A 72089-nucleotide genomic window follows, 5' to 3' on the forward strand; every position below is an offset into this window, starting at 1 on the left:
TTTTTTTTGGTTTTGTTCAGGATTAAATATTTGAAATAAAAATCAGGAACTTGCGGTGGTATGTTTAAGACATGCATTTATTTTTTTTTTTATTAAATTATCTCGTGCGCACTACATCTTATCTCGAGCGCACGACATTTTATCTCGAGCGATCAACATCTTATCTCGTGCGCACGACATCTTATCTTGAGCGATCAACATCTTATCTCGTGCGCACGACATCTTATCTCGAGCGATCAACATCTTATCTCGTGCGCACGACATCTTATCTCGAGCGATCAACATCTTATCTCGTGCACACGACATCTTATCTGAAACATGAGATAAAAATATATGTGCAAATGTAAATATGTAGGTGCATGCTTATATGGACGTGCATGTGTGTATATATTTACTCGTGCATGTCCATATATGCGTGCACGTGTATATATACGTGTACCTATAATTGCAAGTGTACGTATAAATATACGCTTACATGTAAATTTCTAAATATACATGTACAAGCATCAAGAATCAAGCGTGCACGCATAAAATTATAAGCGTACAATGGTAAATATATAGGCGCACGCGTATATATAATATACCCAGAATTACGCATGCACGCATTATTTACACGTGTACGTATATATTTACGCGTACACATGTAAATGTATAAGTACAGGCGTATATGTAAGTGCAGCTAGAATGTGCGTGCACGCTTTAATATATACGTCCAATTGTACATTTTGCACGTATAATATGAAATATGTGCATTTTAAACATCGACCAAGAATGTCATTTTTCTCTGACTTTTTCCTGACTTTTCTTAAATTTCATTTTTCACTGACCATTATCAAGATATCCCTGACAATTCACTGATCTTGTAAAAACAGCATTTTCGTCTGACTTTTCAAGGTAAGTAACAAACCTGTAGCAGGCTGTTGTTGGCTCTGAAAATGTATCATCTAGGAGTTTGTCAGACAAGCTGCCACAAATTAAGGGCCATAACTCCAGGGAAAATCATTTAACCATAACATTTAAATTTTATACACAGCTAGGCTTGGAAGGCCAGTATGCCATGCCAATTTCCAAATGCTAAAATGTCATGCGCAGGAGATGAGATGTCGTGCGCAGGAGATAAGATGTCGTACGCTCGAGATAAGGTGTCGTAAACTCGAGAAAAGATGTCGTGCGTTCGAGATAAGATGTCGAGCGCTCGGGATAAGATGTCGTGCGCACGAGATAAGAAGTCGTGAGCAAAAATAAGATGTCGTGCGCTCGAGATAAGATGTCGTGCGCACGAGATAATATGTTGTGCGCACGAGATAAGATATCGACAGCACAAGATATGATGTCGTGCGCACGAGATAAGATGTTGTGAACAAAGATAAGATGCCGTGCGCTCGAGATAAATTGTCGTGCGCACGAGATAAGACGTCGTGAGCAAAGATGAGATGTCGTGCGCTCGAGATAGGTTTTCGTGCGCACGAGATAATATGTTGTGCGCACGAGATAAGATATCGAGAGCACAAGATAGGATATCGTGCGCACGAGATAAGATGTTGTGAACAAAGATAAGATGTCGTGCGCTCGAGATAAGTTGTCGTGCGCACGAGATAAGATGTTGAGAGCACAAGATAAGATGTCGTGCGCACGAGATAATTCAATCTTAAACAAAAAAAATGCATGTCCTAAACATACCAACGTAAGCACGCACACACTGAGTGTGTTCTATTCTGAAGAAGGTTTGGATTAGGTTTAACCTAGGTTTGTATGTGTACATTTAATGCATGTGTGCGTTCAATGTGGGAGATTTAATTCACTCTAATAACACTCGAATAACACTTTCATAGACATTGTTGTAAATAAGGTTTAATGAACTTGACAGATGCATACGGAGAGACAGGTGATAAAGTCATTTACTACTATAAAATAGCATTCTAAAGACATGTTTAAAAAAGCATACGTAGTAATGAGCCCATTTTGTGAAAAAAGACAATTATTGAAAACAGACTCTTATCCAGGAGAGGGTCAAGAGGGCCCGTGCCCACCCCCTCCCCGCGGTCGACTGAGACGTGAACTATATTCATCAAAGTTGCAGTCAAAATTTAGATTCAATAATGCACCAGAAGGCACTATTTCATATCTTTATTTCAATATTTTGAGTTGGGGGTACCCCTTCCCGTACATACCCCACTCTATGCACCTTGCCGATGATTAGCCCCCGGATACGGGCCTGTAAAGCACCCCTTAGAAAATTAGTCTACATGTACGTTTCAATGTCAGTATTTGCTTTCCAGCACGTGCTGTACTACATCACGTTCATTTTGTATCGATGCTTCTATGAGCGATACTTCTGTAAATGCAGATCGATAATCCATAGATATATTCTTAATTTCAATCAGTAAGAAGCAAATTTGATTGTTGCTTTTGATTTTCCAACTACCCTTTACATCAATACAATAAAACAGTAGTCTATTTCGTTATCTGGAATGTGAAACACAGTTGTATACATTAACGTGTCATTTTACATTTTTTTTATCGTCTTCAAAGTTCTGCAAATTGACACATACATTTTTATTTGCCTATAGGACTCTCCATATACCCAAATGGTACGTATAAAATTTCCAGAGTTGGGATGTTTTTTTTTAAATCATTGACTTATAAAGATGTTATTTCTGTAACAATTTTCACTGAACGTGTATTAGCCCATGGAAATCGTTATATAGTTGATGCACCCGATCTAATTGTATTAGCGGGCTCCTTTGAAGTTGCATTTGAATCACATTTTAAAATGTAAAAAATGGTTGTCATGAAACAAAGTGTTCGGAATCTTTATAATAAACAACCAGCTTTGAAAGTACTGTAACAGTAGGCAGTACAATGCTGCAGCTGAATTATTAAAACCACGTAAAACAAAAATATACAATTTCGTTTAAACGAAATCATTTCGTTTAAACGAAATAAGTTATTTCGTTTAAACGAAATCATTTCGTTTAAACGAAATAATCATTTCGTTTAAACGAAATAAACTATTTCGTTTAAACGAAATGATTTCGTTTAAACGAAATAACTTATTTCGTTTAAACGAAATCAGTTATTTCGTTTAAACGAAATCATTTCGTTTAAACGAAATCATTTCGTTTAAACGAAATAAAAAAAGTCTCACATTACCTAATTGGAAAAAAAGTGTGTAACATGTCACTTTAGGGGCACCGTACAATTTATACCACTAAAAAGTATTAATAACGGCGTAGAGATTGTAAAGACCGAATACATGCCGTTTTGTTCTTCATTTATATACCGGCGCTGGCAAGCACTTCAGGAAAATAAAATTGGGATCATGTATATGTTTATTTCACAAGAAACATACAAAACTATACTTAAATTTCCGTTTGACATGTCGTGCATAAAATGAGATAATATTTTCGTGAAATCGTCAACAAATGTAGAAATTATCCACATACCCCTATAGAAAATTTGCGTCAACGGTTTGTATCTTTTAGCGAGCCTAAAATGTTGTATCATTTAGCGTTAGTTTTGTATCTTTTAGCGAGCCTCGATTTGTATCATTTAGCGTTGGTTGTATTATTTAGCGAAGTTGTATCATTTAGCGTTCCCAGAGGGGGGTTGAAATTTGGGAGGAGTGGGGTACACCGCCAAAATTGGAGCCCACTCTCTCTTTGCCTTTGACACACTAAGACATACTAAGAAACAAAGGCAAGTTGAAGAAAAACTAAACAAAAGATAGTTAAAATATGTCAGGATTAGTAAAGTTTTGAGACATGCTTACTATATGTAGTATATATAGGATTTCAGCTTCTAACAGCCCAATACCTGTATCAAAATAGGCAGCGGCACCTCAGAGTGAACATTTGCGTGAATGATGTTGTTGTCAAATGATGAAGTTCGTTAATATATCCTGTGATAAGTCTTATTCAAGTTGAAAAGATGGTTCAATGATGCTGTTCATACATGTATAACATGAACAGCCATTATGGCACTGGGACTCACGTATGCCAGAAGTAGTTCGCACTTTGCCGCGCCTGCAACTGTTCCTGGATTGCGGTGTTGACGTTCCATTAATACATTTTGGACGCTGGCAAAATTCTGGCAGGAAATCAGAATCAAGCAAATACTGGAAAGTTATGCGGTTCAAACATTATTCAAATGACTAATTAAATTGTGAGAGTTTCTAACAAATACAATGAATGATAAAAAGATCATGAAAAAATACCTCAGTCTAAAACAAAGAATAAAAAATTGCAGGAATGCTGCATTTGCCAGTGTTACGCGCGTTTGTCTGCTATTAAATAGTTCCTTGCAAGCATTTAGAATATCATTAAATATCTTACTCTATGTTAATAGTTAGGCCCACTGACAGTTATTATTTAGCTGTAAACAGAACAGTAAGGCAAAGCAAACTGTGCAAATTTTAGATCCAAAACACTCTAAACAGCAGCAGCAACAACACCACGAGAACTGTAAACATTATAATTCTGTTTCCAGTGACTAGATAATCTTTTTTAGAAATGTTTTACCATCCAGCTTATACGTTCTGCCCGATCTTTCTTGGCTCTGATTATCAAATGTCTCGAGAAAAAAGGACATACACAATTTGAGCCCCAGGAGTAATCTCCTGTGAACAAAACAGGGTCTGAACAGAGATACTTTCCGTCGAGTTTACAGATGGGAGACCGGCCAACTAAACCTACCCATATTTTCCTTAATAATTTTGGAAAACAACAACAACAACAACAACAACAACAACAACAGCAAAAAGTTCTTCCCCTTATTGACAATAGACATAATATCAAATCTCTATCAGTAGATCTACATCAAAATGCTCTCTCAGATTGTTTTCCCTTTACCAACTGTTATTTCTGAGAAAAATAGTTTTTTTTGTCAAACGTACGGGGGAAGGGGATGGGGGAGCCAAAGCACATATTGGCGCCACTCTCGAAATTGGAGGGTTGGGGCCCCTCATGTCCCTTACCCACTCCCCCTACCCCTATGTATATAAACACACCCGTTAACCGGTTGCGAGCAAAACAGTTCGTGGCGGACAAAACAGTTCTCCGGTATTTTTGCCTGCACCTATATTGGAGTATTTTCGATCCAAGAGTCAACAAAATGACATTTTTAACTCGTCATAACTAGCTAAATATACATTACTTTTACACGGAAAACACGAGACATGTTCTTTGTTCATGCTCCTTTTTATAGAAATAAAAATCTTTTAAATATTTTGCACCAACCGATTCTTGGATCGAAAATACTAGCCGGCAAAAATACCAGAGAACTGTTTTGTCCGCCACGAACTGGTTTGCTCGCAACCGGTTAACGGGTGTGATAAAAGCTGACATATCGTACTCAACCCGAAATATTTTTAAATCGTTATATCGTTAAGAAAGGCTAAAAGTTGACTAGAAAAAAAGAAAACACTGCGCATGAATTTTGAACGTAGACCCAAAAAAAAAAAAAAAAAAAAAAAATGCCCAGCGCGTGCATCCTGAACGTACACCATACAATAAAAACCTCTGCGCCTACCAATTGTTTCCCCATAGACTTCCATTATAACATTTTGGCGTGTCAAGAACTATCTTAGTTCCACCAAAATATCGGACGAAAAACAGATGAATAAAGGGCACCATGAATTGCTATATTGCCATGCCATGTGGGTGGCTGTAAACAGAGAAATACACGTTGAATGTGTTTTATTTGCATGTTAATGCCTCTTTTAAAACTTTTTAAACATAAAACGTGTCTTCATATATATTTTTCATGAAATATTATCATAAAAATGAGATTACTACTGGTGTGACAGAGAGGTACTTTTCCGCCTCAGAAAGCTATATTGCAGCGTAGATGCTATTCTGTGCATATTTTTCTGATTTTGACTGAATTTCAAGCCTATATACAGTACAACCTCTCCAGAGCAGCCCTCGCTTAAGCAAAAACCTCTCTATAACAACATTATCAGAATTTCCCTAAGCTGAAATATGCTATCAAATTTACCTCTCTAGAACAACAACCTCTACATAACAGTCAATATTTGTATCTCCCAAAGGGTGTTGCTCTACAGAGGTTGTACTGTATGCACAATTGTGAATATAAAAAGTAAAAACTGGAACCAGATAACTCTGCATAAATCGGAAAATCAAGAAAAGAATATTATTTGGCAAAAAGAATTAAAATAGCGTATATAAAAAAAGAAGCCCAGTGAATGTCTGAAATGATAGAGCTGGACCTTGATCTTGTTCATTCTCATACATTTTGTGTAAATTTGTATAAAATTTAGACAACTCTGTATTTGAAACAGTCGCTGGTATCATTTTTACTTTATTTGCAGTTCTATTTTCGAAAAATGAGAAAACGTATCTCTGTCAAAGGTTTATTTGAACAACACATAGGGGGCTTTATGTTACTTGTTTTAGCACATGCATCTCGAGTAAACATATACACACTCCATTTAATACTGTTATCAATTTTTTTTATTTTAGTTTTCCAATGTTTGTATGTAATGATGATGATTTGTTTTAGCTGTTTATACAGAAAACTGAACCACAGTTCTAGTTGTCATGGTTGTTGAATAGTAGAATCAAGGAATTGCATATTACAATCTTAATATGGTGGCCTCCGTGGCCGATTGGTTAAGGTCGCTTACTTCAAATCACTTGCCCCTCATCGATGTGGGTTCGAGCCTTACTCGGGGCGTTGAATTCTTCATGTGAGGAAGCCATCCAGCTGGCTAACGGAAGGTCGGTGGTTCTACCCAGGTGCCCGCTCGTGATGAAATAATGCACGGAGGGGCACCTGGGGTCTTCCTCCACCATTAAAGCTGGAAAGTCACCTTATGACCTATCATGTGTCGGTGCGACGTTAAATAAGAAAAAATCCAAAAAAAATCTCAATATTTTGAACATAAAATGGTCCAGTATACCCGAGTACACCTCACTCGAATGATTACATTTTTACTTTGAATTTACTGATTTTTATCATTCTTATGGCATTTTGTTTCCAATATATTGCTTAATAATGGCCGAAAACCGAATTTAAAAATAGCCACCAGTTACAGAACTACATGCGGAGTAACATTATTTATTGAACGCCCCATGTAAACATGGTTCAAATAGTGATATTTTATGAGCAAACGCTGCCCGGTCATCTTAATCACATGACCCTATAGGGCTACCCGATGGATACACCAGGTACCTAATCTTGCCCAGGACCTATGCATGAACGTAAACTATTGTAGCTATTGTAGAGCTAACTCGAAATTTCGAGATACGTAACTTGAAAGTTCGACTTAGTAACTTGAAAGTAACTCGAAAATTGAGATTCTTAGCTAGAAATTTCAAGTAAGTAACTCGAAATTTCGAGTAAGTAGCTCGAAAGTTCGACTTGATAAATGACATATACCTGGCACTAATGCTCTTCCGAAATAACTGACTCCCCATTAGCAAAAATGAAAACCCTGCGCGTAAATGCTGAGCGTCAAACTGCACATGAGCCTTGAATGGTATCGAAGAGCATTAGTGCAAGTTGCGCTTTACTTATTAACTCGAAATTTCAGGTTACTAACCCGAAATTTCGAGATTTTAAACCCGAAATTTTGACTTAGCAACTCGAAATATCGAGATAAGTAAGTCGAAATTTAATTTCGAGTGAGTAAGTCGGGATTTGGAGTTAGTAAGACGAAATTTCGAGTTACATAAGTCGCAATTTCAAGTTAGTAACTCGAAATAACTCGAAATTTCGAGTTAATAAATGACATTCACCTGGCACTAATGCTATTCCGTAGAAAGGAGACTTTCGTTTTCAAGTTTAGCCAGTGTTGATCTACTTTCATTATCATTATTTCTGAGAAACGATGTACAAAGGTCGTCTGACGTCATTCTCTGTGTTGTATGCATCTGATTCTGGGGTGAGTTGTGGATCTTTAGCGTGGTAATTAAAGTTCAGTTCGAATAATATTTGTAGGAATTAGCTTTAAGCTTACTTTTGAAAATTAGAAAAATAGAATCTTTATTAGTTTTAAAATCTACAAATGTTGAAGGGTCATCTAAAACAACATTTAACAGGTAGGTTTTTAAAAGAATAGATAGACCGTCTTCTTGAAATTTATACTTGAGTATGGTGTGTGATTTAAAATTGGTTGATAACGGGTTAAATTTAGCCAAAAAAGGACTGAGCTCTTTTGTTGAATTCCGTCATATAATTATGGAGGAGAAAATGCTTGAATGACATGTATCTTTAAACATTAGAGATCATATTCCTTAGCTACAAATGGGGACAGAACTATATTTTGATCAGATTTAATCCCTTCCTCTAGTCGAATTTAGTCGAATTCCAGCGTGGTAATTCACCAACCTACGGAAAGATAGACAAACGGACAGACAGACGGACCATGCATGATCCCAATAACTCAACCTGTTATTTCGGGCCTATGTGAGATAAAGGAAATCGGTGCCTCATTTTTTTTCGCGATGTATGTCTACCCATTCAAATCCGCCCGTGTATACTGCTGACATGCGCAGTTGAATCAAAATATCTGGGTATCTACTTTCTGTTGATATATGTAAGTATAATTATGATCGAGCTATTGAATATTGGTATTTCATGTGTTTTTCTTCTTTATTAAAAATGCTTACGTCGTAAAATTGCTTTCCAGCTGCTTGTAAACGGATACAACATACGAACTTTTATTCCAGTGATGTATGGTGTCTCGTTTCTGCCAAAGCGGACGTCAACTCAATGGCAGAAACGAGCGACCTTACATACAACTATTTATATGTATCTTAAATGAAAAAAACAACAACAACATTATTACAAGGGTTACTGCCGTTATTAGATTATTCATTTTCTTTATTATGAGTTCATTCAGTATTGCGTTTTAAACCTTTCAGTTGTTTTCAGGTGGTATTAAAAACTATGATCTAATACATATATCGTTTAGATCTATTTTCCTATTAGCTGAATGGGAGTTAGGTTACACTAGATCGATATACATTTCACAAATTATAAGATAAAGTAAACAGCACTTAAAACAGGTACAGTTATTAAAATGATGAAGGATATTACATGAGTGTTCATTTTTCATATTGAATTTATTAAAGACGCACCACAAAATAACTGTATTCTTTTTTATTTCCACGATGGTAGGCTAATTATACATGATTTACATGAACAAAATGAGATATACAAGTATTTAGTTACAAATTGACAGTGGCATACAGGCGCGTAGCTGCCTTTACGCAGATACACAGCTGCATAGTGAAAATCTGGCAAGTATACACAATTAAATTGGCTAATCTCTTTCGTTGCAAAAAGAAGTCTATATCATGCAACGGAAGTTGCTTCTTACGCAATCATTGCTTACTTCATATTCTGTTTAGCAATTTAGGTGCAGTTTTTACGGTATTTCGTTATCTAGAGCGCTCTATCCTACTATTTGATTACTTATTTTGTAATAATCATGTGCATGTGAAATATTACAATCGTACGCCGTCTATGCTAACGGTTTAAAAGGGCAAACTTCTATAATAGAACTATAACACAATATCAAAAATTGAAAACAAATTGGTGACTTTCAAGCCTAAAAGAAATTTTGAATAGGATATATTATATAATACTGCAGACGTAATTTTCACGAGTTATTTTCAGACGCCATAGAATATCTGATATATCTTATAATTGTACTTAAGTGTATACAATTATCAATTGTTCCATGGTCACATTATTGAAGAAAATAAACTTAAATAGAAATCAAATAATTATACCCAATTAATGCCCGGGTATGACACCGGTACAAGTCAACCGAGGTAAGAGACTAATTCAGATAGTTCGTGACATCAAGTTCACAGTGAGATAAATATCTTCTTTCTTTATTATTAGTGATTACATAATTTTCAGTGGCATAATAGGTAACTAAATTATATGTATTATATTTCAGAAGACCTTAAACAAGGTTCTTAAAATTTATCAGATCAAGATTTCAGTGTAATACAATGTACTTGGTTTTAAATAGATGTCGTTGAGATATATCAACCATCACGCTATGTTTTTAGTTTAAACATATTTATTTCGTAAAGTACATTTAAGAATGACAACTGACATGACTACACACAATAGGAAAAGGATTGGAACTACCCAATGCTAATGTTCAACCCTTGTATAAAACTTCTTAAAAGGACTATTAGGCTATAGCCTAATAATATATGTTATTTCAATGTATATTTTAACACTGGGACATGGAAATATGTTCCTTACGCCCGATAGTTTCTATAATCATGTTTGCTATAACCACTTTGTTTTACATTGAAGGGACATTTTAAATAGTTCCTTATAACCAAAAATTTACCGAAAATTCATTATAACTGTGTTCGTTATATTTGAAGTTAACTGTATACATTGATTTTGCTAGCGTGAAATCACAATGGCGAGGTACGAGATCACAATGGCGAAGCTCGAAATTGTGAATTTTCCGTAATTTCGCGCTTCGCCATTGCAGTCTTGCGCTTTGCAAACATAATTTTGCGTTTTGTGCTTCTCCATCATGCACAGGTGATAAGCGAAGCGTTGGATAACGACGGCGAAACACGAAATCATGACGGCAAAGCACGAGATCACAAGCGCAAAATCTCGAAATTTTCTTTATTTCGCACTTTGCCATCGTGATCTCACGCTTCGCCACCGTTATTTCGCTCTTCACGCTTCGCTAACATGCGCAGGTGAAACGCGAATGGCGGAGCACGAAATTGCTAAAATTTTGCGATCTCCCATTTCGCCGTCGTGGCCTCGCGCTTCTCATTTTCATAGAGGAAGCAGAGCGTGAAATTACGAACATTGCTTAATTTCGCACTTTGCCATCATGATCTCGCGCTTCGCCGTCGTCATTTCGCGTGTCACGCTTCTCCATCATGGACAGGCGATACGTGAAGCTCGGAATCACGATGGCAAAGCTTGAGTTATGGCATAATTCCTTTTAACAGCTATCGTATATATATTATATGTGTTTAATGTCTTTTATTGAATTACTGTAGCAATATGAACAGAAATCAGTTTATTTAGTTCCATTTTAATCACAGTTTGTTTCTACAGTGTAAGATAGTTATTCATCTATATGTTTAAAGCAGCATGCCTCCAGATATGGCTAAAAAATAATCTTTATATTTGACGATATCAGGGAAAGGTACCCCCCCCACCATTTTTTTTTATCTCACCCCCCCCCCCACCTTTTTTTTGAGGGGTGCGGGGGGGGGGGGGGTCAGCAGCTTTTCTTATTTCTTTTTCAGTAAAAAAAAAATTTTGAGGTCCATCTGAGGGCCACCTCCATACAAAAAATATCTTTAATATCAAGTAAATATCATGTGTATCATATATATTATATAATTATGCATTTATGCATTTACTGTGTATGTACTTGTATTTGCTGGAGTTTAGAAATATACATTGTTGAACTATATAATCTCATAGTATACATACATACTGTAAGGTTCAAAATATATATTGTTGTATTGTATTATTTCATAATTTCATATTATATATTGTAACCATATATATTGTAAGGTTAATAGGTGGATGGCTGTCCGACCCCTATTTTACCAGTTTACGGGGATAATAAACGGGGTTACCATTTGGGCCTCAAAAAAAAAAAAAAAAAAAAAAAAAAAAAAAAAAAAAAAAAAAATCTTTCTTTCAAATTGAAGTTTGGTCGTAATTATAAACATTAGAATATGAATTTTTGTTTCTAACATAGTTTAAAAGTATCAAATCAAGAAAAAAAGATGACCGCGTCGGGAATCGAACCCCGGACCGCCGCAGCAATAAAGACATTTTTCCGTCGTCGTAACCAATAGCACTGTAGCTGAAGTAGTGAATAATGACTTCAAAATATAGATATTTATAATGGAGACAGTTTACCTGGTAATGGAGACAGTTTACCTGGAGTAAAAGCGTGACAAACGCTTTTCGATTTTCATCGCAAAAAGTAGTAAAAACAGCAAATTCTCATGTGTTTCCGTAACATAAAGTTTGTCAGTAATTAAGTTTTAAAGCATTTTTAAGAAATATAGCATTCATTTCAAGATATCTAAAAAAATATTTTGTTTTGTTGTCGAACGATCTGGAGGCATGCTGCTTTAAAACTATGCTGAAAAGAGATTGACTGAATAAGCTTGCAGATGAATTTGTGAAAACACATTTATTCAGGAAGGGCCTAAATCATCCAAACTTGTAGTATAGCTGTATATTATCCTTATTATAAGAATGAATTTCATGAAGTTTTTGGGGATGAAAAAAGTAGGTCACTAGGTCGTGGTGGGACTCTTTAAAGACGCACCACAAAATAACTGTATTCTTTTGTATTTCCACGATGGTAATTATACATGATTTGCATAAAAAAAAAGAAGAGATATACAAGTATTTAGTTACTTATTAGGTCTTAACATTTATTGAATTACTGTAGTAATATGTATTAAGTTAAATTTCAACCACGTTTTGTTTTGAAAGTGTAAGATAGTTATTCACCTATATTTTCAAACTATGTTAAAAGGAGATTGACTGAATGAGTTTGCAGATAAAGGTGTCAAAACGCATTTATTCAGGATCTGAAAACTTGCAGTATAGCTGTGTATTACCTGTATTATAAGAATGATTTTTCATGAAGTTTTTGTGGGTGGAAAAAATAGGTCACTAGGTCGTGGTGGGTCTTTAAACGAGTTGAATAAAATGATAAAATGTGAGGCTCTGCCACTAGATACTTGTTAATTCTGATTTTTTCATGCAAACCATGTATGATTATGACCATGAAGGCACATAGGAATACCTTGTCTTTAAACCTGATCTAGTATGGTTACCTGAAGCGTGACTGTTGTCACATGTGCACGTGGAACTCTTGTTTCATTTCACGTCATACAAAATTGAGGTTTCGATGGATATTTGACGTTTTGAAATTTGAACATCGCTAAATCATAAGAAGGAAGAGTTGTTTTACATGAAAATTAAGCAGCTTATAGCATAGGGAAATTATTTAAAAAAGCAATTTCAATTTTTTTATGTATACTTGAATTCCCGAAAAAGGATCACTTAAAGGGGCCACATTTCTTTTTTGATTTTTGATTTGGTGACGTTCAAATCGCAAAACACCAAATATCCTTCGAATCCTTAACAGCGCGAAACAAAAGTTAAAGTTTAAGTCTATTTAAAATCTCGTGAACAACCGTTTTGTTTTAAATTGAAGTATGCACTTCATCCATTGCCTACCTACCAAGACGTTTATTAGTTACCTAGTGATTGAAAACTAGTTTAGGGGAGTATAGGATTGCGCTTTCTGTCCGTCCGTCTGTCCGTCATTCTGTAATTCCATCCGTTCGCAATTTAGTGTCCGGTCCATGACTCGGTCATTCATTAAGGGATTTTAATATTACTCAGCAAAAATGTTTCTTATAATAAGACGATGTGTCGTGCACAACTTTCAGACCCCTAGCTTAAAGGTCAAGGTCCCACTTGGCATGAACAGTGGTTGTTTCGTGTCCGGTCCAGAACTCTGTCATCCATCAAGGGATAACAATATTATCTGGCATAAATGTTCCCCCATGATCAGACGAAGTGTCAGGCGCAACACCCAGAACTCTATCTCAAAGGTCAGTGTCACACTTGGAGATCAAAGGTCAGTAAGGTTTTTTTTCCTGTCCGGTCCATAATTTGTCATGCAAATAAATAAATATGTTGGCAAAAATATTCTCCGGTATGAGACGACGTGTCATGCGCAAAACCCGGACCCTTAGCTCAAAGGTCAAGGTCACACTTGGAGGTCAAAGGCCAACAGGGTTTTATTCTTGTCCGTTGTGTAACTCAACAATCCTTTTAAGGATTTTAATGATATTACGTGGCACAAATATACCCCATAATAAGACGACATGTCATGCGCAACACATAGACCCCTTGCTCAAATGTCAAGGTCACACTTTGAGTTCACAAGTCAATAAATCTGCCAGCCATTAAGGGATTTTAATATTACTTGGCATAAATATTTTCTATAATGAGATAACGTGTCTTACGCACCACCCTTATTCCTAAATCAAATGTCAAGGTTATAGTTTTTTTCCTTTCTGGTCCATAACTGTCACCCACTAAGGGTTTATTATTGCTTGATTCAAATGTTTCCCATAATGAGATAATGTGTCATATGCAATACTCAGACCTCTAGCTCAAAGATCAAGGTCACACCCGAAGGTCAAATCTCAATATTGACCTTTCCTGTCCAGTTGATGATTTCTTACATTTTCCTTATATTTTCCCACCAATTTCTAAATGAAGTGTCATCAAGATTGAAATAAAATACCTTTTTTATATATTTTACAGATGTATTAAGCAGATTTGAAGGTTTTTGTATTTGCAAATTATAATCCAAGTATTGGGTTATAACGTACAATATTGTTTATACATCATTGACAGATATCAGATCATTATACTGTAGTAGATTCCAGTAGATGACTTTGTATTGCATTGCAATATTTCATTCGCTTGTTTTGCTATAGGTTTGATGACAACAAATGACCTATAAAGTCGATATACTGAAATCTGTTTTGTATTGCCTGCAAATGGCTAACCTTAAGCGGATATTTATTTTTATAGTATGATGCTAGACATTGGCAATGGTTGTGAGAAAAGTGTATGAATCGACATATAGGCGGATGACCGTTCTCTCTTAGACAGAATTTCGTCAGATAGGTAAGTATTGTAGGCCCAGCCGTCTCTAAGGAGCTCATTCATTCATTACTCAGGGGGAATCCTTACAAATATAATCATCATAAGTAACAATTTGAATATAAATGCATTCAAAATACATCTACTCATTTATGTAGAAGATTGACCTGGTCATGAAAAGGACAGCAGTTTCGGACAAAAGTTTCATGTCATGGCCTGGGTCTATTTTCTGAATAGAATTAGTAGATGTCGACACAAATCTGGCCCCGTGTTCACAAAACATTTTTCGGTCTCAGCTGAGTTTGAGTTTGAAATTTTAATATCAGTTTTACTAAATCTACATGGTTAAATTCCAAATGAGACTGGCCATCAGTAGTAAATAGTCACTTGAAAATAGTTATTAACTTCAAATTTAGTTTAAACATGCTATTTAGATATAAATGAACAATAAAGTTTCATTATCAAACTCAGCTGAGACTGAAAATGTTTTGTGAACACGGGGCCAGGTTATTTATGATATTTATAGAAACAAGAATATTTAAACTTTAAAAGCAGTGTACAATGCTTTCAAAGATAACTGAGAACGGTTATAAATAAAAGTAAGTTGGTCAACTAACTGGAGCCTATACATTATTTTTGATTGACTAAGCAGGCAAGGCATACTTTATCTTATAAAGGTATTCTCAAAGGAAAGCTCCTGTGTTCCCGTTATCATGTTTTGATTGATAACAGTATCAAATCTAAGCTATATATGATGTCACTGTATCATGAGTATGATCTGGGTTACTCAGGCAGATATTTGGAAAGTGGATTATGTCTCAAGCGTGTACCTGGGCTGGGAAGACATTGATTAAGTGCTGCCCGTCTGTCTCTGTCTCTATGTTACAATATTGCCCTAGCAACTACTCCGATAACACCTGGCGGATTTACATCAAACTTCACAAATTTGATCATTGCTAAGCCAAAGCTAGTTACGCATGTTTCAGTTCGGCGATTTTCAGTGGAGTTATGGCCCTTGATTCGTCAAATTTTATGATGTTTTGGCCACTTCTCATATTATTGGGCGGATTTCCCCCAAACTTTACAGGAGTGATCAGTGTCAACCCTAATTTTATAAATTGTCATGATACTCAAGTTTAGTGATTGTGAGCAGAGTTATGGCCCTTGGTTTGTTTTATTTTACTGTGTTTGATACTACTTGACGTATACCATTCTGCTGGGTATCAACAAACCTCACTAGTGATCAGATCGAAGCGTAGTTGTGTATATCATCGGCATGTTCCAGTTAAATGATTTTCTGCGTAGTTATGACCCTTGATTTTTTTTAATTCTATGATGTGAGACAATTTTTTCTTGAAATAAAAGATTTAGTTAAATTTGAATTGTGTGATGCAGTTCATTTGAAGAGGATTTTGTATTAATTTTATGAGAAAGTATCCACTCGCTTTGGGTATTATACGGGAGTTGCCTTTGATTAAGTGCTGAATGAGATAATGTTATGACTACATTGCATATATAAAGAGCTAATTTTATATTTAAAGGCTTAACATGGATTTGACATTGTGACTTCGAAAAGTGGGACAATGAGTGCTTTCAACAATCAAAATGTTTCTTCTTCCTTCAATTTTCAAGATTTTTCTTCACGCCTGAGTGAACCTGATGCTATAATTGTTGAGATAGCCAGTGAGGTTACTCCAAGTCAAGGTAAGATACTGGATGAAAGGATACGACTTTTTAAGAGAAATAAAGGCCGTATTTTTCAGGTGCAATATGCATGTGCATGCCGGTTAAATATTGCACGTAAATTGAATTTCATATGTCATTATACCAGGCAAGTGCTTGCAAATAGTAAGACAAAGTCGATATAAAAAGAAAAACAAGAATAAAGAAAGAAATCAAACAACAACAGCAGCAGCAACAACAACAACAACAACAACAACATGTACAGCACAAAACAGTCTGAAACCTTTCTCTCAGTAAATTACTAACAAAATATGAACAGGTGCGTTTCATTGATGTTTTACATATACATCAATCGCAAAAGTCTGTTCCACCTTTTTTTTTTATCTCACCTGAGCACGAAGTGTTCAAGGTGAGCTTTTGTGATCGCCCTGTCGCCGTTGTCCGTCGTCAGTCGTCCGTCGTCATCCGTCGTCAACAATTTGACTGTTAACACTCTAGAGGTCACAATTTTAGCCTATTCTTAATGAAACTTGGTCAGAAAGTTACCATCTATGAAATCTTGGAGGAGTTTGATAGTGGGTCATCTGGAGTCTAAAATTAGGTCACCAGGTCAAGTCAAACGAAACGCTTGTTAACACACTAGAGGCCACACTTAAGACACTATCTCTATGAAAAATAGTCAGAATTTTAATCTTGATAATATTTAGATCAAGCTTAAATCTGGGTCAGATGGTGTTAAGAACTAGGTCACCCGGTCCAAAAATCAAAGGAAAAGCTAGTTAACACTCTACAGGCCACATTTATGACTGTATCTTCATGAAACTTGGTCAAAATGTGATCTTGATAATCTTTAGGTCAAGTACGAATCTGGGTCATGTGGGGTTAAAAACTAGGTCACCAGGTCAAATCAAAGGAAAAGCTTTAGAGTTAACAGCCACATTTATGACCGTATCTTAATGAAACTTGGTAAGAATGTTAACCTTGATGATCTTTAGGTCAAGTTCAAATCTGGGTCTTTTTAAGTTTGAATTGATCAGAATGTTTGTCTTGATGACCTCTTGGTCAGATTCAGATCTGGGTCATGTGGGGTCAAAAACTAGGTCACTAGGTCAAATCAAAGGAAAAGCTTGTTAAAGACCCTCCACGATCTAGTGACCTGCTTTTTTCTCCCACAAGAATTTTGTGAAAATCATTCTAATAACGCTGGTATAATACCATTATATTACATGATGACAGGCGGACAATGTAGACCCTCCCTGAATTAATATGTTTTCACAACTTCATCTACAAACTTATTCAGTCAATTGCTTTTCAGTATAGGTTTAAAAAACATTGATAAATAACTATCTTACCCTGTAGAAACAAAGATTGATATAAACTCTGCTTAATATATCAAATACTGTTCTTAATGCGATATTCATCCAATACAATTTTTAGACATTAAATACATTTTCTTTGCCTTATATATGCCACAGTAAATTTGTTAGTAGATACTTGTACTTCTCAATTTTTGCATGCAAAATCATGCATAATTACCATCATGGAAATACAAAAGAATACAGTTATTTTGTGGTGCCTCTTTAACACTTTAGATGTCACATTTATGACTGTGTCTTCACGAAATTTAGTCGGGATGTTAATTTTGATGATCTTTTGGTCGGTTTTGGAATCTGGGTTATGTGTAGATCAAAAACTAGATTACCAGGTCAAATCAAAGGAAAAGCTAGTTTACACTCTAGAGACCACAGTTATGACCATATCCTAATAAAACTTGGTCAGAATGTTAATCTTTATGATCATAAGTTCAAGTTCCAGTCTGGGTCAGGTCGGGTTAAGAACTAGAACGCCAGGTTAAATCAAAGATAAAGCTTGTTAACAATCTAGATGCCACATTTATGGCTGTATCTTCAAGAAACTTGGTCAATTTTTATAAACTTTAGGTCAAGGTCGAATCTGGGTCATGTGGGGTCAAAAGTAGGTCACTAGGTCAAATCAAAAGAAAAGCTTGCAATTAGAGGTTTTGACTCTTGAGCCATTGGATATAATGTGATAATCCCCGGAAGAGGGCAGTATTGACCGAAGCGGTAGCCTTCTTCCAGTGAATATCACATCATATCCAATGGCTCAAGAAACAATAACTGGTTCACTATATGGGTTCAGGTTTATGAATAAGTAACAAAACTCGTTGTAACATATTTGTTTGATATTCTATTTTTAGAAAGTCATGTTTAATGGGGAAAACCCACTAACCATTAAACATGGAATATATTTTGAAAGATGATTAACTGTTTCGGCCAATGAAATTTAGGTTATTTTTAGAACATATCATAAAATAAAAAAAACATGATATCGATGTCCACTGATATGAAGAGCGCACATCTTAATTGGCAAGTACAATAAAAAAAAACTTAATAAAATTATGATTGGTGTAAAAATGTTATATTCAACAATATGCATAAAATGCAAAACTTCACATTCATTTTCTTTCACCGAAAACAACAACAACAGTAAAATACAAATTTAAAAAAAGAAAAACCGCCTCCCCTCTCCCCATTCCTCCAATGATAATATCAATGAGAATTTTAAGCAGTAGTACATGTTTCATGGAAATCCGCTTGAGAATATATAATCATTTTTCTTTATTTCCGTAACTGTGCTGTTTGCTATATGTTAAGGATCAGTTTCAACAAATATACATGTTTTATGATATTTATATTTCAAAGTAAAACATTTTAGAATGAGCCAGCCAATTATGCAAGTCTGTCTTTTATGATCAGTACGAGTTTACTTATGTCACATGAAGATCCCCACGTGTCCCTCTTGTCATCATTTTAAGCACCAGTGGGTACTTGGGTAGAACCACCGACCTTCCGTAAACCAGCCGGATGTAAAAGAAATATATACTTCAAGCGAGGTGTCGAACACACAGAAAAGATGGATTTTAAACGCATACTAGATAACTACTAGTAATTTATTCATCGATTGTTTTCGTCTGTTTAGACCCTAAAACATTATTTTCAACATTTTCGATTTATTTCATAACATTTTAATAAATTTCTTCGAAAGGGTGGCTAGGACCTTTGCAACAAAATTAATGGCACTCACGTGTATAGCGTACATCTCATAAACGAAATATTAATATTCATGTGAGGAAGCCATCCATTAGGCTTGCAGAAGAGTGTTTGTTTCACACATGTGCCCGCCAATGCTTTAAAGAACGCCCGGAGTGGCACCCTTTTATCGCCTTTCGCCATCAAAAGCTCGCCTAAATTGTGGCGTATGACCCTAAAGTTTTACATAGTACTGAATTCGCTGGCGAGCGCCTTAGTTTCATCAATACTAATTTCAACATCCATCCATCCATCCATTCGTCCGCATGCATACATACATAGATACATGCATACGTTAAGAGGTAAGTCTAAAGACTTTTGTAAACTCTCTCCTGGTGAGCACCTTCATTTATCATGCGTATTATTATTATTATTATTATTATATACCACATTTATATAGCACTCTTTTCGTATAAAAATGCGTTCAAAAGTGCTTTACATAAAAACATTTATATAATGTTCAATAAAAAATGGGAATTGAACTATTATAGAAGAAATTAAAATTACATTACGGTAATAAGATACCAAGCATTTTAAATTGGAAGGTAGGCAGATCAAAACATGAAACAAAATACAATATCATAAAACATTAACTGACCTATCAAAGACACAGGTCAGAGCAGAATAGAACAGAAGACATCTTACATTTAGAACAGACAGAATTAAACGGTATGATGTCTGCGAAATGCATCACAGCATGCAAACCGTCCCGGATGATTGGGCCAATCCCTACCTAAACGGTCCGGAGAACATCCACGATACATCCCACAGAAAAAAACACCGCCAATATTATTCTGTCACACTGGAGTTCTTAATTAAAGTAATTAATTGGCCGGCAAAGTACCTACATTATAAATCAGGTAATCAGTGAGATGTTAGTTGCCAAAGAATTGTATGAAAATAATGCGTCTTTAGCGCTTTTTTGAAACTTTGCACGGTCTTGCACTCTCTTATGCCAGATGGGAGGGCATTCCATAACCTCGCAGCAGCTGTCTGAAAGCTCCTGTCACCAAATCGTATTGTTCGACATTTGGGCACCACTAGTTTTAATGCATTATTCTGCGATCTCAGATTTCTGGATGGTGTATATATTTCTAGCATGTTCGCTACATAAGCTGGTGATTGATCTTTGAGTGCCTTATATGTATGTGTTATAATTTTGTATTCTACCCTACATTGCACAGGAAGCCAATGGAGTTCACGCAGAACAGGCGTTATATGGTCGTATCTGGATGTTCTGGTTACGATTCTAGCTGCCGTGTTTTGGACATATTGCAGTTTGTTCATTGACCGTTTTGGAATTCCATATAGAAGAGAGTTGCAATAATCCAAACGTGATGTAACAAGAGAGTTGATTAGAGATTTGGTTGCGTTTGCGGTTATATATTGTCTGATGTGACTAATTTGCCGCAGCTGTGCATAGGAATTCCTACACACACTATTCACATGTTGCTCCATCCTCATGTTCGAATCCAGGAAAGCACCGAGGTTCCTGACACTGCCTGATTGTTTGATTTCAGAGCCGTCCACTTTCACAGATATGTTTGAAACAGATTGTGTCTTGTGTTCAGATGAAAATATGATTAATTCTGTTTTTTCAGCATTGAGTTTCAACATGTTAGTATTCATCCAACTTACTATATCCTTTAAACAACTTTCAACGCGATGAATGGTCTCTTCAATAGACATTTTATTTATTGGTTTGAAGGATTGATATAACTGCGAATCGTCCGCATACAAATGATTGTTCAGTCCGTGCTTTCTGCAGATAGCTCCGACTGGTTTTGTGTACATTGTGTAGTTCTTTGGCCCCAGGACAGACCCTTGGGGTACACTGTACTTCATTAGCACTGGTTGTGATAGCTCGCCATCTATGCATACGGTCTGATAGCGGTCACTAAGGTATGACATCATCCATGCGAGTGGCTTGCCTGTAACACCAAAGTGACGTTCAAGGCGATGAATCAACGTCCCGTGGTCAATAGTGTCAAATGCTGCAGAGAGATCTAGCATCACAAGAATAGTCACATTGTTCTTATCCAACGATTGAAGAATGTCATTTGAACTTTTAATAGGGCGGTTTCGGTTGAGTGGAATTTTTTATAAGCAGATTGATTAACTTCATGAAGTTCGTTGTTCCTCAGATGATTTTCAATTCGAACATCTACCACTTTTTCTAAGATTTTAGACAGAAACGGCAAGTTTGACACAGGTCTATAGTTTTTTAGGACATTAGAATCTAGGCTTGGCTTTTTTAGAAGAGGTCTTATTCGTGAATGTTTGAACGCTTTGGGCACATACGCAGCATCTAGAGATGCATTCATAATTGTTGTTATCACTGGCGTTAGTTCGTCAAGACATTCTTTTAATAACCATGTTGGGATAGGATCTAGTTCGCATGATTTGTTCGCTGACTTTTTGATAATTGATTTCACTTCGTCTTCTGAGGCTTGAGTAAACTCTACATAATTGACACCTGTGTATTCAGTTTCTATGTCATCTAAATCAGATACAGATTGTGTTTGCGATGCTATATCGTTTCTGATTGTTTCGATCTTTCCAATAAAGAAGTCACTGAAATCTTGTGCGAGATGCTGTGGAGATGATTGTGATGGTAAACTCACCTGATTTTTATCGCCAAGAAGATTTTTGGTAATCTTTGATAAACTCTTATGATCACTGCCACATGAGTCAATTTTGCCTGTATAGTATTCAACACGAGCTTGTTTTAGCATCTTATTCACTTCAGCACACTGTGTTCGGTAAATTTGGTGATCGATTGTGAGCTTACTTTCACGCCATTTCCGTTCTAATTTTCGTTTCTGATGTTTTGCTTTGTGGAGTTGCTCGGTATACCAAGGACATGAGGTCTTAACACAATAGTCTTGGTAGTCAAAGGGGCGTGTTTGTCTACTATAGAAATTAACTGATTTGAATATTCCTCCACAAATTCATCGATATCAGTATCAGATGGAGTGCATTGTGTGTCAAAGAAATCTATTCTTCGTATGTCTTCTCGAAATGAGTCAATGTCGATCGAACGTAATTTCCTGTACGACACAGTTTTTCGTACTGGGGGTGGTTTGGAAGCTTTAGCGTCAAACATCACAGCAAAATGATCACGTGCCATCTTTCCATTTGAATCAGAGAGTCCAGGATCTATGACCTCGATATTTGAAACCGTGACATCATTATCTCTGGTTATCACTACATCCAACGTATGCCCAGCTACATGTGTTGGTTCTTGTACATGTTGACGCATGCCACATGCATCTAGACTGCTTGTAAACTTTTTTGTGTCACTATTTTCCGGTAAATCAAGATGGAAGTTAAGGTCCCCTACAATGATGGTGGTCTTGTCAATTGTAGCATATTTAGTTAAGAAATTGGGCCATTCTTGCTCCAGGAAAATATTTGTGTTTAAACCGTTTTCTTTGGAAGGGGGTGGCCGGTATATAATGGCAAGCCGTAGGCCTATGGAGTGTCCGCCTGTAACTACATTGCAATCCATATACTCAAATTGGGAAAATTCGTTGTCTTTGCTTGATGTGACAATGTTCACTTGTATGGCTCTCTTGTGAATAATTGCTACGCCCCCGCCGCGCCTACCACTACGAGGGACATGTTTCATTTTGTAACAGTCGGGCACGAGTTCGCCGATGCACGCTTTGTCAACAGAGCTACCGAGCCATGTTTCAGTTATGGCACAAATGTCGAATTCATTTGTAAGGATGAAGTCACATATGGAGAGTGTTTTATTTTTCACTGATCGTGTATTGACGGAGCAAATTTTGATGTTTTTCTGCCCCTGAACTAATGTACAGTTTTCAGGTTTTATCCGTATCAAGTTGTTATTATTTACCCCATTGTTAGTGTCCCATGCTCGTCTAATCTGGTTTTTCCCACCTCGAGTCCCTCTATATTGAATTAATCGAAACTCTTTCAATCTTTTGATAATCATGGGATTAGGTCTCTTTTGTGCACTTGGTAATTGTCCAATATTGTGCAACTCTGATCTTTTATAAATAATCCTCGGTGACATTCGCTCACTGAAACACATTATTGCCGCAGGCTATGCTGATATATGAAAGTTTGGCAATTTAATTGCAATAATGATTTTTTTTTTAAAATCAAAATAACTTCAAAATCACAATTATGATTCACCTTAAATTTACAACACTCCAACCACGACTAGATGATATCCAATATATCCAATTTTCAGAATTCTGAACAAAGTATAAATGTCAGAAAACTATCAATATTTGAGAGCACTGAAAAATGCAGAGAAAAAATCTTAAGACACTGTATTTCAGAGACTTTGTGTAATTGTTTTAATTTTTTGTGACTGTTTTATATGCGATAGCAGCTGGTGATAATTTTTAAATTTTTGTAAAAGGTTTTACATTTCAACATTTATATTTTCAAAACGTAACGTAATTGTTGGTACAAGCTCTATGGGTAGTGTGTAGTATTTCTTTCTTTTTTTCAAATAATCTTGGAGTGAAGGGAGAGGGGCGGGGTGAACCTCTATATGCAGCCCGTCTGGGCGTACCATGCGAAGCTTTAAAGCACTGGTATTCGCAAAACGTGTAAAATAACTTGAGGGGGAGGGGAGGGTGCTGTCATGGCTTTTGGTTTAAATAAGGCTGATATGATTGTCATTATTATTGTCGTTATTATTACTATTCAGTTTCAATTTGAAAGACAACTGTGTTACTTCAGTCAGAAACGGCTAAAGTTTGAAAACTAGTCAAATTATTTACCTTGACAGAAATTGTTATTGGTCAAACTTGTTAGAAACAAATACAACATTTATCATATATGATGCGACATAACGAAATGGCATAAATCAGCCACCATAAGATGACCCAAGTTTCACGCGGTATTCGAGCAACTACTATAATGAAGCATGTACCACGGGAGAGCCAATTCTTAAATTACAATGCAGATATTTCAATCATGTTTTTACTCATTTTTGTGTCGAATAGCGTTTTGCTTTTCTCGAAATCATACGTAAATATGTCATTTTCAACGAAAACAAAAACCCATCTACCTCTATATCGTATGTCCTGATATCGGAAGTCGCGCAACCCATTTTAAGTGTATTGGATTGCACGTTTACCAGGCGTTCGCTAGCTACACTGCACCTGTAGTCAACAGGCGTTATATAGGTACCAATGCTACGAATAAGGGAACGGAGTTAAACTTTATATTTAAACTCAAGTGCAAGGTTCGCTCGTGATGTATTACCTAGTATCAGATTTTTGTTTTGTTTTTATTACACGCATTTTCAGACTAATCGAATAAAACTTTTTCACACATTTAACAAAATGGTACTGCTGTCAGTGTACTTCGACCATGTCGTATATTTCTTTCCGTTATATTTTCTAGTTGTAAAACCCGACATAGAAGACGATCAGAAGCGATGGCTAATTGTTGGAATATGTCTGCACAGCGTCATATCTCCCGCCTTAAGACAGTACATTCCGCCCTTTGTGAGCAAATTGTACAGCGCTTTGAAACGCATAGACCAGATTGACAAACAGACATTCGCCAAATATCTAATACGATATAAACCTACAAACAAGGAGCTGAACTATGAGGCAATTAACAACAACAGTGCTATACCAAAGGTGAAAGGGAAGAAAGATGTACAGAAATATAACTACAATGTAACTAGCGATGTGGACCTAACAAAATTGTTCATGATAACCAGTATGGCCCACTATACCGGGTTTGATGATACGTGTGACTCGTCGGCACTACTGGGAATCATTATCAATATTGATAAATTCCCTGCTTTACCAAAGCAAACAGCTGAAAAGGTATTACTAAATTTGGCTGTTGTTGTCATTAATTGTGTTGCCACTCTTGTGAGTTGGGGGGTTAAAAGTGGTGATGTATATTTATCTTATCACTTCTGTCCGCCCATCCATATATTCATCAAGCCATGTACATGTATTTACAAATGTTTGTATTTATCTAATCTAAAAAGTTGTATAACGTACTACCATGATAGTTTCAGGTTTGATTCAGCTGTTTAATTTAACCATTTCAATTTAAGCATGACTCTATGGCTGTTTTTGGGGTGCTCTGTGCTTCCGGGAAATTTACCTTTACCTGTTGTATCCTTTTCAGGGTTTATCTGTTGTTATATAACTGCTGTCATTATTTAAACTACAATCATTTACTGTTTTTATGTTGAAAATGCATTTAAACCTATGTTTTTATTCCCCGGAGCGGACGGATATAGTTTTGACGTTGTCCGTCCGTCCAAAGCCATATCTATCATATGGTATAGAGTATTTATATAAAACATTGTAGAAATGTGAATTGCTGTAGGGAAATGCCACCCTGTAAGTTTCGGGCCACCCTTCACGGCTGAAACAAGATCAGATAGGGAAAGTTTGTCTCACATTGGTCAAAAATGAAATGTCAAGAATCCTTTAAAAAAGGTGTTTGTTATATGGGGTCATATGTGAGACATAAAAATCCAAAGGATTTTAGCTTGCGTAGGAATATTAAAAAAAACTGTAGCTGTTTAATCCTCTCAAGGTAGTTGATCTACGGACACTATTATTTATATGCCAACTTTGGCTTTGGTATATTAATTAAAAACATTGACTTTTTTTTTGTATTCTACAACGCACAAAGTTCTGTTAATAATGCTTTTTAAGATAAATATTATATGTTTTGAAGTTTAAACATTGAAATTGAAGGAAAAACAATTTTAAGTACTACTTATGACAATTTCTTATTGATTCTGATGTGATTTTGGTTAAACTTACAACTTATTTACATGAAAAATTAATGCCTTTTCTTGGACCTAGAGGTAATGTCTTAAACAAAATCTGAACAACAAAACAGTCAAATAACTATAAATAAATGTTCAAAACAACCTTCCGAAAGACGGACACTACCAAATACGTTATTATTTGTATCTGTAGGTTGGCAGCCCTTATAACAAGTGCTTTTGCCGCTGTATTCATGAGTCACACAACATCAGACTGTATAGAATGAAATGAATGAACTAGCACCCAGAAAAGTGCTATTCAAATATTCCAGTTCAAATATAACCACAAAGTAAGGGAAAAAATGTATTAATTTTAATAGAAAACGAAAATAAAGTAAAATAAGGTGGCATACATGCTTAGCAAGCACTACAGACACTATCTTCAGGTTTAGCCTGTGCTAGAACAACCCAAGCATACATGACATTATACATTTCTTGTGAAAATGTACCGGTGCCTTAAACATGTTTTATTCAGCTGAAACACTCGGCACTCTAATGTCACATATTCTAAATTCAATCAGCACACCAGACATCAAAGACTAAGGAGATGACACAAACAAAAGATAATGGAATTTGTTTGTTTCATAGATTGAAGCTTTTTATATTTATTTCAGCTGTAATGTATCAAGTACCATTTTTAAATTTCAGTTTCCATGTGTGGGACAACTGCAGTGAAAAATTCTATCTATATTTTTTAGTTTCTCTTTGTGCAGAAAGTGATTATGTCTCCCCCACCACCACCCCCACCTCTTGGGGAGACATATTGTTTTTGCCCTGTCCGTCCGTACGTCACACTTCATTTCCGATCAATAACTGAAGAACCATTTGATCTAGAACCTTCAAACTTCATAGGGTTGTAGGGCTGCTGAAGTAGACGACCCCTATTGTTTTTTGGATCACTCCATCAAAGGTCAAGGTCACAGGGGCCTGAACATTGAAAACCATTTCCGATCAATGACTAGAGAACCACTTGACCCTGAATATTGAAACTTCATAGGATGATTGATCATGTAGAGTAGATGACCCTTATTGTTTTTGGGGTCACACCATTAAAGGTCAAGGTCACAGGGGCCTGAACATTGAAAACCATTTCCGATCAATAACTTGAGTACCACTTGACCCAGAATGTTGAAACTTCATAGGATGATTATACATGCAAAGTAGATGACCCTATTGATTTTGGGGTCACTCTGTTAAAGGTCAAGGTCACAGGGGCCTGAACATTGAAAACCATTTCCGGTCAGTAACTTGAGAAACACTTGACCCAGAAAGTTGAAACTTAATAGAATGATTGGTCATGCAGAGCAGATGACCCCTATCGATTTAGGGGTCACTCTGTTAAAGGTCAAGGTCACAGGGGCCTGAACATGGAAAACCGTTCCGATCAATAACTTGAGAACCTCTTGACCCATAATATTAAAACTTCATAGGATAATTGGACATGCAGAGTAAATGACCCCAATTAATTTTGGGGTCACTCTATTAAAGGTCAAGGTCACAGAGGCCTGAACATAGATAACCATTTCCGATCAGTAACCTGAGAACCTCTTGATCCAGAATGTTGAAACTTCATAGGATGATTGAACATGCAGAGTAGATGACCCCTATCGATTTTTTTGGGGTCACTCTGTTAAAGGTCAAGGTTACAATAGCCTGAACATGGAAAACAATTTTCGATCAGTAACTTGAGAACCACTTGACCGAGAATGTTGAAACTTCATAGGATGATTGAACATGCAGAGTAGATGACCCCTATTGATTTTTGGATCAGTCTATTAAAGGTCAAGGTCACTGGGGCCTGGTCATGTAAAATCATTTCCGGAAAATAACTTGAGAACCACTTGACCTAGAATGTTGAAACTTAATAAGATAATTGGACATGCAGGGTAGATGACCTCTATTTATTTTGGGGTCACTTGATTAAAAGTCAAGGTCACAGGAGCCTGAACAGTGACTTGAGAACCACTAGGCCAAGAGTGTTGAAACTTAGCGGGATGACTGGACATGCCAAGTAGATGATCCCTATTGCAGCCGACCATCAGTGTCTCTTTGACTTTCGCTCCTGACCCCTATTGATTTCTTGCCTATACGACTTTGCATTTGGGGAGACATGCGCTTTTTTACAAAAGCATCTTCTAGTTTTCTTTAATTTTAGTTTTCATTGGTATGGGTAGTAAAAGCTTCTCTGTTTATAGAAAGTGCAAGAACATGTAACATCCATCTACTGATTTCAGCTGCTCTCAGTACAGAAAATGACTTTTCTTATTTAGTTTCTCTTTGTAAAGGTAGTGCAAATTATTTGAACATTCTAACTATATCTATATTTCTAGTTACTCCCTCTGTAGACGTTGAAGAAAATGAAATACCCATCGTTGATTTCAGTTCCCTCGAATACAGACAATGACCTTTCTTTCTTAAAGATGCAGGTTCTAAATCTGTTAAAGATATCATTTTTCTTTGTATCCAGACAGAGGCTACTGTACTTTACCAAATGTAGTGCTGACTGAGGATGTATGCAACCTTACTTTTACTGTTTTTTTATTTTCTATTAAAATTGATATCTTTAAAATATATACGCATCACTACCTTAGGACTAGGGTAAATATCTTTTAGTAAATTAGGATATAAAATTTTGTTTCAAGCATGATACATCTTAAAATGTTTATTCAAGGGTGTAGATACATTTTTAAAAAGAGTCTTTACAATAAATACATACTTAATGGAATGTAGAATTGTTGGATTGTGATGATGTGATGATGCTTGGTGCACGAGTGTGGTTGTGCTCAACTTAAATAAAAATATAAATTGTGCTTGATTTAAACGTGACATGTGATTACATTTAATTGGAATATTTTAACAACACTTTTTCTGCGTGCTAGTTCATTTATTTTATTATATACAACTTGATTTTGTGTGATTCATGGACAAAGTGACAAAAGCTTGTTATAAGGGCTGCCAACCTACACATATACATGTAAAAAGCAGGTCTTACTTTTAGCACCCATATCTATATCTATCAACTAAACATGAAAAACACTTTATTTTGAACATATGTAAGCATAAGCCTAAGATTGTAGTGTCCGTAGATCACCAAACCCTGAAACAAAAATGAACTGCAAGAGATTTCTTTTGCAATAACATGTTCAAGAATATAATGTATTTTATTAAAAAGGTGGTTATGCATTAAACAAGTCCTTTTGAAAAAACTTGATGTCATTTTTTTAAGTTTTGAAGTATACTTTTTAGTATATTAAGATGTAAGAAGCAAATGAGGTATTAATACTGATTTATTCAAATATTAAGCAGAATACATAAGCCTTAGATGATAAATATTATTTATTTAGTTGAAAACAATAAAACATATATGACAAGATCATTTCCTGACTCTTATTTGCAAAATAACTTGACCTTAAAATTGTGATTTACGGACACTACGATTTCAGCTGGTCGCCATGAAAAAATGCAGAAAGCTAAGGTTTCAAGCTCTACTTTTTTCATTTATTGCCAGAGTCTGAAACAGAAAACAGTAGAAACATATCAATAGCTCATACATTTTTATAGAAAAACATGCTTAAAAATGCTATCTACGGACACTACCAAACGGTATGATTCGATTATTAGTTCCTGAAGCTTAACAAGAGTTTTGGCAAGTAATAGTTTGTATCTGTTGTAAGGATACATAACCACTGGTGTCATAAATAATGAATATGAACATTATTTGTCAAAGATATTGCTTTAACATCTTCACAAACTCAAGAAATGTAATACCTGAAAAAGCATAACAATGACAACATTTCCCCAAAAGATGCTACCCATGAAAATACTCAATATGCTAATGAATGGCATCAACAAAATGTTACCAGAGATGTATAATTATACACTAGTTACCTTAAAATTGGTTTCTTTTCACATACTTCTTTATAACACATGTTCAGTTTTTGGCTTGTTTAAAATGACACAGCATAACATAAATTTTAGCTTTACTTTATACATGATATTTTTAAAACCGTAATCCGAAACCTAATAGTGTTATACATGCTAAGAAAGCTGGAAACAAGCTCTAAACAATGCCACTCATTATATTATAATCACTTTTAATTCCAAAGAGATGCAAGAGTAAAACATCAGCTCATTCTACTTTCCCTATATGATATTGTTTTAGCCGTCAATTTTCGGTCAGACTGCATAGGTAAAACAGGAGTTATGACCCTTTGTACATACACTATTATAATGTTTTATTCCTTTTCTAAAATCTCAGAAATGGATGGAAGGATTTCAAAACATAGTAAAAATTTTAACTGCTATAGGGCAATGCGGCCCAGCAAGTTTTATTTAGATTAGATGTATGTCTCTTTGTACTTAAATATATAGTACTTAAGTATGCCATCTTCTGTCCGGAGTCATATTTTGGATTCAGACGTGGTTGAATGGTTTTCAATAAAATATTGTAGATTGTAGAAATGTGAACAGCTATAGGGCTATGCTGCCTAGCAAGTTTCAGTTAGATTGGTTGAGGAAGACAGAATCTATGGTCCTCTGCAATCATATATATATATATATGTATTACGTATATAATGTTTTTATTCGATTTATTGTCCACCTGGAGTCATATCTCAGAAATGGTTTGTAGAACTTCAATAAAACATTGCAGAAATGTTAACTATAAATAAATGCGGCCCTGCAAGTTTAAGTTTGATTGCTTGAGGAAAACAAGATTTATGACCAGAGTACATAAATAGTCATCCCAGAAATGGTTCAATGGATTTCATTTACACATCAAATAAATGTTAAATGCTGTAGAGAAATGCGACCATGTAAGTTTCAAGATGAGCTATTGTAATCAGGCTTTGTCCGTCGCCCATCATCGTTCGTCGTGTGTCATCAACGACTCTAGACGTCACAATTTAAACCCAGTCTTATTGAAACGTTGTCAGAACATTACTTTCAGTGAAATCTCGGATGAATTCGTAAATGGATCATCTGAAATCAAAAACTAGGTTACTAGGTTCATTAATAGGAAAACCTTTTAACACTCTTGTGGCCTCATTTACTAACTCATTTGAAACTTAGTCAAATGTTTGTCCCAATAAAATCTAAGCGAAGTTCAAAACTTGGTTACCTGAGGTCACAAACTATGTCACTGGGTCAAATAATAGAAAAGAAAATATTAACATTATATAGACCCTGTTTTCTGTTTGGTTTTCTTGAAACACTCTCAAAGTGCTTGTCTCTAAAACTTAAGTCTAGGCTAAAACTATTTTACCACAAGTGAAAAGTTAGGTCACCAAGTTAATTCATAGAAAAACCTTGTAAACACTCTAGAAGCTACATTTTCTGTTTGATATTCTTGAAACTTTATCAGAATGTTTGTCTCTGAAAAGTCTAGGTCAAATTCAAAACTAGATTGCCTGAGGTCAAAACTATGTCACTTGAAAAATCTATTAACTCTCTAAAGGCTTCGTTTTCGGTTTGATGCTCAGAATGTTTGTCTGTTTCAAATCTAGCTTAAGTTCAAATCTAGTTTACATGAGGTCAAAAACTAGATCACAATCTCAAATCGTAGAAAGACTTGTTAACACGTCTCAGGCCACATTTTCTTCTAAACATTTTGAAAGTTTCTCAGAATGTTTTTCTCTATAAAAACTAGGTCAGACGAGTTCAGACCTAAATTACCAAAGGTCTTAAACAAGGCCACTAGGTCAAATCATAGAAAAACATTGTTCACACTCTAGAGGCAACCTTTTCAACTTGATCTTCTTAAAACTTGGCCGGAATGTTTGTCCTTGTGAAATTTAGTTCAAGTTTAAAACTGGAGTATCTAGATCAAAAAGTCACTAGGTCAAATCATAGAAAGACATTGTTAGAACTCAAAAGGTCACATCTCCTTCCTTATCACCATAAGACTTGGTTGGAATGTTTGGTGTTTAAAGTCTAGGATGAATTGTAACTGGTTTGTTTGGCTACACAGAATCATTGCTATTACTGAATGAAACAAACTTTGCTCGGCACAGATTGTTGCTTATGCTATGGGAGAGTTGTACATGTAAACTGCTTTGCAAATTATATGTTATAGGTACGTGCTGACATTCGGAATCCTTGGGCTCATTGCAACTTTTCTGAGTGGGACGTCATAAAGTATCAAAACTCATTCCAGCTAATGCACCAGTTTATTCGGAATCTGCAACTTCCGGTTCAGGATGAGACAGCAGTTCTAGCGAAACTGATTCACTGGCAAACAAATGGTTAGTTTAATGATAACTGTGATAATATTTTTGTGAGCTGTGCATGCGACGTCGCTCTAAGATACGTATCAAAACTGAATAAAACAAAACTTTCAAGAAAAAAGATTGAACTGCAATTTCCAATAATTGTAAGCGATATTTACAGGGCAGTGCTATGAATTTTAACCTGTAATAAAATAAGAGTTTTATACCAGTATCCAGATCTGGAATACTGTATTCTACTCGAGATCTCGACCCTATGCTTTCTGAATTTCATGAGGTCATTTCTGTTAATGCACGTTGGATTCCCTCGCTACATAATTTACGGATTGAAAAACATAATGAATTGTTTAAAATGAATAAAGAAATAACTTAAGTGTCAGAAGTTGAAATTTTATGTAAGATAGCTCGTGGCTTCTGATGAAATATTGAATTTTAACAAAGTACAATACGGAATTTGTTTTTTGCTTGTTCCACATGTGAAATACTTTTCAAAGAGTTAATATAGGTGTCTCAGACACTGTTAGTTTTCCTATAGTAGTGGTACCTGAAATCATAATATTTTGCAACTTGTGACTGCGTACATTAAAATTTATGACTGAATACAATTAATTTAGCATTTTCAGTTTTAGCTCGATTATGCGAAGTATATGGATGACTATCTTACACTTTATCTCTATTGTTGCTTAATGAATTTGCCCCGGAATTAAAATAGCTGTTCCACATCATCACAGCATCATTACGATGACCACTGTTAAATCTATTTGGATTTCATTTAATCTGAAAATTATTGGTCCATTCATCGCCCACATGATGTAACACAATGTCCATTTTTCTCATTACATTACCAATATTTCATGAATTATGACCCCCTTTTGCTTAGACTTTCAGGCACAAGTTTGTATGCAATTTCACTAGAATTTTGTGGTTACTATATGGATTTTAGATAAACTTAAAATAGTTATAATAATCAACATCACATGACAAGGTCCATAACTCCGGCCTTATACTATGTTGCTTTTTTATTTTTTAAATTTCAGGTTAAAGATTTGGTACATTTTCACCCTGTGTCGGTAATTACTGAATGATTGGATTCAGTCTTGCAATAGTTGATTTACATTATCACCAAATATATATATGTCACAAGATGCGTTACTGTGGCAGAAATATTCCGTGAATTATGTCCCGTTTACACATAGAACTCTGGTTGATGTTTTTATGCACATTCACTCTACCTGTGTTAATACTGATTAGATTGACTCAAACATTGCCTAACATCATTACATTTTTTTTTGTTGGATTTAACGTCGCACCGACACATGATAGGTCATATGGCGATTTTCCAGCTTTAATGGTGGAGAAAGACCCCAGGTGCCCCTCCATGCATCACAAGCGGGCACCTGGGTAGAACCACCGACCTTCCGTAAGCCAGCTGGATGGCTTCCTCACATGAAAAATTCAACGCCCCGAGTGAGGCTCGAACCCACATCGATGAGGGGCAAGTAATTTGAAGTCAGCGACCTTAACCACTCGGCCATGTAGGCCCCTTTCATAATAACTTTATTTTATTATATTCTAGATTTTGAAGGTTGTACTTATAACTACATTGTTAGTCCTAGTTTCATCAGATAATAAAATCTGTGAAAAGATCCCTTGGAAGCATAGAAGGAAACTAAAAATGAAAATAATAAAAATAATAGCGGACTCGGTTTGATTGAGTCTGTTCACGAGAGGTAATAAAATGTGCAACACCTCTCACGTCCCCTAGTAAATGCTATCAAGCATCGAAATAGTCGAATCTGTCTCCTTTGACAGCTCTTGCTTTAGTATTAAGATTGTTGTTCGAAGATTTTATTTCAAACTCTTTTACTTGTAGGAGTACAGTTTCTACAAGGCACAACACTTGGATTAGAGCTGGTACAAGAACTTAAAAATGAAACAAGAGCGCTAAGTAAATTTATACTTGACATTGTTCCTCAAACAGATAAGAGTTTCAAAGTTGTTCATAATGCTATACTTTCTATGGAAGGCACTTTAAATGACACCGTTGATAAAATAAATCTTCTAGAGACGGATATGTCGGGATTGAAAGACAATTTGAATACCCTGACAGATACAGTTGATGATTTGCAAGGTGCACATGAGCAACATTATAAGACCGTTGAAAAGATGAAGACTGATATAAGAGATGTACAGTCTAATGTTAGTAAAACACAACTGGAACTTGTTGATTCTACTCAGAAGGTTGATCACTTAGAAAGTCGTTTAGACGATATATCAGTGGGTGTATCAGAAAACAGGACTAAACTAAATGATACTAAGACAGAGATTATATATGTTAGGACTGATATTGAAAGTGCAAAAACTGAAGTTAAAAACATAAAGACTGAAATGGATGAAGTAAAAGAAGATATGAAAAAGACCAAATTTGAACTACATAATACAAAAGCTGACGTCGCTAAAAACAGAGTTGATATTGAGGAGTTAACTAAATATTTATCATCAGATAGGCCAAATAGCAAAGTGTTTTTCTATCCTCTAGACAGAGTTTCTTCATTTGTTAGTCGAGAGGATGAATTAGAAACGCTTCAAAAAGAGTTTCAAAGATGTAGCAACGATCATCATGTACAAGTTATTTGTGGATTAGGCGGAATTGGAAAAACAACCTTGTCTATTGAATATGCTTGGACGTTTCAAAGTTTTTATCCTGGAGGTGTCTTTTGGATGTCGGCAGAAACAACCGAAGCATTGGAAGATTCTATACAACGTCTAGCCATAGACACAAATATAGTTGGGAAAAATGCAAAAGAAACACTCACAAAGACCCTAAAATGGTTGTCCTCTATACAAGATAGATGGCTGCTTGTGGTCGATAATGTAGATATGGAGGAAATCAGAGGTAGTATAAAAGAATTGCTTCTCGGATCTTGGAAAAGGAATTCAAAAGGCCATATTATAATTACATCTAGAAGGGAGGCGGAAGAAGCGGGAGATGAATTCAATGTCAAATTAAAGGACTGCATTACACTAGATGTACTAACAGAACGTGAAAGCGTTCAGTTCATGACAACTCGCTCGGGCTGTAAGAATGATAAAAACGACCGCAGTCTCGAATTGTTAATAGAGGAGCTCGGTGGTCTACCGCTCGCTTTGGAACAAGCAGCCGCACATATCAAAGCATTACGCTGTACCTTCAAAGAATATCTGGAAAAATTTAATCGAAAAAGGCTGAAAATACTCAAAGCTAGTAGATCTCAGTTTGTTGTATCAAAAGAACGCCAAGCTGTACGGACAACATGGCAATTGAATTTTGACTATATAGACAAACAGTCCGAAGAAGAAGGACTAGGATGTGCAGCTGTAACTGTAATGGAAATATTAGCATTTCTGCATGCAGATGAAATTCCACTGACAGTTTTAAATGTAGGTTCACCCGAGATTTTGGACGAAGATCTTCTTGACGCGTTCCAAGAAGAAATAGGAGTCAAGCAGGTTGCTGAAATACTTGCACGATTCTCTTTGTTCAGTCGTTGTGGTGGCAGTACGCTCAGTGTCCATCGATTAGTGCAGGAAGTCATAAGAGAGAATCTGACCGATTCAGATCGAAAAGCGTTCATCCTACAGTGTGCAACACGAATGATAAATAAGGCTCTTGAGAGGACGCAGTCGCCAAGAGAAGCTTTAAAAGAGGAAAATATAGGCAGAGCTTCATTACAAATGTGGAGTAAATTAGCACTCAATGCAAATACATTAAAAACCTATCTGTTCGAGTTTACAAAAACAAATAGGAAACAGATGCATATTTGCTTTAATATTGAAAGCACAAAGCTATTACAAACAAGTGCAATATACCACAGCCTGTTTCAGCGGCAAGACGAGGCGTTAGCCTGCCAAGCTCAAATGTTGAGCATCATACCGGCACTTGGCATTGAAGAATCTGATTACAGAGATCTAACCTGTATTAAAATACCCCTTTTACAGAATGACAGGCAGATTATTCAAAGTAGTATGATAATGGCTATATCGACAGGAACAGAACCATTGGTAGGAATAGATCAAGCACAAACCGTTGCGCTGTTGGATCCAGAACCATTGCGGATTATGGGTAATGAAGCTTTCAAGTCACAGAAATACCAAGATGCCATTCAATGTTATACTGAAGCAATCACTGCCAGTCAAGATAATATTGATCCAAAAGTTCTTTCAAACAGAAGCCTTGCCTACTTAAGAATTTCTGATTATGAAAACGCATTACATGATGCAGATTTATGTATACAAATTGATCCAAACGCACACAAAGCGTATTCCTGGAAGGCATATGCAATTGCTAATCTTATTCGTCTTGGTATGTTGCCGAAGTCCTGGGAATCAGCTGGTTTGGCAGCTGCAGCTGTTGCCGGATATCTTAATAAGGAGTGTTTACTAGAATACAGGATGAAAATTGAATATCCAGTTGTAAAATTCCATATTATAGAAGATCAATCCACTCTAGGACAGGAAATGGTTTCCATGATGAATAGTGCTTATACAACATTATTGCTACGTAAAGGTAATTACCAAATAGATCTGCATAAAGCAGAGATCGCTACAAAAAGTGTTCAGATCATCGGTATAGAAGAAGGTGTTGAAATCCACAGCCCACTAGGAGTTTCCTTGATCCACCCGAGTAAAATAAGTTCTAAATTTCGATTCGAGACAGAAATTAACGTATTTTTCGAAAACGTGACTTTTCCTAACGAGACTGGACAAATACTTGTCGATGGTCTAGTGAATGCAACATTCTACAGATGTGTGTTTTCAAACGGTAGGAAGGGCTGTGAAGACTTTCCATTTTGTAATGGTCGTCGTGGTTGTGTAAATCAAAACCCGGACGAGTGCAGGAAGTTAAATGCGTTGCAGGAAAAAGCGCCGTGTCCGCATCCGAGCGGAGTCGTTGGTCACGCCGGCATCTGTGCAGATGGAGGTGGAAATGTATTAATTGATAACTGTACACTAAACAGGTGCGGTGGCGGGGGCACTCTCAGTATTAACGGATCTGTTCTTAAGATAAGACACAGTATCGTTCGTAATATGAGACAGATGGGTGTTGAGGCAAGGGAAGGTGGCTCTACAGTTGCTGAAGATAGTACAATTTGTGACAATCAGTTCCATGGGGTGGCGATAGGACCGAAAGGAAGAGGGGTTGTAAAAAGCTGTGTCATACAAAACAACAAAAACGAAGGAATTTGGTGCGGAGGCAATCTGGACACTATAGGAGAATCCCGTTTAACACAGACATCAAATTCAGAAGGCGGATCAACATGCATGATCTTTGATAATTTAATCTATCAAAATGGTATGTCAGGAATATCACTAGATGGTGGATCGTATGATGTTTCTGGAAATAAGATATTTGAAAACTGGCTTTGGGGAATGATGGTGAAATCTAGATCAACAACAAACATATGCAACAACGATATATTTGAGAACAAGTGTGGCGGCATAAGGATTGGAGTAAATTACTCAGCACCAGTCATGATGGATGGAAATACTATTCGGGACCATACTGGCCCTGCTGTTCATACAGAAAGGGACCCCAGAAAGAATGAACTTCCAAGGTCGTTACATGGAAACAAAGGTCTAATGGAAATGATGAAAGCTATTGGTATGATGGATGATGAGAGCACTATTTTTTCATTATCACCTATCATAACAACAAGGAATGTAATCGAAAAAAATAACAGAGGAGAACAGCATCCACGACAAATCCTAAGCCTTGTAGAAACATGTTGTTTCTGTCATATTAATTCTAATAAATTAAAATGTTGTGCGAAGTGTAAGAAGGCAAGCTACTGTTCTAAAGAATGTCAGAAACAACACTGGAAACGTCATCAGATAATATGCAAACTCATGATGGAAAACTTTACTGTAGATATAAAGATGTCAGAAACAACTAAATGGGACAAATACTTCGAAAGTCCGCCAGGCTTTGTTAGCATCCGCGGAACAAACGCTCCACTGCCAGGTTTAGGGGAAGGTACACCTCCTGAGATGTCAAGTGATAGGAGATTTATTGTCAAGATACAATCAGGAAGTGAATACACTAGATATGATCCAAATAAGATGCTGAGACTGTATGACCAAACTCAGACCTTGGATATATATTTCAGAAACCCTAACATCTATCACTTACTTTGCGAGTGTGGTGTTCTTGCTGCATCGAAATTCACTACAAAGAAAATGTTCTGTTGGGCTTCTTTTAAAAACAACGGCAAAACACTGCGTATGTATATAGACACTTTGCCAACATTTCAAACGTGGTAGTCATACAGGCAATTTAGTATATCAGATGTTCAAAACACAACAAAATACCCGGTATACATTTTCATCAGTGCGTTCTTTGTTTTGTAATCGAATGTAGGAATGAAATATAGCAATAGAAGTCTGTACAAAAACAAGTGTCTGCTGACGATTCTTGATATACTGTATAAATTTGTGTATTTTCTTGTAACTTTATCGTTATCTGGTACCAGTCACTTTCACAGCAAGCTACGAAACACGTTTTAATTAAATTATTTGTTTGCTACTATATGTACAGAAACATGTGTTTAATTTTGTGCTTTTCAAAAGGCACTAGATGTAGAAACAGTAAGTTTAATATTCTATCACCATATTTTAAAATTCTAGTGAGATAAATTATGGAGAATGTGAACAAATCTTTAATAGCATATAATTAGTAAATTTAGATTGATAAAGTACTGGTTTAGTATTAAGACTGTCAAAGATATATTTCTTTTGTAAGCCTTTTTGTGATAAATAGTAAAGTATCGGAAAACTACCGCGATACATTTTACTGTCAGTCTACGTTTTATTACAGTCAAACCTGTGTTAAAGACCACCTCTGAACAGAGACCACCTGACTCTAAAAACCACATGTTTTGTTTCCCATTTTTTAACCTGTGTATTTTAACCTGTGAATAAAGACCATCTCCAAATATAGACCACGATTATGCTCTCCCAAAAGTGGTCGTTATACACAGGTTTGACTGTATATTAATGTTTTGATTTAATTATAATTTATTTCCTGATTTTCTTTATTATGTTCTTTAATCTATGACAACATAGATTATTCATCAAACTATGACTGCCTCCGGCCACGTTTGATATTACTAATTGTTAGAGATAGTGTATTTGATAAATGAGCTAAAAATGTCTGCCTTGTAAATATTTCACTACAAGGGTAAAATTTTCCTATGAAAATGTAGTCATATAATTATTATTTCAGCAAGCATAATGTGGTATAAGTGTGTTAGTTGTAAGACTCTGCGTTACGGTGTATTGTTGTGTTTGTTATAAGAGTATCTGTTATTTTATTATGGAATAAGTATACATGTTATGTTGTATAATTTTGTATGTTACAAGACCATCTGTCATGTTGAATGATTCTGTATGTTATAAGACTATCTGTTATGTTGTATAATTTTGTAAGTAATTAGACTATCTGTTATAATGTATTAGTTTTATCTACGGGACTATCTGTCATGTTGAATGATTCTGTATGTATTAACCCTTATCATGCTGGACAAGATTAATTCTGCCTTTGCGAACAGTATAGATCATAATCAGTTTGCACACCCATGCAGTTTAATCACTATCTGCATTGTTCGCCATGCTGTCAGTATCGTTTGGTGAGCACCCCTTTTAACAGTAAATAGTACTATCCAAAGTGCAAGATGGACAAGTTGATTGTAGAAATTTAGCAGGGTAAGGGTTAAGACTCTCTGTAATGTTGTAGATTTTTGTATGCTATAAGACTATCTGTTACGTTGTATAATTTTGTATGTTACAAGACTATCTGTCATGTTGAATGATTCTGTATGTAATAAGGCTATCTGTAATGCTGTATACATTTGTTTGTTACAAAACTATTTGTTTGTTAAAGACTATCTGTCATTTTAAATGTTTCTTTTATGTAATAAGACTATATGTTATGTTGAATATTTTTGTATGTGTCAAGACTATCTGTTATGTTGTTTTGAAGATGTCACAATAGCATATCTTACTCAGACAAAGCCAGTGTGTATACAGTCCAATGCATTTTGTTTCACGTTTCTTTTTCTCCTATGAGAACATTGTCTCATGTCACCATGCAAGAACATTGTATTGAGGATTAAAAGTCATAATATTACTGGCAGACTACTAGTATATATTATGGAAACACATGAGAATTAGTTGTTTGTACTATTTTTTCTTTGAAAATCGAAAAGCGTTTGTAACGTGTTACTCGAGGACAACTGCCTTAATCTGGGAGTTTTAAGATAGTTTAGAAACAAAAACTCACATTCTAATGTTCATAATATGACCACACTTTAATTTTAAAGAACTGAGATCATTTAGCCAAAATCTGGAAGTCAGTACTTTTAATATGTTCAAGGTTCAGGAACACAACTGGATCTAAAAATTAATCCCATGACCAATACACGGTTATATTTATTAAGTATGTTTACTTTTATTTTGAACCCGTTTATTCTGTATCCCAGCTGTGGTATTATAGTTCTTTTACTGCAATATTGACGAACACTGTTTACTGCATAATCATTTTACTTAACATGTGATGTTAGATGTATATAGTTTCGCTTGTCTGGCCTTGAGCGCATCACGGCAAATTATAGCTGTCCGACTAATGGTACCGGTACATCATTTAAATTGATTTAAAACTGAGAAAATATTATTTTCTAATTAAATTGTCTAATTTTGTAACACTCTTGTTAATATTCATGAAATTGCAAACTGAATGTCTATAAAAATACCTTGAAAAAATGTCTTGGCTATTTATACAATTCTATGTCATTAGATATGCAAAAACTATTTAATGCCAATACCGGAAGTTTGTTATGTTGATGATGGGTGGTCATAAAATGGTTGTTTCCCTTGTCCTATACGCTGGAGCTGAAAGAGATCTTTATGTCGCTCCTCCATTTCCCCCTCCTCTTTTCCTTTACCGATTTACACATTTTGGAAAAATGATCCTTAAACCAGAAAACCTATACCCATGTACTAGTAACCTCTTCATTCATTAGTCAAATTGTACAATAGCTATTCATAGGTAATAACCACCACCTATATATAAAAAGCTTTTATCTTGCGTCTGAAAATTTAAATCTCTTTAGATTTCAAGAAATGTTTATTTTCACAGTTACTGAAATAATATGACTTTAATGAGAGCATGTTATTATGTCCCCCATCTCCCTCCCTCACTCTTTCGTCCTTCCGTCTATCACACGTTATTTCCGACCAATTACTGGAGAATCATTCGACCTAGAACCTTTAAACTTCATAGGTTGGCAGGACTTACGCAGTAGACAACCCCTGTAGTTTTAGGGGCCACTCCATCTATGGTCAATGTCACAGGGGGCTGAACATGGAAAACCATTTCCGGTCAGTAACTTGAGAAACACTTGACCCAGAATATTGAAACTTCACAGGACGATTGGTCATGCAGAGTAGATGACCCCTATTGATTTTGGGGTCACTCTGTTAAAGTTCAAGGTCACAGGGGGCTGAACATGGAAAACCATTTCCGATCAATAACTTGAGAACCACTTGACCCAGAATGTTGAAACTTCATAAGATGATTGTTAATGCAGAACAGACGATACATATTGATTTTGAGGCACTCTATTAAAGGTCCCAGGGATCTAAACATGGATATTTTCTGATCAATAGCCTGAGAACCTATTGATACAGAATGTTGAAACGTCATAAGATGATCGGACATGCAGAGTAGATGACCCCTGTTGATTTTGGGGTCACTCTATTAAAGGTCAAGGTCACAGTGCCTGAACATGGAAGACTATTTCCGGTCAGTAACTTGAGAACAACTTGACACAGAATATTGAAACTTCACAGGATAACTGGACATGCAGAGTAGAAGAGCCCTATTGATTTTGGGGCGGCTATATTTAAGGTCAAGGTCGCAGCGGACAGAACAATCCATTTCCGGTCAATAATTTGAGAACCATTTGACCTAGAACTTTCAAACTTCATAGTGTGATAGGACTTAGGTAGCCGATGACCCCAATTGTTTTTGGAGTCAGTCCATCAAATATCAAGGTCACATGGTGCAGAACATTGAAAACACTTTCTAATCAATAACTTGAGAACCACTTTACCCTGAATGTTGGAACTTAATAGGATGATTGGTCATGTAGAGTATATGACCCCTGTTGATTTGGGGTGACTCGTTCAAAGTCAAGGTCACAGGGGCCTGAACATGGAAACCCGTTTCAAATTCATAATTTGAGAACCACTAGGCCCAAAATGTTGAAACTTAATGGGATGATTGGACATGCCAAGTACATGCTCTCTGTTGCAGCCAACCATCAGTGTTTCTTTGACTTTCACTCCTGTCCCCTATTGACTTCTTGTCTATATGACTATGCATTGGGAAGACATGCGTATTTCTACAAAAGCATCAACTAGTTACTGCAGAGTCATTCGATCTTATTTTTGTGCCCCCCCACCTCATGAGTGGTGGGGGCATATAGATTTGGTCTTGTCCGTGCGTGCGTCCATGCGTGCATGCATCCGCCTGTCCGTCCGTCCGAAGTTCGTGACGCACCTAGCTCAAAAAGTATTTGATATAAATTGATGAAACCTTGCATGAGTCTTTATCATGATATAAACTTGCGCACCTCATATTTTTCGTTTGGCTCCGCCCCATATGTCTAGAGTTATGACCCCTGAAATAGTCAAAAATGCACATTTTCACCTTGTGACACGCCTAGCTAAAAAAGTATTTGATATAGATTCATGAAACCTTGCATGAGTCTTAATCATGATATGAACTTGCGCATCTCCTATTTTTCATCTTGGTCCAACCCCTATGACCAGAGTTATAGCCCCTGAAATAGTAAAAAGTCATATTTTCACCTAATTATGTGCCTAGCTCAGAAAGTATTTGATGTACATTCATGAAACTTTGCTTGAGTCTTTATCATGATGTGACCTTGCACACTTGGCGTTCTTTTTGAGAATCTTAGCGCTTATTACAGAGTTATGGCCCTTGAAATGGCCAAAATAGTGGACTTTTTGTTTGTGATGCTCATAGCTAAAAAAATATATGGCCTAGAATAATGAATCCTTTTCATAAAATGTTTGTTGAGGCTATACCCCATTAAGACTGCAAACATTTTAATTATTTATCTTATTTGTGACAAATGTACCAGTGGAGGAGGGGGTGGGGGTGGGGGCGGGGGTGGGGGGCACACCCTGTGTCTTACAGACACATTCTAGTTTCACATCTCCTAGCATGACAAACATCTTCCACTAAAAATATTGTTTCAGTTCATTAATACTTCATTAGTCAAAAAATTGGTACTTTTGTATGGCCGAAAGGACCTAACATTCCACACTGAAACAAAAAGTCTTTGTAAAAGATGAATATATCCCACCCTCTTGATAGCCTGTTTTATCTTCTGTATCAAAATCACCATGACCTTACACTTATACCAGCTGATATCCGACATAATAAGGGTTATCTATCACAGGATTTCAAAGCATAAAATGCCAAAAGTTAGGTGGCTCGATGGTCTAGTGGTAACGCGCTTGACTCAGTCCAGAGGTCCGGGATTCGAATCCCGGTCCAGGCACTGGAAATTTCTGAGCGTCTCGCACCTAACGAAGAGGCCAGTACTGGTGTTTCACAGGAAAGACGGCTTCGCGTGTATTGGTGCTATACACTTGGAATTAAAGAACCAGGCTGTCTATTTGCAAAGAACTTGTTAAAGTTAGCTGCACAAGTCTGTATCTAAAAGTTTTCTCTCTCTGTCCCTCTGGTCTGTGTCTATACTAGTAGAGGACGAATTTTGTGCCCCAAGTGACTGCCTTTGCACTATGTAAAGCACCTTTGAACGTGTTTATAATGAAAAGGAGGTTATATAAATCAGGTATGATAATAATACAAATAAAAAGAATTAGGCAAATGGTTCTTAAGTTACAGAGTGGAAGAATATTCAGTCTCGAGGTCAGTGACCTTGAAATTTGACCTATTTACCTCCAAAACAGTAGGGATCATCTACTGACCACAAGCAATTATCCTTCAAAGTGAGTAAACCGTTTTCAGTCTCAATACTGTAAAAGCAGAAATTTTCGTCCTTCATCTCCCAAAAATTAATCCTCGCATAAATATTAACTATAAGTATAATGAAAATATAGCAAATCGTGTTACTTCACAAACCTTCCCAAACATATGAAATGGAAATAGCCATATTTACAAAATTTGCTGCTGTCACGTTTAGTTTTTCTGTAATAACTATAGTGTGGTATAATAAAAGAAAAAAAAAACACAACAGAACAACCCAAATAACTGTTTAATTTAGAACGATACGGTAACTTTTGTGTTTGCAGTGTGTTTAATTAAACAAATACCGACATCTTTGCCCCTGTATTTAGATTACAGGTATAAAGTCGAGGTGAACAGGTAACTAAAGGTGTTAAAACATCGATACATTTAACAGCGATCGGTCTTTACAGTAGACAGTCTAAAGGTAACGCTTTACAGTGTGTAACTTTCATGTGTACCCAACTTATTAAAAAGCCAAAATAAGCAGATTAACTTGTTTACAATTCCGCAATTATAAAACCTCGCGGACATACTCGATATATTTCAAATTCACAAAATTCTGACCCAGTGAAAATATGTTTTTACAGTATCACCGTAACCTTGAACCCCAAAACAGAACGAGTCATCTTCTGACTACAGATAATCAGCCTATAAAATTTGACCACTGTAAGCCGAAACATTCTCTGGTTATTAAATGGAGACCATTTTCAGTCTCAAGGTTACTGTGACCTTGCCCTTTGCCCTCTAAAAATAAGGGGTCATTTATTGCCCAATGGCAATCATACTAGGAAGATTGACCATAGTGAAACGAAGCATTCTCTAAATGTTAAATTAAATGATTTGCCAACCAAAAGACCAAACGACAATATGCAAAACATCATACCCCATCTTCTTTGAAGAGGCTTAACTATTTAACTAGTTTTGTTGTAATGAAGGTAGGGGTTTGTTTTTCAACCTTGTAGCAGTTTTCATATGGATGTTACTAAGGCACAACTGGTAGGAAAAAAACAATTCCATGTTACATGATTCATAAAGTTATGTACAATTTCAAAACAATTGAAAGAAAAGGAGTCAAATGTAACTTAGTACTTTGTTTCTAAGGCTTTGTTATTGATTTATGCAGTAAATATATTTCTAAAAGAAGACATACATATGCTGTTTTACGGATTTTGGAACTTTCAGATTTTCATGATCATGTTTCTTCTAGTAAATCTTATCCATAAATACAGAAATGCACAAATGTTTACATAATATGTATACATATTTTACTGTGCACCATGTACAACAAAATCTTACAGCATATTAATCATGTGTAGCATTTTTAAATCACTTGTATGTCAAAAATAGCAAATTTACAGGTTCTTGCAACCAATCACTTTAGCAACTTGTCCTTATGTAACCTTACACTTCCAAACATATGTACATGATTTGTTTCACATCATTGTGGTAGTTAATACATTAATGGTCTGTGGCAACATATTCGCAGTGTAATCATCCAACTGTAATTCAAATGTCAATGTGGACTTAGACTAAAAGTTTAATTTAATGCAAGTCTGTTATCCTTTATTTGGCTTACCAGCCTAGGTTCCCTTGGAACTTTTACACTGTGAATGTTACGTTTTAAATCATGAAATGCCCGATCAGCCCACTTCCTCACCAGCTCAGGTCACCATGATTCTGGGTGCTATTCTTATAGACATAAGTTCTTGGAACAACAACTAGTACGCATATGGGAAACGTATCTGAGAGATCTAAAGCGAAAATAACAAACAGTTGAACACATGTCACTAACTTAAACTTCAACATTTAATACAATATGCAAGTTGTGATTAAAATTCTCTGTTATGTTTGTCACAGATTCTTCTTTCTTGGTCGTGACCTTAAAAGTTATACTCATGGTGCTCTGACTTCAGACAAGTTGTTGAGTACATTGGTGCAATTATACCGTAGATGTACCTTCATTCTAGTTTTACTTAATATAATCTGGTATTGTTTTCGTTAATGTTAGAGCCTTTCTCAGCGGGGATTTTATTTACATTGTGTGGTCTTACTTGTTGAAAATAAGGTAAGTGCAAGGTTGGCATGCCCTTAACGCGTTTAAACCCCACAGTTCTTTTTATAGGTTACTGATCGTTCCAAGGTGGTGCCCTTTTTTCAACTTGTTTTCTGTTTGTGTTGTATTTTGTTATGCGTATGTTGTTTTGTTTGTGGTTAGCGTTTCTTTCCTCTTTCTCCTCACCCCCTATCTCCCCAATCCTTTCCCCTTGCAATTTCGCTCCCTTGTTTTGGCACCCCCTCCCCCTTTACTATGAATAAATTTTCGTGCCCATCTGAATTTTGAATGCCTTAATCCAAAGGCGGTGCCCGATTGTTGTTTTCCAGCTTATATGTGTGCGTTTGTGTGCTTGTGCATATGTGTGTCTTGGGTGGTGCCCTACAGTGTTGTTATATCTTACTTGTCTTTTTATCTATGTTAGCTAGTTGTGTGTGTGTTTGTCTTTGGTACATGAATGTCTGCGCTACTGTGGTTTACAATGTAGTGTAACTGTGACTTAGGAACATAGCAGTCCCTTTGTATGTTCATCCTTGTTCTACCTTCCCCTTCAACCCTCTTCCCCACCTTCCTTTCTCTACCCCTTACTATTTGCTTCCGCTCTATCTATATTTTGCATAGAATTAAAATAATTATACTAGTTGGATTTTTGAAATAACCCGTCTGTAATATTTTTTCCGTTACAGTTTCTTTTTGTTGTTCCAATGCGTGGCTCTGAGGATGTGTTTGTGGTTCTCTGTGCTTCTGAGAAATCTACCCTTACCTATTATCTTTTCAAAGAGAGAAACAAGTGTATTTACTTTATTGTTTCGAAACAGAAATGAAGGGCAAACAACTCTTGGTTAAATTTTCTATGAAAACCATCAGTCTTGAGATAAAATACAAAACCGAAACAGTAAAGAAATGTTGTTTTTTTTTGTATTTTGTCAAATATGCTAGTGATGACGTAAGGTGAAATTGTGGAATATGGATTAAAGAAGTAATTCAGGCAATACTTTTAAGTAAGACTCAGACTACAAGCTATAGGTATGAACCTTTCGCATAACATGTTGTAACATTTGCCATGTACTTTAATACCCTTTGATGTATGGAAGATAGGGTCTGGGCAACAAGTAGGACCCAAACCATAGACACCGCACATAATATTTTATGAGTAATTGTGAAATGTAAAATTTTAAAATCCCTAAATGAATTTCAGTTTATGGTCTGGTCAAATGACTGATGTAACCGTTGAACTAAAATATAAAGATCTCGATGTTCTGCTAAACATACTTTCCTATTATAGTAGCGAGTTTTAGTTACAATATGAAACAAGAACAGTAAACCCTTCAACTTAATATGACATTGACCTTGCAGCTAAGATCCTGGGGTGTGTCAACTTATGGATGCTGCACAATATCCTGCCATGATGAACATTTGGAAAAGCTGATGGAAAAAGATTCTGTAGAGCATCTATTTATGAAATAAGTATAGTAAATAAGGAAGGTGATTTTTCTGTGCTAAATGAAGCTGTTCCAGAGTTTTAACCCAATTCAACATTTAATAACATTTTATTTTTATACATGCACACTGTGAAAAGTACAGCAAGAGCTACATCTGCACATGTGATAACGGCCAACAATCGAAGTCCTGAGAGGACTGTAGTGAAGCGTAGCTAAACCAGTATGCATTTTAATAGAGGTTTCCGGCAAGAAAAGATTCAATCATTTTGCAATATTTCACTAAATGCTTCTAGTTTTTTGTACTCATTGAACCAAAAAAGTAACCCACATCCAGACCAGAGTCGGTAAAGGTTACTCAAATCATAATCTTTGACTTGACTCTAGATCTAATAGGGAACAAATTTCTGTACGCATGAAATCTGATCATCAGTAAAAGCAGACTGACACTTTAGGAGGCTACGTTTTTGGTGCGTGGCATTCCCTGTTTGATATTTTTCTTTGTTTTTTTAGAGGTCGCATTGACCTCGACACCAAAATCGATAGGGATTGTTTATGTCTTTGGCAAGGTTCTAAGAAAATCAAACGGACTAGACAGAAAGCAGGTTCGACAGACAGTCGTGACAGCATCTTCCAAAGTGAATGTCAATGTCAATGCATAAAACCAAGAGAACAAACAGAAAAAATATCAAAATATTTATCTAAACTGTGTAACATGTTTTTTAAAAAAATCTTAAAATCCTGTGTAACATTTATTTTTTTAAATCTGTCAAAACTGAGTAACAATTTCTTAAAAATCTTACAAAAAACCAAAGTACATTACGTATGTACAGTAATAGGCCCAATATTTTCTAAATGTCAAGAAATTCAACTGATTCACTTAAAAGTATTGTGTGCGCACTTGAAAATAATTGGGCCAGACTTGCAGCATATCAACAAAATACCACAAGAGGGTTGGCAAGACTATCATCATATCAGTAATATATAAGAAAGGGGCCCTATTGGCATTTTTAATTATGAGTGACTACCATTTCTTTTGCAAATACTTCATAAAAATCTATATCCGTGATTTTCACGTTATAAAGATTGGTATGGTGCTACCGACGACTTATATTTTTAGCGGATAAATATAGTTTTCGGTGTGTCATTCGCCTTTCTCACATGACAAATATTTACCGCGTAATTAAGGTAGTTCAACACTTAGACAAAAATCAATACATTTATAAAAATAACAAGTCACATTTTTTTTTACTTAGTTAAAACTCTGAAGTACTGATGGGGCGATTTTCTTGTCGGCATGAGGGAAATTTTTGGCTCGAACCCCGCTACCAACCGAACTGTTAATGATTATGGTCTAGTCCTTTTCCTTCGAAAATACGATGGTTAGGAAAATAAACGGACCCGTAATAAGGTACCTCCTTTTTTTGAAGAGTATTCAATTCCTACCATAAACCTACATTAACTAATTTTTCAGGAGGGCTTATGTTCAAACCTTGCTAGGACCAAACTTTTATTCATTATATTTCTTTTATCTAGTAAGACGAACTGATTTTAAGACTTACTATTGATTTATTGTACAAAAGCGGAAAAATTTCATTTGATTAGCCATTTCTTCTGTTTAAAATGAAGTTAACCTCTGATACAGATAGATGAAGGTTTAGACGCCTTTGAAAATACAGAGTTACATCTCGTAAAAGTTCTTTATTTTGCATTTATTCTGTGGAAGAAATGTAGGTAGGTTTTACTTCTGTCCTATGGTTATTTTTGAATGCAGAGAGAAAGGTAATATTTTTTCAGTGTTGGACCTTCATTTCTGTCCGATTAAATACTTCTACTTTTGGCTCCACAGAAAAAATGTGATTATCGACAGATTTCTGCTATGTTTTATTATTGTTACGCAAGACCTTGATGTTTCTTTTATAAAAAAAACTTTTGGTATTAATGACTTCTCTGCGATTGTTTTGCGCAGTGGTTGAAATTTGTCTATGATTTAGCTTAAGGAAATAACATAAATTATACAAAATTTAAAAAGAAGGACGCGGTAAAAGTTGTTTAAAAAATGCACCACAGTGCGAAACAATGTTAACTTGAAGACTGTTTCAAGTTTATGCAATTGTTAAACATTACCGTTACGGGTCCCCTCTCTTAATATAACCTGAAATACAATTGAAAACAGGTGTTTAAACAAGAATCGCTTACATCTACCCGCCCCCGAAGCAAATTAGACACAAAGCACTTTTCACAATATCGATAGACATATGATTTATTCAGTATATACAATATTACTTTCAGCATTTGTGAGAATGTTTCTAAAACGAACTTGTTTAGTGTAAAAAAATGCAAAAAAAAAAAAAAAACAACAAAAAACAAAGTGCCGTTAAATCAAATTCCATTGTAAATATAAACATTATTTATGTAGCAAAATATAACATGTTAGCTGTTTCGGTATACAAATCATAGAAACTGTGGCAATTCCACGCAGCCCTTACCTCCCCTAGAACATATAGCAAGTGCTCTGGAAGAACTAAGTTTTAAAACTTAAGCCTCCGTTTTACATTATTCATATTTTGTGCTCATTATTTATTGTATTATATACAAAAATCATACCTAGTAAAAGTAATACTTTTATTAAACATATAATCAATAATGCGCAGTATAATTCATATCAGCTATACATATTTATATGCCATACATAATATTACTGTCCTGCAGAAATTTTAATGTTAGGATCGACTATTTCAGGGGAAATTGTTTACTGTTGCTTGAAGGCATATGGCATTTAGAAAATCTGAACTGCATTGTTCGCTCTGAGACTAATTACCCCAAAATTAATTAGTGTTCATATTAAATTTTATATGGTATTTAGAAAATCTGAACTGCATTGTTCGCTCTGAGACTAATTACCCCAAAATTAATTAGTGTTCATATTAAATTTTATTACATATCTATACTTGATTGCCTCGATCTGTTTACTCATATCTTTCAATTCCTTGTATTGAACTACTGTTACGGCGCATGAATGGAGAAAGGTAGCGCTGGACCGGAACCATGTGTTCTTGGTCTTGGTCATGTGGTAAATATTAACGTCGTAAAGTACGGTAGTACAACGTGTAGACAAATTTCTTTACAAGAAGAATTTATAATCCCTGCCATATTTTTCATTTACAAATCATAAATTTATGTTCACATTTATTACATATGCTAAATAAACGGTATCGATCTGTTTACTGTTAGACCCTTGATTGTTTAGAAGTACTGAACTACTTTTATGGCGTATGTTTGGAGAAAAGAAAGAAGTAACGGCATTAAATTTGTTACCACAATTTCACCAATGTATACGTAGTTTGGCGACTTTGGGAAAGCCACGCTTCCCAAAAAAGTTGCAACAATGAAACATCTGACATATTATGGATGAGGCAATTTAAAGTCCTTGAGCATGTCATGCATTTTCACGCTTCAATTCATATGACCAGAATGTCACAACATACACCTTTCATACCCAATCATTTTCTCTAGTAACTGACTGGTCATTGTGTCACAGTTAAACATCATTTGTTTATTTTATATTAAAACTCATGTATAAGTATGGTTTAAAAAATCTCTAGCAGACACTGTCAACTTTTGACTAACTGAAGGGTAAAAACTTAAAATTATAGTCAGTTATTGAACCTGACCATGATTTTATAAAGATAAGCATTTTTAAAAAAAATTGGTTCCAAGAAAAATAATTAAAGTTATTGAGTGGGCGCTTAATTTCATCAATCCGTCCAACCACCAATGAATGGTGAAAACAGAATAGGTATAATTTTTCTTCTTCAACACGGTCATATAAAAGCAAAGGAAATAACAGAGAGTTTAATGGCTTTTAGTCTATCAATCAGCGTTAGGCAAATATGTTCTATACTATCAAGTGTCTTTCTGAAAAGAAACGAAATTAAGTAACACTTTCACAACTGACCTGTGTTTTATTCTTACATCCACGACACTCGAACGTCTGATTACGGAGGTTAGCAATGGCAACAAGACCACAAAGGTTACACAGATGAACTTTGTATGGATCTGATGCCTCCAACAATCTCTCTCGAAGAAACTGTGCGGCACCTTCTGAAATCTCTCTCCATTTCTCAAAATGTAAACATCCATCCCTGAAAAGAAGGTATTTTAAATACAAGTAATGTACATTTACAAAAACTCATAGTCTGCAGTTTTTCACCTCTTAAATACAACTTCTATAGTTTCCTTTCCTTTGAAACCATTTCAAAATAACCAATAAAAACTGTAGGACATCAAAATGCAAAACTGTCATGCAAATATCAAAATTTTTAAAATGTGTTTTATATTACCTTTACTAACAGAAGAAAGGTTGATTATAATTAGGAAAAACTAGATGCCCACGGGCAACATGTCGAGCCTACCCTTTGATCCGTGAGTATAACCTTGACCTTTCAAGTCCTTACGCCTGACAGACTGTCTCATTGAGGCAAACAAATTGTGCCAAGTTATTTAAGAAACCCTCAATCCATGGCTTAGTTACAGCCTGGACAATAAAAAACTGCACCAAGTTTTGACCTTTGACATCTTAGTATGACCTCGACCTTTGAGGTGAGCATCTGAGTGTTGCACGCGGCACTTTGTCTCATTAAGGTATCCGATCCACAAATAAGCAAGTTCTATATAATAGTGGTATAAAAATATATCAAAGTTTGATGACTGGTTACCTCATCTAATTTTGGTATCATTTGTATTGTCTACAAAAATAAAGACATAAATAATATTAAAGATACAATAACAGAAAAACAGAATGAGCTGGACTGTTTATACGAGAAAAAGGTCAATGGTTTATTGATTAGATCAAAAGCTATACATATTGAAGGTAATGAAAAGTATTCTAAATATTTCCCAAATATAGAGAAAAGACGTGCAGAAAAAAAGAACATTACAAAACTAATAATTAGTGGTCAAGAAATAACAAAAAATGATCAGATTTTAAAAGAAGAAGTAAACTATTATAGAACTTTATACGAAAAACATGAACAAAACCAAACAAATATAATTTTTTTGGATCAGAACATAAACAAATTATCAAATGATGAAATGGAAACATGTGAAGGCTTATTGACAGAAAACGAGTGTAAACAAGCACTACTTGATATGAAAAACAACAAAAGTCCCGGTTCTGACGGGCTAATTACAGAAGTTTATAAACTCTTTTGGAACGAAAAAAAATTCTACCTCATAAACTCCTTAAATTTCTCGTATAGAAAAGGTGAATTAACAGATTTACAAAAGCAAAGTATATTGACACTATTACCAAAGACTGAAAGACCAATCATTACTTTCAAACTGGCGACCTATTAGTCTTTTAAATATAGATTACAAAATTGCAACCAAAACTATTGCCAATAGAATAAAAATGTTTTAGATAAAATTATTACTCATGAACAAATCGGTTTAATGAAAGGCCGCTATATTGGTGAAAATGTTCGCTTAATTTATGAAATCATTGAATACCTTGAAGCTAATAATCAACCTGGTCTACTCTTTTTCTGACTACCAAAAAGCGTTTGACAGCTTAAATCACGGCTTTATGATGCAATGTCTCCATCATTTCAACTTCGGACCATCTTTAATTACATGGGAAAAACTATTTTACACCAAAATAAACAGTGTAATAATAAATAATGGTTATATGTCAGAAAGCCTTCCAATAAAGAAGGGTGTTAGACAAGGATGTCCTCTCTCCTCTTCTTTGTTCATAATATGCATTCAATTACTGACAAATTTTATAGCAAAAGATAATATAATAAAAGGTATAACAAAAGACAACACAGAAATTAAACAAACCTTGTTCGCAGATGATGCCACTTATGTAAATAACGGACAGAAAGAATCTTTTGAACGACTTATAGAAGTTATAAATGAATTTGGCAAAATATCTGGACTCACACTTAATACAACAAAATCTATAGTTCTAAAGGCTGGCTCACTTAAACAGAAGAACTTAAAATATGCTGAAAATATGAATTTCGTTTGGACTTCTAAACAAGCTAGAACACTTGGAATGACATTTTACACAGATTTAGAATCAAATAATAAGCTCAACCTCGAACCTAAATTGCAAGAATTCAAAAATTGTCTGAAACAGTGGCAACATCGAAAACTAACCCTATTGGGTAAAGTAACTGTGATTAAAACATATGCTCTACCGAAACTTGTTTATCCATTTACGGTGCTTGAAAACCCACCGGAAGATACTATCAAGGATATCACATCAACTATTTTTAAATTTTTATGGGACGGAAAAAATGAAAAAATAAAGCGCAAAACATTAGTAAATAACTATGATCTGGGAGGACTTAAACTTACAGACATTAAAGCTTTTCTGTACTCGATCAAAGCATGTTGGGTTAAAAGAATAATTTCAAATCAAAATAACGGCTTTTGGAAAATATTGTATAAGAAATTCCTTAAAAACTTTGGGGGCAATTTAACTTTCGAATGTAATTTAGACACACAAGATATTGCTAGAATTTGCAAAAGTCACAAATTTTTGATAGATATATGAACTTCGTGGTTTACAATCATGAATTCTTCAAACACAAATAGTGAAGTGAAAAAAACATATAATATGGAACAACTCCGACATTAAATTACAACAAAATACAATATATTGGGACAACTGGAACAGAAAGGGAATAAAATATATTGATCAATTATTTGATTTCCGAACAAACAGGTTTTATAAGTTCGAAGAAGCAGAACGAATACTTAACTTGGAAAAAGTGATTATCTCAAATACTACCAATTGGTTACAAAGATACCGAAAATATTAATAGAAAGCATCTCTGAAAATTTTCTGTACGGAAATAAAACAAACATTCATATAGAAAAACTAAAAGTTTGTAAAACACCCAACCAGTATCTTTATAAATTACAAGCAACCAATGTACCATATGAAAAACCAACTGCTGCTATGAAATGGGAATTTTTTTTTGAAAATGAGAACCTAAATTGGAAGAATATTTTTAGCGTACCATTCCTTTCTACCACTGATACAAATCGACGACGTTTTCAATATAAATTTTTAATGTGTCTGTTGCCCACAAATAAATATCTATTTATCTGTAAGCTGGCCCCCAGTAACCTATGTGACTTCTGTTGCATAAATACAGAAACAATTGAACACATAATATGGGAATGCCCCAAAGTACAAGCCTTTTGGAACAATATTCAAAATCTGTTGACTACTAAAAGAACTGACGTGAAACTGAATATCAAAGACATATGTTTCGGTGTAAGTACAGCAAAACCATTCCAATGTTTGACTGCTTTGTACAATACTTGAAAGCTAGGATAAAAATTGAAAAAGAAATTGCATTAATGCAAAACAAGTTAGATAGACATGAAGAAAAATGGTCAGAGTTTGATATATAATAGCTGACTAAACTAAACTTTACAACCCCTAAAACTCTCGTACACATACTAGAATTGAGTACTTACTACTGAAACCAGGAAACGATCATTTCTTATTCCTCTTTTTTAATCTACTTTTTTATTAATCAAAGTTATAACTCCCAAGCGACATAGCTCATTTCTTTCTTCTCTACTTCCTTCTCTTTCCTTTTTTTTCTTACCTTCCAAAACTCTTTGCATAATATTCATATTGAATCTGACGTGATTTTAATTCGAAACATGTTAAGTTCATGTTTTGTTTTTGACTATATATATCATTGACATTGTATATAAAATTGTATGTCATATGTATGTTATGCAAAGGAAAATAAACGGGGTTACCCAGCTGGGGCCTCAAAAAAAATTGTATTGTCTACTGGAAAGGAAAATGTAACTTACATGACAAAATATGTTACAGAATTTTTATGTTTTTACTTTATAATCTTCAATGATACTTCAACAGAAATCCAATTACTACAGTGTAAAATTTATCATTTAGCAGTCAAATATGACTTTTATGATTCTTGTATTTTATTTATGGTCATCTTATTAACTAATTCTTGTTCAGCAGACACCTCTTTCAAATGATACAAAAAAAAAAAAAAAAAAAAAAGCATGGGGTCACCAGGCATCGAAATTTTACCTATGTGTCGATCGGATACCTTAAAGCAAACATTTATGCCAAACAAAAAATACTGCTTCATGCATGACAAAGCTCGGACAAGCTCTTAAATGACCTTTGATCCTCAAGTTTGACATTGACCTTTGAGATAGGTACCCGAGGTTTGCGCATGACACTCCGTCTCAATAAATAAATATAAAAAATTTAAATGTATTTTACAAAAACAAAACTGGTTTCATATGTTTTTCTCAAAGAAATTATCTGGATATAGTACATAGCTTTCTTTTGAAAATAAGAAATCAATGATGTAAATATTAAAATTATACCTCTAATTTCCAAAAACATGCATTTTTTTTTTGAACTTCAAAATGACAAAAACTACTTTTGTACAGACTTCATTGGTTTATTTTAAGGATTTATTAATGAATGTATGTGTTTATACCTAGCTCTACACACTGGCGCCAGATCAGAAAGAAAATGCCTCTGTACATGTTATACCCTACCCCTAGGTATTCTGTACAGAGGCATTTTCTTTCTGATCTTGCGCCAGTGGCTCTACCTTCCATATGTTATCTGTTCAGAATCTGGATTGGAACAATTGCTCTTGAGTGGATGTTATCGTCTACAATGTGCTTAAGACGTTGGTAGTAAGTCGGTCCCAGAAACACCTGAGCATTCAATTTCCTTCCAGTGAAACCATTGAACAAAACCTGTACATAATGATAACAGGTTGTTTCTAAATAACCATTACAGAGTATCACTGTCACACAGCAATAGTGATTAAATTTTAAAACATCAAAACTTAAGGGTATATCAGTCTTAGAGATCAAATTGAAGTAAAAGTTGTAGTCTGTGATTTAAGCTTACTCTCACCTGGCTTTGAACTTATGATCTATGAAGGTACACGCTCTAAAATAAGGATATGAAGATACAGGTCTAAAAGTAAACTATACTAAACTAAACAAGATGTATAATTTTACAAATTTTATTGTCATCAAGGTTCAACTGTAAGCAATAATAAATTAAGAAAGGAAGTCGACGGACACGTGCACTGACCTCATTTCCTCTTTGCTGGTACCCATACTGATATAGACGATCAGAGATTTTCTGTCATTGAATGGTGTAACTTCTCCGATCTCATCTTTGTTCGCTACTACACTCAATCAAGTGACCAATTGTCATTCTATTGGGAATAGCATGTGGATTGATGATACTGTTGGGTGTAATACCTTCACATGTGAAAGGCATATCCAATAATATAATTGCAGGATCCAGATTTGCGGACAGATAGACGGACGGACAAACGAAGGGCATTCCTATAGTTCCCCCCTCAGATGGTGGGCTATTCAAATCACTCTGCGTCCATGGTCCGTCGTCCTTTCGTTCTTCCGTTAACAATTTCTCGTTATCGCATCTCCTCAGAAACTACTGGGGGATTTTGACCAAACTTTGTCAGAATAATCAATTGATATCCTAGTAGTGTCCCCTGAAAAACAGGCTGGTTCAACAATTTTTGAGTGAGTTATGACTCTTTGTTTATTTTTATAATTTACATACAATTTATATAGGTTAAAACTTTGAAAATTTCTTTCCCAAAACCAAAGGGTCTAGGACTTTTGATATTTGGTATGTAGCATCATCTACCGATCATCTACCAAGATTGTCCAAATTATTTCCCTTGGGTCAAATATGGCCCCGACCCGGGGGTCACATGGTTTATTATATAGACTTATATAGGGAAAGACTTTAAAAATCTTCTTGTCATGAATCCTACAGCATTCAAATTTGGACCGTATGTATAGTTTAGAGTGGCTAGATGAATCTTAACATGAGTTGACCTTGATCTTGACCTAGTGACATACTTTCATATTTCTGTACCTACAGCCGTCAAATTTGGATCACATGCATAGGTTTGTGTACCGAAATAAATTTTGACCTTGACATTGACTTAGTGACCAACTTTGACATTTAATTTTGACCACATGTATAGTTTTGTGTTCCAAAATTTGACCTTGCTTTTGACCTAATGACTTACTTTCACATTTCTCAAGCTACAGCCTTCAAATTTGGACCATGTGCATAGTTTTGTGTACCGAAATGAACTTTGACCTTGAAATTGACCTGGTGGCCTACTTTCACATTTCTGTAGCTAGAGCCTTCAAATTTGGACCACATGCATACTTTTGTGTTCTGAATTGAAATTTGACCTTGATTCTTACCTAGTAGATCTACTCACTTTCACATTTCTCAAGCTACAACCTTCAGATTTGAAGCACATGCATAGTTTTGTGTACAGAAATGAATTTTGACCTGTAAATTGACCCAGTGACCTTCTTTTACATTTTTGAAGGCATAGGCTTCAAATTTGGACCAAAATGCATAGTTTTGTGTTCCGAAATTAAATTTGACCTTGATTTGCACCTAGTGACCTACTTTCACAATTCTTAAGCTACAGCTTTTAAATTTGGAACACATGCATAGTTTTGTGTACTGAAATAAACTTTGACCTTGATTTTGACCTAATGACCTACTTTCACATTTCTCAAGCTACAACCTTCAAATCTGGACCATGTGCATAATTTTGTGTACTGAAATAAATTTTGACCTTGAGATTGACCTAGTGACCTACTTTCACATTTCTGTAGCTACAGCATTCACATTTGGACCACTTGCATAGGTTTGTGTACAGAAATAAACTTTGACATTGACTAAGTGACCTACTTTCACAGTTTTGAAGGTAAGGCTTCAACTTTGGATCACATACATAGTTTTGTGTTCCGAAATGAAATTTGGCCTAGTGACTTACATTCACAATTCTTAAGCTACAGCCTTCAAATGTTGAACACAAGCATAGTTTTGTGTACCAAAATGAACTTTGACCTTGATATTGACCTATACTCAGTGTACATACTCATCTGTGCGTTCTTTGTTTTGTAACAGATTTACATGTATGTGAGAAAGACTGAACTTAAATGACAGTTTTAAGTGAATTGAATGTCCATAATATTAATATTCGGTGAATCAATCCTACATAGTTTTATGAATGACGAAATATGTGCACTACGAGCCCCATCCCCACCCCCACTGAATAAAAACAATTACAAAAACAACAACAAAACAAAACAACAACAACAACAACAACAAAAACCCCAGGTCGTTATGAATATGAACATGCCGACATCAGCTAGAACTGCATTTATCGAAAACTTCATACATAACTTGTTATGGTAAAGGTACATATATAGACTTTTGTCATTATGATTAATCTTATGAAAGAAATTAGCATTACATACTTTGTCCATGGTGTGGAGGGTATATATAAATACAACAAAATTAATACAGACATCACAGACTGCTTTAACATGTACTCAAAGGCTTGGTTAGGTATGATATTGTCTATTTGGTCTAAATGGTGTTAATAAGTATTCTTGCATACCAGACCGGGATTTCTGATGATTTCACCGGTGCTGAAAAACTCCATCTTACACCCCTGGGTGTAAAATAACTCCTGTGCTGTAAGTGACGTGTAACAAACTACATATGTACAGAAGATTTGGGTAGTAATATTAATGTTTTACGTAAAACGGGATAAAAATTAAATACCTTGATAATTACTCTTTACTCCTTATAACATATTTCTCGATTGAATAAACGTCATTTTATGGAAATAACATAAAGTTTTACTGCAGTTGATAAAACAAAACCGGACCTATTACGTTGTTTTCGACTTTGTAACGTCATGACATACTTCCTGTTTACGGACGTAAAGTTCGCGGGCTTTGTTAGTACGCTACTATAGGAAAAAAGTGCTATAAGAAAATCATTTGTTTGAATTTATTTTTACTATTATTTGTTGAATATGGCATGCAAGAAAAAAGATTCAATCACTTGCTGTAGGTACAGCTGGGAATATCAGGCTCTCGGGTAACTGTTAACGCGGTTTAAACAGTTACCCTCAAGCCAGATATTCCCATCTGCACCTTCAACTAGTGAAAGAATCTTATAGTATTTCTTGATGCAGGTAACGAACACTTGACCAATGTAAATAAGTAGTATTTCTTGATGTAGGTAATGAACACATTACCAATACTTAGAATAATTGAACTATGGAGACACAGGTATATAAATGGTCTCTCTTAAGTAATTTTCCTAAGGAAACCTGTGTGACAGCAAATAATATTTCATAAATCACTTGTTGCGCAGCGGATGTTTGTGTGGATTACGAATTTTGTTATCACGATGTCCATTAAGTTCGAACCTCTGTTTCATATTAATCGCATATTTACTTTTTAACCAGGTTTTTCAAAGTTGAAAACATGGGTATTAGATTGGCGGTGTCGTTGGGCGGATGGAAGAATAGATGGATTGGCTGCGTCAAGATTTAATTTCCGTTCAATAATTTTAGATTGGGTTTAGATATTGAAGCTTGGCCTATAGGTAGCTTATAGTAAGACCAAGGTAAAAATTTAATTTGGGGTCAGTGGAATCAAGGTCACTATTACTAGAAATATAAAAAGTAACAGTTTCCGCTTGATAACTTAGTTTCGGTTGATGGATTGAAATTAAACTGTATACATAAATGGGTTTTACAGAAAACCAAGGCTTGGATGGCATATGGGGTCAGAGGGATCAAGTTCAAGGTCGGTATAACTGATCTAGTGAGCATTCTTTGAAAATTCCACAGTGGAGCAATGGTCTAAAATAAAATCTGTAAAAGTAGATCCCTCAGAAGCACCGAGAACAATGCAAACAGTGACAATTGCAGACTCGGTTTGATTGATTCTGTTCATGAGTAATGGGAAATGCAACACTGTCCACGCCCCCTAGCACCGGCTTAAGCAGCATTCAATCTTCAAATATAAATGAGTTGAGTCAATGATCCCGAAGGACCAGAAAATATAACAACATTGAGATGAAGTCGGGGCGACTTTTTACGGCCACCACACAGCACTCAACACCCGCTGTTGTGAAGTAAATAAAATCTTGAAAGTAGACCTCTCAGAAGCATCGAGAACAATGCAAACAGTGAAAATTGCAGACTCGGTTTAAATGAGTCTGTTCATGCGCAATAATGGGAAATGCAACACTGCCCACGCCCCCTAGCACCAGCTTAAGCAGCATTCAATCTTCAAATCTAAATTAGTTGAAATCAATGATCCCGAAGGACCAGAAAATATAACAACACTGAGATGAAGTCGGGGCGACTTTGTACGGCCGCCACACAGCACTTAACACCCGCTGTTGTGAAGTAAATAAAACCTGAAAAGTAGATTTCTCAGAAGCACCGAGAACAATGCAAACAGTGAAAATTGCAGACTCGGTATGATTGAGTCGGCTTATGCAGTATTCAATCTTCAAATCTAAATGAGTTGAAGTCAATGATCCCGAAGGACCAGGTTGGAAATGCTGCCCTGCAAAATTCAGTGAAATTGCTTCAGGAACACATGAGTTATTGCCCTGAGTACTTACATAATGCTTACAATATAGGGCATTTCTGTCTTTTTAAGGTCCGTCCTTGCTATTGGATATTGTGACAAAGCTTTATACGTGTAAAGCTTTCTTGGAAACTGATGTATGGTATGCGTTCTGGTCACTGGGGTCGAGGTTAAGCTGTTGCTAACAATAGAAAAATTGTTCCTGGTCAATAACTTCAGTAAGAAATATGGTACTGCGTCCAAACATGGAATTTAGGAAGATTGCATGGATTCAGATGTACTTTGAGTTGCTTAGGTCAATGTCAAGCTCGTTGTTACTAAAACTAGAAAAGTGTGTTTCTTCAGTTAGAAATAAGGGTAGTAGGCCGAACCTAGCAAAAGGGTTTCATAGAGGCATTTTTAGGCTACCGAAGATCGCACTCTCCGTCCGTGAGCGTGTGTGTGCGTCCGTGCGTCGCCATCCATAAAAGAATTTTGAAATAACTTGGCATAAATGTTCACGACGTGTAATAAGCAAGACCCAGACCCCTAGCTTCAAGGTCAAGGCCGCACTTAGAGGTCAAATGTTAACAGGGGTTCTTTCTTGTCCGATCCATACCTCTGCCATTTATGGAGGGATTTTGAAATTACTAGTACTTGGCATAAATATTCCCTATAATGCGATTACGTGTCATGCGCAAGACCCAAACCCTTAGCTCCAAGGTCAAGGTTACACTTAGAAGTCAAGGGTTAACATTGTATGTTTCTTTTCTGGTTTATAAAAAGGGACTTGAAAATAATTTGACACAAATGCTAACCATATTGAGAAGGTGTGTGGTGCTTATGACATGGGTCTCTCAGGTCAAGGTCCAGGTCACAAAATGATTCATATCTAAACATTTCTGGCATATTTTGCGCAGACAACTGTAGCATTCTTGGGCAGGCTTCGAGGGCATTTGTCACTAAATGTGACAGCTCTTGTTTTTCTTGTTTCATTTTTGATAACCTGTGTCAATATCATTGTTGACAAATATAGAAGAAAGTGTTTTTTTTTTAATTAATAATTTAGAATGAATAGCTTTCAAAAAGACTGAAATTCAATTGCATTTATATGCTTTTCGATGGCAGATAAGGGTAGAACCTTTATCCCGTTTGGCGGGGAATACCAATTCAGTGAATTTGCTTGTTTTAATTTTTTGTTTGTTTTCTTTTGCATTTGATCGCATTTTATCGTTACTTTATGTAGTGTTTTTACAATTGTGAACAGAAGGAAAGAGAAGCACTGTTTGTAGTTTGTAGAGACGGGTAAAAGGCGAAAAAATGTACTTGCTCTGTAATCATCATAAGCTGAATATAGATGCAAAAATTGTGTATTTGCGTGTAACTTTATCATTTTCTGGTACAAGTCACTTTCACAGTAAGCTGCGAAACACGTTTTAATCAAATGCTTTGTACAGAAACAGGAGTTTAATTATCTGATTTTCAAACTGCACCATATGTAGAAACATTAGGTTTTATATTCCATTAGCATACTTTGAAAGTCTAGTGAAATAATTTACGGAGAATTGCATATAATTAGTAGAATTAGATTGATGAAATACTGGTTTAGAATTAAGACAGTCACATATTTTGTAAGTTGTTTAATTATCTTGATGCACACTCAGTTTTTTGTAAATAAATAGTTTTAAAGTATCATACAAGTACCGAGATACATCTTACTGTCTCTAAAATACATGTAGTCTACGTTTACTAATATTAATGTATCAATTCAATTATAATTTATTTCCTGGTTGTCTTTACTATGTTCTTTGATCTATGACAGCTTAGATTATTCATCAAACTATAACTGCCTCTGGCCAAGTTTCATATTATAAATTGTAAATAAATACTGTATGTAAATATTGCACTGGGGATACATTTTCTTATGAAATAGTAGTTATATCATTATTATTTGGGCATGCATAATTTGGTATAAGTGTGCTTGTTGTAAGACTACGCGCTACGTTTTTGTTATAAGAGTATCTGTTATGTAATCTCTGCGTGCATGTACCCCCAACAAGTGATTTTTATGCGTGCATTTGATATTTTGTGCGTGATTCACGTACTGCAGTGCGTGAATGGGCATGCTGAACAGTCTAAAATGCACCAGGAGAGCCAGATGCCAATTCGCGATATGTTTCAGAAAAGCCGATTTTTCAGACACATATGAATAAAATAATTCAATTTTACATATATTTTGTTCTTTTGTATCATTACCCGACACTTTCAACGTATAGGTCCGTCTTGGAAACAATCAGGAGAGCCAGTTGCCAATTCGCGTGCGAATAACCAACTGCCTACTGGTAGGCAGTTGGTTATTCAAAATTTTACAGACTGTCACAGTTTTGGTCGAAAATGATAAAAAAATCAGTCTAGTCCTTGTTTCGTTCTTTAATGTTAATATTTGTTCCTTTAAATGCATTCAACAGTCTAAAAACGCACCAGGAGAGCCAGTTGCCAATTCGCGATATGTTTCAGAAAAGCCGATTTTTCAGACACATATGAATAAAATAATTCAATTTTACATATATTTCGTTCTTTTGTATCAATACACGACACTTTCAACGTATAGGTCAGTCTTGGAAACAATCAGGAGAGCCAGTTGCCAATTCGCGTGCGAATAACCAACTGCCTACTGGTAGGCAGTTGGTTATTCAACATTTTACAGACAGTCATAGTTTTGGTCGAAAATGATAAAAAAAATCAGTCTAGTCCTTGTTTCGTTCTTTAATGTTAACATTTATAACTTTAAATGCATTCAACAGTCTAAAAATGCACCAGGAGAGCCAGTTGCCAATTCGCGATATGTTTCAGAAAAGCCGATTTTTCAGACACATACGCATAAAATAATTCAATTTTACATATATTTTGTTCTTTCATATCGATTTCCAACACTTTCAACGTATAGGTCCGTCTTGGAAACATTCAAGAGAGCCAGTTGCCAATTCGCGTGCGAATACCCAACTGCCTACTGGTAGGCAGTTGGTTATTCGGTATTTTACTGACAGTCATTGTTTTGGTCGAAAATGATAACAAAAATCAATCTAGTCCTTGTTTCGTTTTTTAAATGTTAATATGTATTCCTTTAAATGCATTCAACAGTCTCAAAATGCACCAGGAGAGCCAGTTGCCAATTCGCGATATGTTTCAGAAAAGCCGATTTTTCAGACACATATGAATAAAATAATTCAAATTTACATATATTTTGTTCTTTCGTATCAATATCCGACACTTTCAACGTATAGATCCGTCTTGGAAACAATCAGGAGAGCCAGTTGCCAATTCGCGTGCGAATAACCAACTGCCTACTGGTAGGCAGTTGGTTATTCAACATTTTACAGACAGTCATTGTTTTGGTAGAACATGATAAAATATTCATTCTAACCCTTGTTTTGTTGTTGTTTTATGTTAGTATTTATTCTTTTAAATGCATTCAACAGTCTCAAAATGCTCCAGGAGAGCCAGTTGCCAATTCGCGATATGTTTCAGAAAAGCCGATTTTTCAGACACACATGAATAAAATAATTCAATTTTACATATATTTTTGTTCTTTTGTATCATTACCCACACTTTCAACGTATAGGTCAGACTTGGAAACAATCAGGAGAGCCAGTTGCCAATTTGCGTGCGAATAACCAACGCCTACTGGGAGGCAGTTGGTTATTCGACATTTTCATACATTTACGTGATCATTGTATATAACAGGAAAATTCAGAGGAAGTGCTCACTCAGAATTGTAATATTAATTTTAAACTAACACATAAAATTCCTGTTATTTTTCATAATTTAAGAGGTTATGACGGTCATTTTATTATGCAACAAATAGGAAAATTTAAAAAAGAAATTAATGTTATTCCTAACAATATGGAAAGATATATGGCATTTATGATTTCTGACTTGGTCTTTATTGATTCATTTCAGTTTATGTCTCAATCATTGGATAACCTAGTAAAAAATATTCCAGAATTTAAATACTTATCTCAAGAATTTGATAAAAATATAGAATTATTAAAGACAAAAGGTGTTTATCCATATGATTACATGGATTCATTTAAAAAATTCAAAGAAACAGAATTACCTTCTAAAGAAGAGTTTTATTCAATTTTAAATGAAACTAATATTTCTGATAACGAATACGAACATGCTAAAAATATTTGGAATAAATTTAAAATTAAAACACTGGGAGAATATCATGATCTATATTTAAAAACTGACGTATTACTTTTAGCTGATGTATTTGAAAATTTTAGAAAACTATGTTTAGAGTACTACAAATTAGATCCTTGTCATTATTTTAGTAGTCCTGGTTTAGCTTGGGATGCAATGTTAAAAATGACTGGAATTCAGTTAGATTTAATAACTGATATTGATATGTATCTTTTTATTGAAAAGGGACTGAGAGGAGGAATAAGTTATATTTCAAACAGATACAGTAAAGCAAACAATAAATATATGAAAGATTATGATCCTAAACTTGAAAGCAAATACATTATGTACCTCGATGCCAATAACCTTTACGGTTGGGCTATGTGTCAACCTTTGCCCTCTGGAAACTTTAAATTTATATCCGAAAAACAATTTAAGAAATTAATTGCAAAAGGTAAAACTAACTTTATAGTTGAATGTGATCTTGAATATCCAAAAGAATTACATAAAACCCACAATGATTATCCTTTAGCTCCTGAAAAAATTAAAATACCAGATCAATGGCTTTCTGATTATAGTAAAAATATTAAAACAGAATTTGAAATAGGAAAAAGTAATGTAAAGAAGTTGGTTCCAACTTTAATGAAAAAACAAAATTATGTAGTTCATTATAAAAATCTTGAACTATATACACAATTAGGGTTAAAAGTAACAAAAATACATAAAATATTAACTTTTGACGAAAGTCCTTGGTTAAAAAAGTATATTGATTTTAATACTCAAAAAAGATCTAAAGCAAAAAATTCATTTGAAAAGGACTTTTTTAAGTTAATGAACAACTCTGTATTCGGTAAGACGATGGAGAATTTACGCAAAAGGGTTAATATTAAATTAACTCATGATGAAAATATTTTATTAAAATACATAGCCAAACCTTCATTTGTTAGTTCAACGATGTTTAACTCTAACCTGTTTGGTATTCATAGAATAAAAGAAAGTTTGTTATTAAACAGACCTTGTTATGTTGGAATGTGCATTCTAGATTTATCAAAATATTTAATGTATGATTTTCATTATAATTATATTAAGGAAAAGTACGAGGGTAATTGTAAATTATTGTTTACTGACACTGATTCATTATGTTATGAAATAAAAACCAAAGATGCATATAAAGACTTTTATAAGGACAAAGATTTATTTGATAATAGTGATTACGATAGTAATTCAAAATTTTATTTTGATAATAATAAAAAAGTAATTGGAAAATTTAAAGATGAAGCTGCCGGCATTCCCATTGTTGAATTTGTCGGATTAAGAAGTAAAATGTATTCATATTTATTAGAAAATGAAGTTAACATTAAAAAATGTAAAGGAATTAAAAAACTTGTTGTTAAGAAAACAATAGTTCATAAAAATTACAAAGATACTTTGTTTAATTCAACCCAAAGTAATCACACCTTTAAAGTTATTCGTTCTGATAAACACAATCTTTCCAGTTATGTTATAAATAAAACATCTTTATCATGTTATGATGATAAAAGATATATTCTTGATAATGGTATTGATACATTAGCTTATTCTTAAATTAATTAAAGTTTTTATTAAAGTTTTTATTAAATTATAGAACCATAAATTGTTAACTGAATATTTTTAACGTTTAAAGAATTAATATAAATAACATCATTTATTTTAAATTTATTAGCATAATTAATAGAAATAGATTCATTTTTTCTGTTATTTTTTACATCGTAACTTTGAAGAATTACATTTTGTTTATTTTTTAATTGTAATTTAGCTTCTCCTTTATCTAATTTAATTGCATCAACAAGAATAATTAAAATGCAATTAAAATTAATTCTTACATTATTACCATTTTGAACTAAACCAGGACTAGCATTTACAGTTTTCCATTGAAATAATCCACCATCAGTATCTTGAGTATAACATGTTAAAAACAATGGAGGTTTTCTTATTAATTGTCTTTCTATTTGTTTTTCTATTTTATTTACTTTTTCATTTATATTATTGAATATTCCCATTATATTAATTATTCCAGTTAAATAAATGTCCTTTTTTATTAAAATAATTTATAATAGTTTGTTCATTTACTCTTTGATTATGAATTTTTAGTGTTTTATACAATAAATCATACAACGGTACTTTATCTTGTAACATTTTAATGAAAAATAAACAATAATATCCACAAAGCATACTTGTTTTGTCTTGATATTGAACATTGTTGTATTTTACATTTGGTATATACTGAATTACTTCTTTTGGTGGAGGAAGTCCAAATGGGTCAAAGTACATATTATTTAAATAACAAACCCAATGTGTTCCAGGACCAACAGAGTCGTCCAAATTTATAATTCCACACTCGTCCTTTTCTTTTAATTTTAGTAAATTATTTCTACTAAATACACCCCTAAAGTTTTTAATTTTTAATTGTTTTACCCATTGTTCAATTTCAAAGTTAGAAATAGGTTTGTTTATAAATTTTATTTTTTTTTTACTATAGGAATTCGTCTGTAAGGTCTCCGCTGTGAATCAATCTGTAGTCCTTTTCCACTTAACAAAGATGTAATCAAAGGTATTCCTAGACTAGCAGCCAACATACCTAAAAACCCACCGTCTTGTTTTTGTTTTTGTGTTAATTTAATCACTCCAGATCCTACTAATTGTTTTCTTTGATTAGGTGTAAGATATGGTGATATTATATTTCTCTTATCATTAGCTACTGAAATCATACCATTTCCAAGTATTTTACTAACACCAGTACTGGCTAGCCCGGACAAAGCACCAATGCCTAAAGGGGCTAATATTTTTGGAGCTATTTTTGCTGCCATTGGAAGAATTGTTTTTCCTAACAAACCAGCTAAAGCTCCTAAAAATCCACCATTTTGACCTTGACTGGACATTTGTTTTTTTGAAATTGTAATTTCTAATCCCTTCATATTTGCAAGAGCTTTTTTTAATTTGATTAATTTGTGTTTTTGTTAAAAGTAAAGGGAAGTTTCCACGTAATTGTTCATGTTTTAATCTAAAAGTATGTGGAATTTTATTATTATAAGCTTGTGCTAAATTTTTCTTTTGTCCATCTGTAAGGTTAATTTTATATTCAATATAATTTGATGACATTATATACTTTATATTTATTTTAATTTATATTTATTTTATTTAAACAATAACAAGTTCATTTCCAATAGTATTTATTTCAACTGTTTCCTCATATAATACAATTGCATAAACACGGACATGTGCTGCCGGCCGAACATTTAATTTAGCTGTTAATGTAATATGCTTAGGATCTTCTGTAGTTACTTCCTTTTTATATTCCAAGTTAAAATGAACAAATCCAAACAAACTTTGAAAATTTGATCTATTTAGCAGACTTCCAGTAGTCTTATTATTTTGTTTATAATAATAATTAATTACATCATCATATATTCTTGATATACTTGTGTATTCTGTTTCTGGATAAAAAACACCATTACCAACTTCAAGACGACAAGAGCTCAAAATACAAGTATTATCAGCTGCTGCATCAACTTTAAATGTATCTAATAAATGTGGATTCTGTCTTTGTGCATTACTTTTTTCAGGTCGTTGTAAATAAACAAATACATGTTGTGGTTTTGTTATACCAGCTGTTATTCTAAAAGTTATGTCCGTCTGTCGTGTATCAGTTGATTGCGTCATCATTTCCCTAAGGTATGACCATCTTGCTTTTGTAAATCTTTCAGTAGTAATTAGATCAAACCCAAATTAAAAACCAAACGTGGAACCCACAAAATTAATTTAGTTACAATTACTCTACCAGCATCAGCAGCATTAGCTCTAAAAATTAATTCATCATCATCTGTCAGCTGCAGTGTTATTTGAATTTGACTTGGAGGTAAAATATTAGTTTCTAAACCCTGAAAAAATGAATAATTATTTAATGGAATTTTAGTGTTTACCTCTTTACCACCTTCGATTAATGTTTTTCTTGATGCAAACCCCGAATTATATTTATCTTCGGTTTTTCTGCTCTCAGCAGTATCATTTATATCTAAATAGATAAATTCATTTGTTCCAGTTGTTCTTACATAATCTTCAGATAGTTCAACCAAACTCTTTACATTTATTACTTTGTATAAATTATTACAATCATAAACAATTTTTCCATTTTGTTTAACCACTAACTGATCAATTAATGAAGCTGCATTATTAATTAAAGCAATTTGATCTCCAACATCATAATTATTACTATCAGCAAGCTTATTTACTTTAAAACTTACTTCAAAATAACCATTAAACCAATCAAAATATGAACTTCTATCATTAATTGTAAAGTGATATCCGTTTTTTTGTTGCTTAACATTATTTCCCAGGACAGATATTAATGCTGTATCTAATTGAATAGGAGTTAATTCATATCTTTCGCAATATTCTTTTGTTCTAAACATGTATATATTATATATTATTTTATTTTTTATTTTAGTTTTTATTTTATTTTTTATTTTATTTTTTTATTTTTTATAAATTAGTCTGTTAATACGTTTTTGTTGAGCTGAAGTTCCAGCACGAGCTAAAGTCCCAGATCCTGACAATATTCTATTTATTCTCATATGAATATCCTCCTCATTATCATTATTATTTTTATTATTTTTATTATTATTCTTTTCTTGTAATTCCTTGGCAATTAAATTACCAACTGCCGGAGCAGGTTTCTTTTTAAATTTTTCAACAATTTTAGCTGCAGCTAAATTTCCAACTTCTGTTCCAACCTTTTTTGTTCCACTTTCAAGTGCTGCTTTTCCTGCTGTTTCCAAAGCTTTTTTTCCAGCTGTGCTAATTGAAGATTGAATTAATTTCGTTAAAGTGTCAAAGATACCTGTTCCGTGTATGATTTCTTCTCCTGTGTGAGCATCAACATAAATAAATATTCCTTTATTTTTATCATAAACTTTTTTGTACATTATATAAAACTAAATTTTATAATTTCAAATTTCTTTTAAAATTAGTGTAAAACTTGTTTCAACCTCATTAAAATTAATTATTCTACCAAATACATCTGTAATATATATTCTAATTGAATTTATAATATATTTATTAATTTCAGAATATCCAACTCTTTGTGGTTCTTTTGTAAATGGATAAGCTCTTGTTAAATCTGCAGTACTTAAAGCATAAATAATATCACTGAAATTACCATCAACAAGTGAATTATTAATAAGATCACAATGAATGTAAATTGTATCCACAGAGTTAGTTATATTTGGTGTTTTAGTTCCCCATTCAGTATTGTCTATTTTTTTTTCTCAAATCCAAGCAATGTATGAAAATTTGATATTTCCAAATCCAACTTAAAATTATCTGTAATTGAAATCAAAATCTTAAAACTACTTAAATCAAATTCCAAACTTATTGGTGCAATTTCTGATTTATCAAATTCATAATCATCATTACTTATTAATGTTTCCCTAATATAATTATTAATATCTGTGTAACTGTAAGAACCATTTGTAAATATAATATTTTTCCATTCTTTACCATTATGATAACGAATTCTTTTATTGTCATATTCATCACTAATATTATGCCAAGAGTAGGTCATAGTGTTAATACTATCCAAACCAACAACGTAAGTTTTATTTTTATCTAAAATTAAAGAACGACTAAATCTGATTGTAAAATCACTCGGAGTATTTTTATTATCTTTAACTGTTTCAGAACTTAATACTATTTTTTGTTCCATTTATATAATTATCAAACATATCTTTTTAATTAAAAACTAAATTCAAGAAAAATAATTTTTATATAACTTTTCATGTTGTTCTGGTAAAAGAGAATTCATTTTTAATAGTTCATCAATTATTCTAATACCTTCATTTTTTAGTTCTTCATTATTATTTCCAGCATTAATTGAACCACAAATTAACTCTAAGTCATTAACCAATTCTTCTGGATTACATGGACAAACATCATAACCTTGTCCCCTAATTACTTTTTTAAATTTCATAGATCTTTTATTGATAGGTAATCCTGACTTTTCTGTTAATTCTTTGAATATTTTTATTGAATGATTTGAATGCTTTTTCTTATTGTTATATCTTTTATTAATTAAATCAATTAAATCATTATCTACTTTAGTGTTAATGACTTCTTTTCCAGTTATTCTATCCTTAGCAATTAACTTATTTTGACCATAAAGTTTATTTAAGTTAATAATTAAATTACCGTATTGTCCATTTGGTAAAACTTTATATGGGTTATGATATCTTATTCCTTTTCCCATATACTTTTTTCCTTGATCAAGAATATCAATGATTACGTATCTA

The 72089-nt window shown here is 34.5% G+C and overlaps 1 protein-coding gene across 1 annotated transcript; it reads left to right on the top strand.

Moving 5' to 3' along the window:
* The first annotated feature begins 8500 nt into the window (after positions 1 to 8500).
* On the top strand, positions 8501 to 41300 carry LOC128555524 (uncharacterized). The gene is made up of 6 exons (XM_053537988.1): positions 8501 to 8560; positions 14620 to 14715; positions 16233 to 16395; positions 24876 to 25309; positions 32351 to 32519; positions 34375 to 41300. Exons 3-6 carry the CDS (start codon positions 16275 to 16277, stop codon positions 38799 to 38801), a joined length of 5151 nt encoding a protein of 1716 aa, XP_053393963.1. The 5' UTR covers positions 8501 to 8560; positions 14620 to 14715; positions 16233 to 16274; the 3' UTR covers positions 38802 to 41300.
* The last annotated feature ends 30789 nt before the right edge of the window (positions 41301 to 72089 follow it).

This window comes from Mercenaria mercenaria, chromosome 3 (assembly GCF_021730395.1).
Source record: "Mercenaria mercenaria strain notata chromosome 3, MADL_Memer_1, whole genome shotgun sequence".
Classification (NCBI taxonomy): domain Eukaryota; kingdom Metazoa; phylum Mollusca; class Bivalvia; order Venerida; family Veneridae; genus Mercenaria; species Mercenaria mercenaria.

Excerpts from the sequence above, each read along its gene's own strand:
- LOC128555524 (XM_053537988.1), top strand. The coding sequence starts at position 16,275 with ATGAGTGCTTTCAACAATCAAAATGTTTCTTCTTCCTTCAATTTTCAA. Across the intron at positions 25,310-32,350 it reads CAAAGCAAACAGCTGAAAAG|GTACGTGCTGACATTCGGAA; the intron begins GTATTACTAAAT and ends TATATGTTATAG. Across the intron at positions 32,520-34,374 it reads GATTCACTGGCAAACAAATG|GAGTACAGTTTCTACAAGGC; the intron begins GTTAGTTTAATG and ends TTTTACTTGTAG.